This window comes from Nothobranchius furzeri, chromosome 17, assembly GCF_043380555.1.
Source record: "Nothobranchius furzeri strain GRZ-AD chromosome 17, NfurGRZ-RIMD1, whole genome shotgun sequence".
Classification (NCBI taxonomy): Eukaryota; Metazoa; Chordata; class Actinopteri; order Cyprinodontiformes; family Nothobranchiidae; genus Nothobranchius; species Nothobranchius furzeri.
The window spans coordinates 27,732,552-27,804,640 of record NC_091757.1 but is presented as its reverse complement, the minus strand read 5'-3'; the positions used below and the strand labels follow the sequence as shown (position 1 = coordinate 27,804,640).

Sequence of the window (72,089 nt, the reverse complement as noted above, 5' to 3'; positions counted from 1 at the left end):
GAAATGGGCGTGGCCAATACAAAAAAGATGGAGAATCACCCAAGGATCATGTACATATAAAGTTTATGACTGTAGGACCTACGGTTTGGGAGCTAGTAGCTGAAACGTGTTGACCTCCGCAATAGCGCCACCTAGGTGACGCGGGGTCCAAATTTTCGAATCTGAGTAGCGGTCAGGATTTTGTATCAGACTGCCATGTCAGATTTTTCCTGGCAATTTCTGGCTCGTGCCCCCATACAAACGTAGCGGAGAAGAATAATAAATAACTAGAACTGCAAGCAGTTATCAACGGGTTCCAAGCCCCCAGCGCCAGTCGCCCACCCGGCCCCGCCCTCACCTTCGCCAGTCCTCACGCGGTCCCGTCCCAAAAACACGTTCTCCCGCCGGCGTCCCGTCAGCTCACTTCAACCGGCGCAATGACAGTAACACTCAGGATACGTTGTTAAACTTGCAAAGCCTATCCACAAATCTTTCAGAGGCATGGCTGACTTCTCAATCGTGATTACAATGGAATTCCACTGTTTCCCTATTAAAGAACGTGAAGATTTAATGAGTGAGATTATCAAACAATGATCTATACATCAACAGAATATTACAAATAACAAAAATACTTGATAATGTCTTTAGATTTAAAAGATTTTCAACAAAAACTTAGAGTTTCATTTTGTGACTTATTGACCAAATGTTTTAAAAAATCATGAAAAATACATAAATCATCCTAAAATTACCAAAATATTCTCACATGGCAGTGTTAACATGCGGAATAATATGATGTTGTTTTTAAATCAGTAGACTCAAAGCTTTTTTGAAGAAAAATTGGGAAATATAACTATAAAGGTCACAACAAAAATTTAAATATTCATAAAAAAATAGTGCTACTTTCTAAAATTAGGAGAAAAATCTCAGATCACCATAGGTACATGTGGAATGTTGTAAATGGCTTATATTTACTGTATACTTAAAAAGCTTTCTAACAAAAATTAATTACGTTGTTGTCCAACTATACAGAAAAACTGGTAAAAAGTTAAAAATTCATTAAAAATCTATGCTTTTGAACAGAAATCTCAAACTATTCCCAGGTTGCCTCAGTGATGTGAGAATTCTTCTCATATTTTTGTTGGGGTCATAAATGTAAAACTGTACTTACAATAAAATAATATTTGCATTAGTGGCTGTACACAAAAATTAGTCCTATAATTAAACACAAGGGGGAGCTCAAATCAAGATGACATTTTTTAATTTCATAAACCACCTAAGAGTGAACTTTTTGCCAAATTACAAGAAGATTGTGAGAAAAGAATTTGCGCTACAATTGCTAGCCTAAAAATGTATTTTCATAAATATAAAGCGCAAACCTCTTCGTGGAGCTGCGGCTTTCGTGACATAAGCTCTAGCCTATCCAGTTAACACAATCTGGAAATCTTAGCCTCTTACTTGCAAATAATGATTTTTAGGAAATTTTTCAAATTTGAAATTTTAAATGATCATAAACCACGCCCACTTTGATCAATCATTACCATATTGATAATGTAATCTTAAGACTCTATATTATTGACAAGCACTAAGTTTCGTGCAGATCCATTTAGCCAGTTCAGCAGTATAATTTCTTCCTAGTTATAGCGCCCCCTATTGTTTAATCAAGTTGAAAACCAGAACATACACTTGAATTGACCTTAGGTATGACTGTTATGAACAGCTTTGAAAAATGTCAAAATCTTTTGAAGTTACGCTAAAAAAACTTTTTCATTCCCCAAAAATAATTTTAAAAAATCATATTAAAAAAAATAAGCAAATTATCCAAAATCCCTTCACAACTTTTGGTCAGCCGCTCCTCCTCTCTTGTCAGGGAAAGTTGTGATGTGATTGAGTTTGACGGCCGGGAGGAGTTAACGAAAGTACGTTGGACTTACTATGCAAATTTCTACTAATTTGCATAAGTTTAAAACATTTTTTAAAATACTCATCTAAATTTGACTGACTCAATGAACATACTGGATGAGATCATTTGTTTTTTTACGAAAGTAATGGGGAGAAACATGCCAAAAATATTTTTGGGGTACCACAGCGCCACCTATTGGACAAAATTCAAAAAATTTTCTGTGATTGTAGATGTCATTATGACTGATATGAATTGTAATTTTCTGTATAGAATATGTATTTTTCAGGAGTAAATGGGCGAAAACGTTTAAAGCCTATTTATAGCCTATAAGCCACGCCCACTTTTTAATCATTTTCAAAATATAGCTTAAGGGTCCGATGATTAACATATGTGCCAAGTTCTGTGGAAATCCATCAAGCCGTTTAGCTGAAACAAACTTTTTGACTCTTTAGCGCCCCCTATTGGTGAATCCACACAAAATCGGGTAGATAGGGCTTACCGCTCATACTTCATAAGGGTCTGGAGTCTCATAAATTTATCTTGAGAAATGGTGAAGATATCATCAATTACCACATGTGCTAGCTAGCACACTGATTTTGACATGGTGTCATTAGCCCAATTTTCAATATTTCTGCATTTTTCTTTCATCACCACAACTTATCTTAGTCCATAGATCATATGTACGAAGTTTGAAGTTGATTCGACGAAAAATGACGAATAGGTGATTAAAAGTAAGTTTTGCGTTTTTTGCGATCTAGCAAAAAATCTAGTTAGGCGGAAATGGGCGTGGCCAATACAAAAAAGATGGAGAATCACCCAAGGATCATGTACATATAAAGTTTATGACTGTACGACATACGGTTTGGGAGCTAGTAGCTGAAACGTGTTGACCTCCGCAATAGCGCCACCTAGGTGACGCGGGGTCCAAATTTTCGAATCTGAGTAGCGGTCAGGATTTTCTATCAGACTGCCATGTCAGATTTTCCCTGGCAATTTCAGGCTCTTGCCCCCATAAAGATCAAGCGGAGAAGAATAATAAATAATAATGAAAAATCCGTAGAAAAACAATAGGGTTCCCTGCCCTTTGGGCTTGGAACCCTAACTAGAACTGCAAGCAGTTATCAACGGGTTCCAAGCCCCCAGCGCCAGTCGCCCACCCGGCCCCGCCCTCAACTTCGCCAGTCCTCACGCGGTCCCGCCCCAAAAACACGTTCTCCCGCCGGCGTCCCGTCAGCTCACTTCAACCGGCGCAACGAAAGTAACACTCAGGATACGTCATTAAACCTGCAAAGCCTATACACATATCTTTCAGAGGCATGGCAGACTTCTCAACCGTGATTACAATGGAATTCCACTGTTTCCTTATTAAAGAAGGTGAAGATTTAATGAGTGAGATTATCAAACAATGATCTATACATCAACAGAATATTACAAATAACATAAATACTTGATAATGTCTTTAGATTTAAAAGATTTTCAACAAAAACTACGAGTTTCATTTTGTGACTTACTGACCAAATGTTTTAAAAAATCATGAAAAATACATAAATCATCCTAAAATTACAAAAATATTCTCACATGGCAGTGTTAACATGCGGAATAATATGATGTTGTTTTTAAATCAGTAGACTCAAAGCTTTTTTGAAGAAAAATTGGGAAATATAACTATAAAGGTCACAACAAAAATTCAAATATTCATAAAAAAATAGTGCTACTTTCTAAAATTAGGAGAAAAATCTCAGATCACCATAGGTACATGTGGAATGTTGTAAACGGCTTATATTTACTGTATACCTAAAAAAAACTTTCTAACAAAAATTAATTACGTTGTTGTCCAACTATAAAGAAAAACTGGTAAAAAGTTAAAAATTCATTAAAAATCTATGCTTTTGTACAGAAATCTCAAAATATTCCCAGGTTGCCTCTGTGATGTGAGAATTCTTCTTATATTTTTGTTGGCGTCATAAATGTAAAACTGTACTTACAATAAAATAATATTTACATTAGTGGCTGTAGACAAAAATATGTCCTACAATTAAACACAAGGGGGAGCTCAAATCAATACGACATTTTTGTTCTTTCATAAACCACCTAAGAGTGAACTTTGTGGCAAATTACAAGAAGATTGTGAGAACAGAATTTGCGCTACAATTGCTAGCCTAAAAATGTATTTTCGTAAATATAAAGCGCAAACCTCTTCATGGAGCTGCGGCTTTCGTGACATAAGCTCTAGCCAATCCAGTTAACACAATCTGGAAATCTTAGCCTCTTACATGCAAATTGTGATTTTTAGGAAATTTTTCAAATTTGAAATTTTAAATGATCATAAACCACGCCCACTTTGATCAATCATTACCATATTGATAATGTAGTCTTAAGACTCTATAGTGATGACAACCACTAAGTTTCGTGCAGATCCATTTAGCTGGTTCAGCAATATAATTTCTTCCCAGTTATAGCGCCCCCTATTGTTTAATCAAGGTGAAAACCAGGACATACACTTGAATTGACCTTAGGTATGATTGTTATGAACAGCTATGAAAAATGTCAAAGTCTTTTGAAGTTACGCTAAAAAAACTTTTTCATTCCCAAAAAATTATTTTAAAAAATCATATTAAAAAAATAAGCAAATTATCCAAAATCCCTTCACATCTTTTGGTCAGCCGCTCCTCCTCTCTTGTCAGGGAAAGTTGTGATGTGATTGAGTTTGACGGCCGGGAGGAGTTAACGAAAGTACGTTGGACTTACTATGCAAATTTCTACTAATTTGCATAAGTTTAAAACAGTTTTTATAATACTCATCTAAATTTGACTGATTCAATGAACACACTGGATGAGATCATTTGTTTTTTTACGAAAGAAATGGGGAGAACCATGCCAAAAATATTTTTGGGGTACCACAGCGCCACCTATTGGACAAAATTCAAAAAAATTTCTGTGATTGTAGATGTCACTATGACTGATATGAATTGTAATTTTCTGTATAGAATATGTATTTTTCATGAGTAAAAGGGCGTAAATTTTTAAATCCTATAAGCCACGCCCACTTTTTAATCATTTTCAAAATATAGCTTAAGGGTCCGATGATTAACATATATGCCAAGTTCTGTGGAAATCCATCAAGCCGTTTAGCTGAAACAAACTTTTTGACTCTTTAGCGCCCCCTATTGGTGAATCCAAACAAAATGGGGTAGATAGGGCTTACCGCTCATACTTCATAAGGGTCTAGAGTCTCATCAATTTTTCTTGAGAAATGGTCAAGATATCATCAATTACCTCATGTGCTAGCTAGCGCACAGATTTTGACATGGTGTCATTAGCCCAATTTTCAATATTTCTGCATTTTTCTTCATCACAACAACTTACCTTAGTCCATAGATCACATGTACGAAGTTTGAAGTTGATTCGACGAAAACTGACGAATAGGTGATTAAAAGTAAGTTTTGCGTTTTTTGCGATCTAGCAAAAAATCTAGTTAGGCGGAAATGGGCGTGGCCAATACAAAAAAGATGGAGAATCATCCAAGGATCATGGACATATAAAGTTTTTGACTATAGGACCTACGGTTTGGGAGCTAGTAACTAAAACGTGTTGACCTCCGCAATAGCGCCACCTAGGTGACGCGGGGTCCAAATTTTCGAATCTGAGTAGCGGTCAGGATTTTCTATCAGACTGCCATGTCAGATTTTCCCTGGCAATTTCAGGCTCTTGCGCCCATACAGACACAGCGGAGAAGAATAATAATAATAAATAATAAATAATAAATAATGAAAAATCCGTAGAAAAACAATAGGGTTCCCTGCCCTTTGGGCTTGGAACCCTAACTAGAACTGCAAGCAGTTATCAACGGGTTCCAAGCCCCCAGCGCCAGTCGCCCACCCGGCCCCGCCCTCACCTTCGCCAGTCCTCACGCGCTCCCGCCCCAAAAACACGTTCTCCCGCCGGCGTCCCGTCAGCTCACTTCAATCGGCGCAATGAAAGTAACACTCAGGATACGTCATTAAACCTGCAAATCCTATACACATCTTTCAGAGGCATGGCTGACTTCTCAATCGTGATTACAATGGAATTCCACTGTTTCCTTATTAAAGAACGTGAAGATTTAATGAGTGAGATTATCAAACAATAATCTATACATCAACAGAATATTACAAACAACATAAATACTTGATAATGTCTTTAGATTTAATTGATTTTCAACAAAAACAATGAGTTTCATTTTGTGACTTACTGACCAAATGTTTCAAAAAATCATGAAAAATACATAACTCATCATAAAATTACCAAAATATTCTCACATGGCAGTGTTGACATCTGGAATAATATGATGTTGTTTTTAAATCAGTAGACTCAAAGCTTTTTTGAAGAAAAATCAGTAAATATAACTGTAAGGGTCACAGTCAAAATTAAAATATTCATAAAAAAATAGTGCTACTTTCTAAAATTTATAGAAAAATCTCAGATCACCATAGGTACATGTTGAATGTTGTAATTGGTTTATATTTACTGTATACCTAAAAAACTTTCTAACAAAAATTAATTACGTTGTTGTCCAACTATACAGAAAAACTGGCAAAAAGTTAAAAAATCATTAAAAATCAATGCTTTCGTACAAAAATCTCAAAATATTCCGAGATTGCCTCTGTGATGTGAGAATTCTTTTTATATTTTTGTTGGGGTCATAAATGTAAAATTGTACCTACAATAAAATAATATTTGCGTTAGTTGCTGTAGACAAAAATATGTCCTATAATTAAACACAAGGGGGAGCTCAAATCAAGACGACATTTTTTTTTGTTTCATAAACCACCTAAGAGTGAACTTTATGGCAAATGTCAAGAAGATTGTGAAAACAGAATTTGCGCTACAATTGCTAGCCTAAAAATGTATTTTTGTAAATTTAAAGCGCAAACATCTTCGTGGAGCTGCGGTTTTCAATATCTAAGCTCATGGCTATCCAGTTAACATAATCTGGAAAACGTAGCTTCTTACATGAAAATAATGATTTTTAGGAAATTTTTCAAATTTGAAATTTTAAATGATCATAAACCACGCCCACATTGATCAATCATTACCATATTGATAATGTAGTCTTAAGACTCTACAATGATGACAACCACTAAGTTTCGTGCAGATCCATTTAACCAGGTCAGCAGTATAATGTATTGCTATTTATAGCGCCCCCTATTGTTTAATCAAGGTGAAAATCAAGACATACACTTGAATTGACCTTAGGTTTGACTGTTATGAACAGCTTTGAAAAATGTCCAAATATTTTGAAGTTATGCTAAAAAAACTTTTTCATTCCCCAAAAAATATTTAAAAAATTCATATTTAAAAAAGTAAGAAAATTATCCAAAATCCCTTCAGATCGTTTGGTCAGCCGCTCCTCCTCTCTTGTCAGGCAAAGTTGTGATGTGATTGGGTTTGACGGCCGGGAGGAGTTAACGAAAGTACGTTTGACTTACTATGCAAATTTCTACTAATTAGCATAAGTTTAAAACATTTTTTAAAATACTCATCTTAATTTGAATGAGTCAATGAACATACTGGATGAGACCATTTGCTTGTTTACTAAAATATTGAGGAGAAAAATGCCAAAAACATTTTTGGGGTACAACAGCGCCAACTATTGGACAAACTTCAAACTTTTTTTCTGTGATTGTAGATGTCACTATGACTGATATAATTTGTAACTTTCTGTATAGAATATGTATTTTTCATCAGTTAAAGGGCAAAAAATTTTAAAGCCTATAAGCCACGCCCACTTTTTAATCATTTTCAAAATATAGCTTAAGGGTCCAATGATTAACATATGTGCCAAGTTCTGTGGAAATCCATCAAGCCGTTTAGCTCAAACTAACTTTTTGACTCTTTAGCGCCCCCTTTTGGTGAATCCAAACAAAATGGGGAAGGTAGGGCTTACCGCTCATACTTCATAAGGGTCTAGAGTCTCATCACTTTATCTTGAGATATGGTGAAGATATCATCAATTAGCACATGTGCTAGCTAGCGTACTGATTTTGACATGGTGTCATTAGCCCAATTTTCAATATTTCTGCGTTTTTCTGCATCACAACAACTTATCTTAGTCCATAGATCATATGTACGAAGTTTGAAGTTGATTCGACGAAAAATGACGAATAGGTGATTAAAACTAAGCTTTGCATTTTTTGCGATCTAGCAAAAAATCTAGTTAGGCGGAAATGGGCGTGGCCAATACAAAAAAGATGGGGAATCATCCAAGGATCATGTACATATAAAGTTTTTGACTGTAGGACCTACGGTTTGGGAGCTAGTAGCTGAAACGTCTTGACCTCCGCAATAGCGCCACCTAGGTGACGCGGGGTCCAAATTTTTGAATCTGAGTAGCGGTCAGGATTTTCTATCAGACTGCCATGTCAGATTTTCCCTGACAATTTCAGGCTCTTGCGCCCATATAGTTTTAGCGGAGAAGAATAATAATAAATAACTAGAACTGCAAGCAGTTATCAACGGGTTCCAAGCCCCCAGCGCCAGTCGCCCACCCGCCCCGCCCTCAACTTCGCCAGTCCTCACGCGGTCCCGCCCCAAAAACACGTTCTCCCGCCGGCGTCCCGTCAGCTCACTTCAACCGGCGCAATGAAAGTAACACTCAGGATACGTCATTAAACCTGCAAAGCCTATACACATATCTTTCAGAGGCATGGCTGACTTCTCAATCGTGATTACAATGGAATTCCACTGTTTCCTTATTAAAGAACGTGAAGATTTAATGAGTGAGATTATCAAACAATCATCTATACATCAACAGAATATTACAAATAACATAAAGACTTGATAATGTCTTTAGATTTAATAGATTTTCAACAAAAACAATGAGTTTCATTTTGTGACTTACTGATCAATTGTTTTAAAAAATCATGAAAAATACATAAATCATCATAAAATTACCAAAATATTCTCACATGGCAGTGTTAACATGCGGAATAATATGATGTTGTTTTTAAATCAGTTGACTCAAAGCTTTTTTGAAGAAAAATTAGGAAATATAACTATAAAGGTCACAACAAAAATTTAAATATTCATAAAAATATAGTGCTACTTTCTATAATTAGGAGAAAAATCTCAGATCACCATAGGTACGTGTGGAATGTTGTAAATGGCTTATATTTACTGTATACCTAAAAAGTTTTCTAACAAAAATTAATTACGTTGTTGTCCAACTATACAGAAAAACTGGTAAAAAGTTAAAAATTAATTAAAAATCTATGCTTTTGTACAGAAATCTCAAAATATTCCCAGGTTGCCTCTGTGACGTGAGAATTCTTCTTATATTTTTGTTGGGGTCATAAATGTAAAACTGTACTTACAATAAAATAATATTTGCATTAGTGTCTGTAGACAAAAATATGTCCTAAAATTAAACACAAGGGGGAGCTCATATCAAGACGACATTTTTTGTGTTTCATAAACCACCTAAGAGTGAACTTTGTAGCAAATTACAAGAAGGTTGTGAGAACAGAATTTGCGCTACAATTGCTAGCCTAAAAATGTATTTTCATAAATATAAAGCGTAAACCTCAACATGGAGCTGTGGCTTTCGTGACATAAGCTCTAGCCTATCCAGCTAACACAATCTGGAAATCTTAGCCTCTTACATGCAAATAATGATTTTTAGGAAATTTTTCAAATTTGAAATTTTAAATGATCATAAGCCACGCCCACTTTGATAAATCATTACCATATTGATAATGTAATCTTAAGACTCTATAGTGATGACAACCACTAAGTTTCGTGCAGATCCATTTAGCCAGTTCAGCAGTATAATTTCTTCCCAGTTATAGCGCCCCCTATTGTTTAATCAAGTTGAAAACCAGGACATACACTTGAATTGACCTTAGGTATGACTGTTATGAACAGCTTTGAAAAATGTCAAAATCTTTTGAAGTTACTTTTAAAAAAACTTTTTCATTCTCCAAAATTTAAAAAAAAAAATCATATTAAAAAAAATAAGCAAATTATCCAAAATCCCTTCACATCTTTTGGTCAGCCGCTCCTCCTCTCTTGTCAGGGAAAGATGTGATGTGATTGAGTTTGACGGCCGGGAGGAGTTAACGAAAGTACGTTGGACTTACTATGCAAATTTCTACTAATTTGCATAAGTTTAAAACATTTTTTAAAATACTCATCTAAATTTGACTGACTCAATGAACATACTGGATGAGATCATTTGTTTTTTTACGAAAGTAATGGGGAGAAACATGCCAAAAATATTTTTGGGGTACCACAGCGCCACCTATTGGACAAAATTCAAAAAATTTTCTGTGATTGTAGATGTCATTATGACTGATATGAATTGTAATTTTCTGTATAGAATATGTATTTTTCAGGAGTAAATGGGCGAAAACGTTTAAAGCCTATTTATAGCCTATAAGCCACGCCCACTTTTTAATCATTTTCAAAATATAGCTTAAGGGTCCGATGATTAACATATGTGCCAAGTTCTGTGGAAATCCATCAAGCAGTTTAGCTGAAACAAACTTTTTGACTCTTTAGCGCCCCCTATTGGTGAATCCACACAAAATCGGGTAGATAGGGCTTACCGCTCATACTTCATAAGGGTGTAGAGTCTCATCAATTTATCTTGAGAAATGGTGAAGATATCATCAATTACCACATGTGCTAGCTAGCACACTGATTTTGACATGGTGTCATTAGCCCAATTTTCAATATTTCTGCCTTTTTCTTCATCACCACAACTTATCTTAGTCCATAGATCTAATGTCCGAAGTTTGAAGTTGATTCGACGAAAAATGACGAATAGGTGATTAAAAGTAAGTTTTGAGTTTTTTGCGATCTAGCAAAAAATCTAGTTAGGCGGAAATGGGCGTGGCCAATACAAAAAAGATGGAGAATCACCCAAGGATCATGTACATATAAAGTTTATGACTGTAGGACCTACGGTTTGGGAGCTAGTAGCTGAAACGTGTTGACCTCCGCAATAGCGCCACCTAGGTGACGCGGGGTCCAAATTTTCGAATCTGAGTAGCGGTCAGGATTTTGTATCAGACTGCCATGTCAGATTTTTCCTGGCAATTTCTGGCTCCTGCCCCCATACAAACGTAGCGGAGAAGAATAATAAATAATAATGAAAAATCCGTAGAAAAACAATAGGGTTCCCTGCCCTTTGGGCTTGGAACCCTAACTAGAACTGCAAGCAGTTATCAACGGGTTCCAAGCCCCCAGCGCCAGTCGCCTACCCGGCCCCGCCCTCCACTTCGCCAGTCCTCACGCGGTCCCGCCCCAAAAACACGTTCTCCCGCCGGCGTTCGTCAGCTCACTTCAACCGGCGCAATGAAAGTAACACTCAGGATACGTCATTAAACCTGCAAAGCCTATACACATATCTTTCAGAGGCATGGCTGACTCCTCAATCGTGATTACAATGGAATTCCACTGTTTCCTTATTAAAGAACGTGAAGATTTAATGAGTGAGGTTATCAAACAATGATCTATACATCAACAGAATATTACCAATAACATAAACACTTGATAATGTCTTTAGATTTAAAAGATTTTCAACAAAAACTATGAGTTTCATTTTGTGACTTACTGAACAAATGTTTTAAAAAATCATGAAAAATACATAAATCATCCTAAAATTACCAAAATATTCTCACATGGCAGTGTTAACATGCGGAATAATATGATGTTGTTTTTAAATCAGTAGACTCAAAGCTTTTTTGAAGAAAAATTGGGAAATATAACTATAAAGGTCACAACAAAAATAAAAATATTCATAAAAAAATAGTGCTACTTTCTAAAATTAGGAGAAAAATCTCAGATCACCATAGGTACATGTGGGATGTTATAAATGGCTTATATTTACTGTATACCTAAAAAGCTTTCTAACAAAAATTAATTACGTTGTTGTCCAAATATACAGAAAAACTGGTAAAAAGTTAAAAATTCATTAAAAATATACACTTTTGTACAGAAATCTCAAAATATTCCCAGGTTGCCTCTGTGATGTGAGAATTCTTCTTATATTTTTGTTGGGGTCATAAATGTAAAACTGTACTTACAATAAAATAATACTTGCATTAGTGGCTGTAGACAAAAATATGTCCTATAATTAAACACTAGGGGGAGCTCAAATCAAGACGACATTTCTTTTTGTTTCATAACCCACCTAAGAGTGAACTTTGTGGCAAATTACAAGAAGATTGTGAGAACAGAATTTGCGCTACAATTGCTAGCCTAAAAACGTATTTTCGTAAATATAAAGCGCAAACCTCTTTGTGGAGCTGCGGCTTTCGTGACATAAGCTCTAGCCTATTCATTTAACACAATCTGGAAATCTTAGCCTCTTACATGCAAATAGTGATTTTTAGGAAATTTTTCAAATTTGAAATTTTAAATGATCATAAACCACGCCCACTTTGATCAATCATTACCATATTGATAATGTAGTCTTAAGACTTTATAGTGATGACAGCCACTAAGTTTCGTGCCGATCCATTTAGCCGGTTCAGCAGTATAATTTCTTCCCAGTTATAGCGCCCCCTATTGTTTAATCAAGTTGAAAACCAGGACATACACTTGAATTGACCTTAGGTATGACTGTTATGAACAGCTTTGAAAAATGTCAAAATCTCTTGAAGTTACGCTAAAAAAACTTTTTCATTCCCAAAAAATTATTTAAAAAAATCATATTTAAAAAAATAAGCAAATTATCGAAAATCCCTTCACATCTTTTGGTCAGCCGCTCCTCCTCTCTTGTCAGGGAAAGTTTTGATGTGATTGAGTTTGACGGCCGGGAGGAGTTAACGAAAGTACGTTGGACTTACTATGCAAATTTCTACTAATTTGCATAAGTTTAAAACATTTTTTAAATTACTCATCTAAATTTGACTGACTCAAAGAACACATTGGAATAGATCATTTGTTTTTTTACAAAAGAAATGGGGAGAAACATGCCAAAAATATTTTTGGGGTACCAGAGCGCCACCTATTGGACAAAATTCAAAAAATTTTCTGTGATTGTAGATGTCACGATGACTGATATGAATTGTAATTTTCTGTATAGAATATGTATTTTTCATGAGTAAAAGGGCGAAAATTTTTAAAGCCTATAAGCCACGCCCACTTTTTAATCATTTTCAAAATATAGCTTAAGGGTCCGACGATTAACATATGTGCCAAGTTCTGTGGAAATCCATCAAGCCGTTTAGCTGAAACAAACTTTTTGACTCTTTAGCGCCCCCTATTGGTGAATCCAAACAAAATGGGGTAGATAGGACTTACCGCTCATACTTTGTAAGGTTCTAGAGTCTCATCAATTTATTTTGAGAAATGGTGAAGATATCATCAATTAACACATGTGCTAGCTAGCGCACTGATTTTGACATGGTGTCATTAGCCCAATTTTCAATATTTCTGCATTTTTCTTCATCACAACAACTTAGCCTAGTCCATAGATCACATGTACGAAGTTTGAAGTTGATTCGACGAAAAATGTCGAATAGGTGATTAAAACTAAGTTTTGCATTTTTTGCGATCTAGCAAAAAATCTAGTTAGGCGGAAATGGGCGTGGCCAATACAAAAAAGATGGAGAATCAATCAAGGATCATGTGCATATAAAGTTTTTGACTGTAGGACCTACGGTTTGGGAGCTAGTAGCTGAAACGTGTTGACCTCTGCAATAGCGCCACCTAGGTGACCCGGGGTCCAAATTTTCGAATCTGAGTAGCGGTCAGGATTTTCTATCAGACTGCCATGTCAGATTTTTCCTTGCAATTTCAGGCTCTTGCGCCCATACAGACACAGCGGAGAAGAATAATAATAATAAATAATAAATAATAAATAATGAAAAATCCGTAGAAAAACAATAGGGTTCCCTGCCCTTTGGGCTTGGAACCCTAACTAGAACTGCAAGCAGTTATCAACGGGTTCCAAGCCCCCAGCGCCAGTCGCCCACCCGCCCCGCCCTCAACTTCGCCAGTCCTCACGCGGTCCCGCCCCAAAAACACGTTCTCCCGCCGGCGTCCCGTCAGCTCACTTCAACCGGCGCAATGAAAGTAACACTCAGGATACGTCATTAAACCTGCAAAGCCTATACACATATCTTTCAGAGGCATGGCTGACTTCTCAATCGTGATTACAATGGAATTCCACTGTTTCCTTATTAAAGAACGTGAAGATTTAATGAGTGAGATTATCAAACAATCATCTATACATCAACAGAATATTACAAATAACATAAAGACTTGATAATGTCTTTAGATTTAATAGATTTTCAACAAAAACAATGTTTCATTTTGTGACTTACTGATCAATTGTTTTAAAAAATCATGAAAAATACATAAATCATCATAAAATTACCAAAATATTCTCACATGGCAGTGTTAACATGCGGAATAATATGATGTTGTTTTTAAATCAGTTGACTCAAAGCTTTTTTGAAGAAAAATTAGGAAATATAACTACAAAGGTCACAACAAAAATTTAAATATTCATAAAAAAATAGTGCTACTTTCTATAATTAGGAGAAAAATCTCAGATCACCATAGGTACGTGTGGAATGTTGTAAATGGCTTATATTTACTGTATACCTAAAAAGTTTTCTAACAAAAATTAATTACGTTGTTGTCCAACTATACAGAAAAACTGGTAAAAAGTTAAAAATTAATTAAAAATCTATGCTTTTGTACAGAAATCTCAAAATATTCCCAGGTTGCCTCTGTGACGTGAGAATTCTTCTTATATTTTTGTTGGGGTCATAAATGTAAAACTGTACTTACAATAAAATAATATTTGCATTAGTGTCTGTAGACAAAAATATGTCCTAAAATTAAACACAAGGGGGAGCTCATATCAAGACGACATTTTTTTTGTTTCATAAACCACCTAAGAGTGAACTTTGTAGCAAATTACAAGAAGGTTGTGAGAACAGAATTTGCGCTACAATTGCTAGCCTAAAAAATGTATTTTCATAAATATAAAGCGTAAACCTCAACATGGAGCTGCGGCTTTCGTGACATAAGCTCTAGCCTATCCAGCTAACACAATCTGGAAATCTTAGCCTCTTACATGCAAATAATGATTTTTAGGAAATTTTTCAAATTTGAAATTTTAAATGATCATAAGCCACGCCCACTTTGATAAATCATTACCATATTGATAATGTAATCTTAAGACTCTATAGTGTTGACAACAACTAAGTTTCGTGCAGATCCATTTAGCCAGTTCAGCAGTATAATTTCTTCCCAGTTATAGCGCCCCCTATTGTTTAATCAAGTTGAAAACCAGGACATACACTTGAATTGACCTTAGGTATGACTGTTATGAACAGCTTTGAAAAATGTCAAAATCTTTTGAAGTTACTCTAAAAAAACTTTTTCATTCTCCAAAATTTTTAAAAAAAAATCATATTAAAAAAAATAAGCAAATTATCCAAAATCCCTTCACATCTTTTGGTCAGCCGCTCCTCCTCTCTTTTCAGGGAAAGATGTGATGTGATTGAGTTTGACGGCCGGGAGGAGTTAACGAAAGTACGTTGGACTTACTATGCAAATTTCTACTAATTTGCATAAGTTTAAAACATTTTTTAAAATACTCATCTAAATTTGACTGACTCAATGAACATACTGGATGAGATCATTTGTTTTTTTACGAAAGTAATGGGGAGAAACATGCCAAAAATATTTTTGGGGTACCACAGCGCCACCTATTGGACAAAATTCAAAAAATTTTCTGTGATTGTAGATGTCATTATGACTGATATGAATTGTAATTTTCTGTATAGAATATGTATTTTTCAGGAGTAAATGGGCGAAAACGTTTAAAGCCTATTTATAGCCTATAAGCCACGCCCACTTTTTAATCATTTTCAAAATATAGCTTAAGGGTCCGATGATTAACATATGTGCCAAGTTCTGTGGAAATCCATCAAGCCGTTTAGCTGAAACAAACTTTTTGACTCTTTAGCGCCCCCTATTGGTGAATCCACACAAAATCGGGTAGATAGGGCTTACCGCTCATACTTCATAAGGGTGTAGAGTCTCATCAATTTATCTTGAGAAATGGTGAAGATATCATCAATTACCACATGTGCTAGCTAGCACACTGATTTTGACATGGTGTCATTAGCGCAATTTTCAATATTTCTGCCTTTTTCTTCATCACCAACACTTATCTTAGTCCATAGATCATATGTACGAAGTTTGAAGTTGATTCGACGAAAAATGACGAATAGGTGATTAAAAGTAAGTTTTGAGTTTTTTGCGATCTAGCAAAAAATCTAGTTAGGCGGAAATGGGCGTGGCCAATACAAAAAAGATGGGGAATCATCCAAGGATCATGTACATATAAAGTTTTTGACTGTAGGACCTACGGTTTGGGAGCTAGTAGCTGAAACGTGTTGACCTCCGCAATAGCGCCACCTAGGTGACGCGGGGTCCAAATTTTCGAATCTGAGTAGCGGTCAGGATTTTGTATCAGACTGCCATGTCAGATTTTTCCTGGCAATTTCTGGCTCCTGCCCCCATACAAACGTAGCGGAGAAGAATAATAAATAACTAGAACTGCAAGCAGTTATCAACGGGTTCCAAGCCCCCAGCGCCAGTCGCCCACCCGCCCCGCCCTCAACTTCGCCAGTCCTCACGCGGTCCCGCCCCAAAAACACGTTCTCCCGCCGGCGTCCCGTCAGCTCACTTCAACCGGCGCAATGAAAGTAACACTCAGGATACGTCATTAAACCTGCAAAGCCTATACACATATCTTTCAGAGGCATGGCTGACTTCTCAATCGTGATTACAATGGAATTCCACTGTTTCCTTATTAAAGAACGTGAAGATTTAATGAGTGACATTATCAAACAATCATCTATACATCAACAGAATATTACAAGTAACATAAAGACTTGATAATGTCTTTAGATTTAATAGATTTTCAACAAAAACAATGAGTTTCATTTTGTGACTTACTGATCAATTGTTTTAAAAAATCATGAAAAATACATAAATCATCATAAAATTACCAAAATATTCTCACATGGCAGTGTTAACATGCGGAATAATATGATGTTGTATTTAAATCAGTTGACTCAAAGCTTTTTTGAAGAAAAATTAGGAAATATAACTATAAAGGTCACAACAAAAATTTAAATATTCATAAAAAAATAGTGCTACTTTCTATAATTAGGAGAAAAATCTCAGATCACCATAGGTACGTGTGGAATGTTGTAAATGGCTTATATTTACTGTATACCTAAAAAGTTTTCTAACAAAAATTAATTACGTTGTTGTCCAACTATACAGAAAAACTGGTAAAAAGTTAAAAATTAATTAAAAATCTATGCTTTTGTACAGAAATCTCAAAATATTCCCAGGTTGCCTCTGTGACGTGAGAATTCTTCTTATATTTTTGTTGGGGTCATAAATGTAAAACTGTACTTACAATAAAATAATATTTGCATTAGTGTCTGTAGACAAAAATATGTCCTAAAATTAAACACAAGGGGGAGCTCATATCAAGACGACATTTTTTTTGTTTCATAAACCACCTAAGAGTGAACTTTGTAGCAAATTACAAGAAGGTTGTGAGAACAGAATTTGCGCTACAATTGCTAGCCTAAAAATGTATTTTCATAAATATAAAGCGTAAACCTCAACATGGAGCTGCGGCTTTCGTGACATAAGCTCTAGCCTATCCAGCTAACACAATCTGGAAATCTTAGCCTCTTACATGCAAATAATGATTTTTAGGAAATTTTTCAAATTTGAAATTTTAAATGATCATAAGCCACGCCCACTTTGATAAATCATTACCATATTGATAATGTAATCTTAAGACTCTATAGTGATGACAACCACTAAGTTTCGTGCAGATCCATTTAGCCAGTTCAGCAGTATAATTTCTTCCCAGTTATAGCGCCCCCTATTGTTTAATCAAGTTGAAAACCAGGACATACACTTGAATTGACCTTAGGTATGACTGTTATGAACAGCTTTGAAAAATGTCAAAATCTTTTGAAGTTACTCTAAAAAAACTTTTTCATTCTCCAAAATTTTTAAAAAAAATCATATTAAAAAAAATAAGCAAATTATCCAAAATCCCTTCACATCTTTTGGTCAGCCGCTCCTCCTCTCTTGTCAGGGAAAGATGTGATGTGATTGAGTTTGACGGCCGGGAGGAGTTAACGAAAGAACGTTGGACTTACTATGCAAATTTCTACTAATTTGCATAAGTTTAAAACATTTTTTAAAATACTCATCTAAATTTGACTGACTCAATGAACATACTGGATGAGATCATTTGTTTTTTTACGAAAGTAATGGGGAGAAACATGCCAAAAATATTTTTGGGGTACCACAGCGCCACCTATTGGACAAAATTCAAAAAATTTTCTGTGATTGTAGATGTCATTATGACTGATATGAATTGTAATTTTCTGTATAGAATATGTATTTTTCAGGAGTAAATGGGCGAAAACGTTTAAAGCCTATTTATAGCCTATAAGCCACGCCCACTTTTTAATCATTTTCAAAATATAGCTTAAGGGTCCGATGATTAACATATGTGCCAAGTTCTGTGGAAATCCATCAAGCCGTTTAGCTGAAACAAACTTTTTGACTCTTTAGCGCCCCCTATTGGTGAATCCACACAAAATCGGGTAGATAGGGCTTACCGCTCATACTTCATAAGGGTGTAGAGTCTCATCAATTTATCTTGAGAAATGGTGAAGATATCATCAATTACCACATGTGCTAGCTAGCACACTGATTTTGACATGGTGTCATTAGCCCAATTTTCAATATTTCTGCCTTTTTCTTCATCACCACAACTTATCTTAGTCCATAGATCATATGTACGAAGTTTGAAGTTGATTCGACGAAAAATGACGAATAGGTGATTAAAAGTAAGTTTTGAGTTTTTTGCGATCTAGCAAAAAATCTAGTTAGGCGGAAATGGGCGTGGCCAATACAAAAAAGATGGAGAATCACCCAAGGATCATGTACATATAAAGTTTATGACTGTAGGACCTACGGTTTGGGAGCTAGTAGCTGAAACGTGTTGACCTCTGCAATAGCGCCACCTAGGTGACGCGGGGTCCAAATTTTCGAATCTGAGTAGCGGTCAGGATTTTGTATCAGACTGCCATGTCAGATTTTTCCTGGCAATTTCTGGCTCCTGCCCCCATACAAACGTAGCGGAGAAGAATAATAAATAATAATGAAAAATCCGTAGAAAAACAATAGGGTTCCCTGCCCTTTGGGCTTGGAACCCTAATAATGAAAAATCCGTAGAAAAACAATAGGGTTCCCTGCCCTTTGGGCTTGGAACCCTAATGAAAAATCCGTAGAAAAACAATAGGGTTCCCTGCCCTTTGGGCTTGGAACCCTAACTAGAACTGCAAGCAGTTATCAACGGGTTCCAAGCCACCAGCGCCAGTCGCCCACCCGCCCCGCCCTCAACTTCGCCAGTCCTCACGCGGTCCCGCCCCAAAAACACGTTCTCCCGCCGGCGTCCCGTCAGCTCACTTCAACCGGCGCAATGAAACTAACACTCAGGATACGTCATTAAACCGGCTAAGCCTATACACATATCTTTCAGAGGCATGGCTGACTTCTCAATCGTGATTACAATGGAATTCCACTGTTTCCTTATTAAAGAACGTGAAGATTTAATGAGTGAGATTATTAAACAATAATCTATACATCAACAGAATGTTACAAATAACATAAATACTTTATAATGTGTTTAGATTTAATAGATTTTCAACAAAAACAATGAGTTTCATTTTGTGACTTGCTGACCAAATGTTTAAAAAAATCATGAAAAATACACAACTCATCCTAAAATTACCAAAATATTCTCACATGGCAGTGGTAACATGCGGAATAATATGATGTTGTTTTTAAATCAGTAGACTCAAAGCTTTTTTAAAGAAAAATTGGGAAATATAACTATAAAGGTCACAACAAAAATTAAAATATTCATAAAAAAATAGTGCTACTTTCTAAAATTAGGAGAAAAATCTCAGATAACCATAGGTACATGTGGAATGTTGTAAATGGCTTATATTTACTGTATACCTAAAAAGCTTTCTAACAAAAATTAATTACGTTGTTGTCCAACTATACAAAATAACTGGCAAAAAGTAAAAAATTCATTAAAAATCAATGCTTTTGTACAAAAATCTCAAAATATTCCCAGATTGCCTCTGTGACGTGTGTATTGTGGTCATATTTTTGTAAGATCATAAATGTAAAACTTTTCTTACAATAAAATAATATTTGCATTAGTGGCTGTAGACAAAAATATGTCCTATAATTGAACACTAGGGGGAGCTCAAATCAAGACGACATTTTTTTTGTTTCATAAACCACCTAAGAGTGAACTTTGTGGTAAATTACAAGAAGATTGTGAGAACAGAATTTGTGCCACACTTGCTAGCGTAAAAATGTATTTTTGTTAATATAAAGCGCAAACCTCTTTGTGGAGCTGCGGCTATCGTGACATAAGCTCTAGCCTATCCAGTAACCACAATCTGGAAATCTTAGCCTCTTACATGCAAATAGTGATTTTTAGGAAATTTTTCAAATTTGAAATTTTAAATGATCGTAAACCACGCCCACTTTGATCAATCATTACCATATTGATAATGTAGTCTTAAGACTCTATAGTGATGACAACCACTAAGTTTCGTGCAGATCCATTTAGCTGGTTGAGCAGTATAATTTCTTCCCAGTTATAGCGCCCCCTATTGTTTAATCAAGTTGAAAACCAGGACATACACTTGAATTGACCTTAGGTATGAGTGTTATGAACAGCTTTGAAAAATGTCAAAATCTTTTGAAGTTACGCTAAAAAAACTTTTTCATTCCCAAAAAATTATTTAAAAAAATCATATTAAAAAAAATAAGCAAATTATCCAAAATCCCTTCACAACTTTTGGTCAGCCGCTCCCCCCCTCTTGTCAGGCAAAGTTGTGATGTGATTGAGTTTGACGGCCGGGAGGAGTTAACGAAAGTACGTTTGACTTACTATGCAAATTTCTACTAATTAGCATAAGTTTAAATTATTTTTTAAAATACTCATCTAAATTTGACTGACTCAATGAACATACTGGATGAGCCCATTTGTTTTTTTACTAAAACATTGAGGAGAGACATGCCAAAACCTTTTTTGGGGTACAACAGCGCCACCTATTGGACAAAATTCAAATTTATATCTGTGATTGTAGATGTCACTATGACTGATAAAATTTGTAACTTTCTGTATAGAATATGTATTTTTCATCAGTTAAAGGGCGAAAATTTTTAAAGCCTATAAGCCACGCCCACTTTTTAATCATTTTCAAAATATAGCTTAAAGGTCTGATGATTAACATATGTGCCAAGTTCTGTGGAAATCCATCAAGCCGTTTAGCTCAAACTAACTTTTTGCCTCTTTAGCGCCCCCTTTTGGTGAATCCGAACAAAATGGGGAAGATAGGGCTTACCGCTCATACTTCATAAGGGTCTAGAGTCTCATCACTTTATCTTGAGATATGGTGAAGATATCATCAATTAGCACATGTGATAGCTAGCGCACTGATTTTGACATGTTGTCATTAGCCCAATTTTCAATATTTCTGCGTTTTTTTGCATCACAACAACTTATCTTAGTCCATAGATCATATGTACAAAGTTTGAAGTTGATTCGACGAAAAATGACGAATAGGTGATTAAAACTAAGTTTTGCATTTTTTGCGATCTAGCAAAAAATCTAGTTAGGCGGAAATGGGCGTGGCCAATACAAAAAAGATGGAGAATCATCCAAGGATCATGGACATATAAAGTTTTTGACTATAGGACCTACGGTTTGGGAGCTAGTAACTAAAACGTGTTGACCTCCGCAATAGCGCCACCTAGGTGACGCGGGGTCCAAATTCTCGAACCTGAGTAGCGGTCAGGATTTTCTATCAGACTGCCATGTCAGATTTTCCCTGGCAATTTCAGGCTCTTGCGCCCATACAGACACAGCGGAGAAGAATAATAATAACTAGAACTGCAAGCAGTTATCAACGGGTTCCAAGCCCCCAGCGCCAGTCGCCTACCCGGCCCCGCCCTCCACTTCGCCAGTCCTCACGCGGTCCTGCCCCAAAAACACGTTCTCCCGCCGGCGTTCGTCAGCTCACTTCAACCGGCGCAATGAAAGTAACACTCAGGATACGTCATTAAACCTGCAAAGCCTATACACATATCTTTCAGAGGCATGGCTGACTCCTCAATCGTGATTACAATGGAATTCCACTGTTTCCTTATTAAAGAACGTGAAGATTTAATGAGTGAGGTTATCAAACAATGATCTATACATCAACAGAATATTACCAATAACATAAACACTTGATAATGTCTTTAGATTTAAAAGATTTTCAACAAAAACTATGAGTTTCATTTTGTGACTTACTGAACAAATGTTTTAAAAAATCATGAAAAATACATAAATCATCCTAAAATTACCAAAATATTCTCACATGGCAGTGTTAACATGCGGAATAATATGATGTTGTTTTTAAATCAGTAGACTCAAAGCTTTTTTGAAGAAAAATTGGGAAATATAACTATAAAGGTCACAACAAAAATAAAAATATTCATAAAAAAATAGTGCTACTTTCTAAAATTAGGAGAAAAATCTCAGATCACCATAGGTACATGTGGGATGTTATAAATGGCTTATATTTACTGTATACCTAAAAAGCTTTCTAACAAAAATTAATTACGTTGTTGTCCAAATATACAGAAAAACTGGTAAAAAGTTAAAAATTCATTAAAAATATACGCTTTTGTACAGAAATCTCAAAATATTCCCAGGTTGCCTCTGTGATGTGAGAATTCTTCTTATATTTTTGTTGGGGTCATAAATGTAAAACTGTACTTACAATAAAATAATACTTGCATTAGTGGCTGTAGACAAAAATATGTCCTATAATTAAACACTAGGGGGAGCTCAAATCAAGACGACATTTTTTTTTGTTTCATAACCCACCTAAGAGTGAACTTTGTGGCAAATTACAAGAAGATTGTGAGAACAGAATTTGCGCTACAATTGCTAGCCTAAAAACGTATTTTCGTAAATATAAAGCGCAAACCTCTTTGTGGAGCTGCGGCTTTCGTGACATAAGCTCTAGCCTATTCATTTAACACAATCTGGAAATCTTAGCCTCTTACATGCAAATAGTGATTTTTAGGAAATTTTTCAAATTTGAAATTTTAAATGATCATAAACCACGCCCACTTTGATCAATCATTACCATATTGATAATGTAGTCTTAAGACTTTATAGTGATGACAGCCACTAAGTTTCGTGCCGATCCATTTAGCCGGTTCAGCAGTATAATTTCTTCCCAGTTATAGCGCCCCCTATTGTTTAATCAAGTTGAAAACCAGGACATACACTTGAATTGACCTTACGTATGACTGTTATGAACAGCTTTGAAAAATGTCAAAATCTCTTGAAGTTACGCTAAAAAAAACTTTTTCATTCCCAAAAAATTATTTTAAAAAATCATATTTAAAAAAATAAGCAAATTATCGAAAATCCCTTCACATCTTTTGGTCAGCCGCTCCTCCTCTCTTGTCAGGGAAAGTTTTGATGTGATTGAGTTTGACGGCCGGGAGGAGTTAACGAAAGTACGTTGGACTTACTATGCAAATTTCTACTAATTTGCATAAGTTTAAAACATTTTTTAAATTACTCATCTAAATTTGACTGACTCAAAGAACACATTGGAATAGATCATTTGTTTTTTTACAAAAGAAATGGGGAGAAACATGCCAAAAATATTTTTGGGGTACCAGAGCGCCACCTATTGGACAAAATTCAAAAAATTTTCTGTGATTGTAGATGTCACGATGACTGATATGAATTGTAATTTTCTGTATAGAATATGTATTTTTCATGAGTAAAAGGGCGAAAATTTTTAAAGCCTATAAGCCACGCCCACTTTTTAATCATTTTCAAAATGTAGCTTAAGGGTCCGACGATTAACATATGTGCCAAGTTCTGTGGAAATCCATCAAGCCGTTTAGCTGAAACAAACTTTTTGACTCTTTAGCGCCCCCTATTGGTGAATCCAAACAAAATGGGGTAGATAGGACTTACCGCTCATACTTTGTAAGGTTCTAGAGTCTCATCAATTTATTTTGAGAAATGGTGAAGATATCATCAATTAACACATGTGCTAGCTAGCGCACTGATTTTGACATGGTGTCATTAGCCCAATTTTCAATATTTCTGCATTTTTCTTCATCACAACAACTTAGCCTAGTCCATAGATCACATGTACGAAGTTTGAAGTTGATTCGACGAAAAATGTCGAATAGGTGATTAAAACTAAGTTTTGCATTTTTTGCGATCTAGCAAAAAATCTAGTTAGGCGGAAATGGGCGTGGCCAATACAAAAAAGATGGAGAATCAATCAAGGATCATGTGCATATAAAGTTTTTGACTGTAGGACCTACGGTTTGGGAGCTAGTAGCTGAAACGTGTTGACCTCTGCAATAGCGCCACCTAGGTGACCCGGGGTCCAAATTTTCGAATCTGAGTAGCGGTCAGGATTTTCTATCAGACTGCCTTGTCAGATTTTTCCTTGCAATTTCAGGCTCTTGCGCCCATACAGACACAGCGGAGAAGAATAATAATAATAAATAATAAATAATAAATAATGAAAAATCCGTAGAAAAACAATAGGGTTCCCTGCCCTTTGGGCTTGGAACCCTAACTAGAACTGCAAGCAGTTATCAACGGGTTCCAAGCCACCAGCGCCAGTCGCCCACCCGCCCCGCCCTCAACTTCGCCAGTCCTCACGCGGTGCCGCCCCAAAAACACGTTCTCCCGCCGGCGTCCCGTCAGCTCACTTCAACCGGAGCAATGAAAGTAACACTCAGGATACGTCATCAAACCTCTAAAGCCTATACACATATCTTTCAGAGGCATGGCTGACTTCTCAATGGTGATTACAATGGAATTCCACTGTTTCCTTATTAAAGAACGTGAAGATTTAATGAGTGAGATTATCAAACAATAATCTATACATCAACAGAATATCACAAATAACATAAATACTTGATAATGTCTTTAGATTTAAAAGATTTTCAACAAAAACTATGAGTTTCATTTTGTGACTTACTGACCAAATGTTTTAAAAAATCATGAAAAATACATAAATCATCATAAAATTACCAAAATATTCTCACATGGCAGTGTTAACATGCTGAATAATATGATGTTGTTTTTAAATCAGTAGACTCAAAGCTTTTTTGAAGAAAAATCGGTAAATATAACTGTAAGGCTCACAGTCAAAATTAAAATATTCATAAAAAAATAATGCTACTTTCTAAAATTAATAGAAAAATCTCAGATCACCATAGGCACATGTGGAATGTTATAAATGTTTTTTATTTACTTTGTACCTAAGAAAAACTTTCTAACAAAAAATAGTTACTTTTTGTCCAACTATACAAAAAACTGGCAAAAAGTAAAAAATTCATTAAAAATCAATGCTTTTGTACAAAAATCTCAAAATATTCCCAGATTTTCTCTGTGATGTGTCTATTGTGCTCATATTTTTGTAAAGATCATAATTGTTAAACTTCTCTTACAATAAAATAATATTTGCATTAGTGGCTTTAGACAAAAATATGTCCTATAATTAAACACAAGGGGGAGCTCAAATCCAGACGACATTTTTTTTGTTTCATAAACCACCTAAGAGTGAACTTTGTGCCAAATTACAAGAAGATTGTGAGAATAGAATTTGCGCTACAATTGCTAGCCTAAAAATGTATTTTCATAAATATAAAGCGCAAACCTCTATGTGGAGCTGCGGCTTTCGTGGCATAAGCTCTAGCCTATCCAGTTAACACAATCTGGAAATCTTAGCCTCTTACATGCAAATAATGATTTTTAGGAAATTTTTCAAATTTGACATTTTAAATGATCATAAACCACGCCCACTTTGATCAATCATTACCATATTGATAATGTAGTCTTAAGACTCTATAGTGATGACAACCACTAAGTTTCGTGCAGATCCATTTAGCCGGTTCAGCAGTATAATTTCGTCCCAGTTATAGCGCCCCCTATTGTTTAATCAAGGTGAAAATCAAGACATACACTTGAATTGACCTTAGGTTTGACTGTTATGAACAGTTTTGAAAAATGTCCAAATATTTTGAAGTTATGCTAAAAAAACTTTTTCATTCCCCAAAAAATATTTCAAAAATTCATATTTAAAAAAGTAAGCAAATTATCCAAAATCCCTTCAGATCGTTTGGTCAGCCGCTCTTCCTCTCTTGTCAGGCAAAGTTGTGATGTGATTGGGTTTGACGGCCGGGAGGAGTTAACGAAAGTACGTTTGACTTACTATGCAAATTTCTACTAATTAGCATAAGTTTAAAACATTTTTAAAATACTCATCTTAATTTGACTGAGGCAATGAACATACTGGATGAGACCATTTGCTTGTTTACTAAAATATTGAGGAGAAAAATGCCAAAAACATTTTTGGGGTACAACAGCGCCAACTATTGGACAAACTTCAAACTTTTTTCTGTGATTGTAGATGTCACTATGACTGATATAATTTGTAACTTTCTGTATAGAATATGTATTTTTCATCAGTTAAAGGGCAAAAAATTTTAAAGCCTATAAGCCACGCCCACTTTTTAATCATTTTCAAAATATAGCTTAAGGGTCCAATGATTAACATATGTGCCAAGTTCTGTGGAAATCCATCAAGCCGTTTAGCTCAAACTAACTTTTTGACTCTTTAGCGCCCCCTTTTGGTGAATCCAAACAAAATGGGGAAGGTAGGGCTTACCGCTCATACTTCATAAGGGTCTAGAGTCTCATCACTTTATCTTGAGATATGGTGAAGATATCATCAATTAGCACATGTGCTAGCTAGCGCACTGATTTTGACATGGTGTCATTAGCCCAATTTTCAATATTTCTGCGTTTTTCTGCATCACAACAACTTATCTTAGTCCATAGATCATATGTACGAAGTTTGAAGTTGATTCGACGAAAAATGACGAATAGGTGATTAAAAGTAAGTTTTGCATTTTTTGCGATCTAGCAAAAAATCTAGTTAGGCGGAAATGGGCGTGGCCAATACAAAAAAGATGGGGAACCATCCAAGGATCATGTACATATAAAGTTTTTGACTGTAGGACCTACGGTTTGGGAGCTAGTAGCTGAAACGTGTTGACCTCCGCAATAGCGCCACCTAGGTGACGCGGGGTCCAAATTTTCGAATCTGAGTAGCGGTCAGGATTTTCTATCAGACTGCCATGTCAGATTTTCCCTGGCAATTTCAGGCTCTTGCGCCCATATAGTTTTACCGGAGAAGAATAATAATAAACTAGAACTGCAAGCAGTTATCAACGGGTTCCAAGCCCCCAGCGCCAGTCGCCCACCCGCCCCGCCCTCAACTTCGCCAGTCCTCACGCGGTCCCGCCCCAAAAACACGTTCTCCCGCCGGCGTCCCGTCAGCTCACTTCAACCGGCGCAACGAAAGTAACACTCGGGATACGTCATTAAACCTGCAAAGCCTATACACATATCTTTCAGAGGCATGGCTGACTTCTCAACCGTGATTACAATGGAATTCCACTGTTTCCTTATTAAAGAACGTGAAGATTTAATGAGTGAGATTATCAAACAATGATCTATACATCAACAGAATATTACAAATAACATAAATACTTGATAATGTCTTTAGATTTAAAAGATTTTCAACAAAAACTACGAGTTTCATTTTGTGACTTACTGACCAAATGTTTTAAAAAATCATGAAAAATACATAAATCATCATAAAATTACCAAAATATTCTCACATGGCAGTGTTAAGATGCGGAATAATATGATGTTGTTTTTAAATCAGTAGACTCAAAGCTTTTTTGAAGAAAAATTGGGAAATATAACTATAAAGGTCACAACAAAAATTCAAATATTCATAAAAAAATAGTGCTACTTTCTAAAATTAGGAGAAAAATCTCAGATCACCATAGGTACATGTGGAATGTTGTAAATGGCTTATATTTACTGTATACCTAAAAAAAACTTTCTAACAAAAATTAATTACGTTGTTGTCCAACTATACAGAAAAACTGGTAAAAAGTTAAAAATTCATTAAAAATCTATGCTTTTGTACAGAAATCTCAAAATATTCCCAGGTTGCCTCTGTGATGTGAGAATTCTTCTTATATTTTTGTTGGGGTCATAAATGTAAAACTGTACTTACAATAAAATAATATTTGCATTAGTGGCTGTAGACAAAAATATGTCCTACAATTAAACACAAGGGGGAGCTCAAATCAATACGACATTTTTTTTCTTTCATAAACCACCTAAGAGTGAACTTTGTGGCAAATTACAAGAAGATTGTGAGAACAGAATTTGCGCTACAATTGCTAGCCTAAAAATGTATTTTCGTAAATATAAAGCGCAAACCTCTTCATGGAGCTGCGGCTTTCGTGACATAAGCTCTAGCCAATCCAGTTGACACAATCTGGAAATCTTAGCCTCTTACATGCAAATTGTGATTTTTAGGGAATTTTTCAAATTTGAAATTTTAAATGATCATAAACCACGCCCACTTTGATCAATCATTACCATATTGATAATGTAGTCTTAAGACTCTATAGTGATGACAACCACTAAGTTTCGTGCAGATCCATTTAGCTGGTTCAGCAATATAATTTCTTCCCAGTTATAGCGCCCCCTATTGTTTAATCAAGGTGAAAACCAGGACATACACTTGAATTGACCTTAGGTATGATTGTTATGAACAGCTTTGAAAAATGTCAAAGTCTTTTGAAGTTACGCTAAAAAAACTTTTTCATTCCCAAAAAATTATTTTAAAAAATCATATTAAAAAAAATAAGCAAATTATCCAAAATCCCTTCACATCTTTTGGTCAGCCGCTCCTCCTCTCTTGTCAGGGAAAGTTGTGATGTGATTGAGTTTGACGGCCGGGAGGAGTTAACGAAAGTACGTTGGACTTACTATGCAAATTTCTACTAATTTGCATAAGTTTAAAACATTTGTTAAAATACTCATCTAAATTTGACTGACTCACTGAACACACTGGATGAGATCATTTGTTTTTTTACGAAAGAAATGGGGAGAACCATGCCAAAAATATTTTTGGGGTACCACAGCGCCACCTATTGGACAAAATTCAAAAAATTTTCTGTGATTGTAGATGTCACTATGACTGATAAGAATTGTAATTTTCTGTTTAGAATATATATTTTTCATGAGTAAAAGGGCGAAAAATTTTAAAGCCTATAAGCCACGCCCACTTTTTAATCATTTTCAAAATGTAGCTTAAGGGTCCGATGACTAACATATGTGCCAAGTTCTGGGGAAATCCATCAAGCCGTTTAGCTCAAACAAACTTTTTGACTCTTTAGCGCCCCCTATTGGTGAATCCAAACAAAATGGGGTAGATAGGGCTTACCGCTCATACTTCATAAGGGTCTAGAGTCTCATCAGTTTATCTTGAGAAATGGTGAAGATATCATCAATTACCACATGTGCTAGCTAGCGCGCTGATTTTGACATGGTGTCATTAGCCCAATTTTCAATATTTCTGCATTTTTCTTCATCACAACAACTTAGCTTAGTCCATAGATCACATGTACGAAGTTTGAAGTTGATTCGACAAAAAATGATGAATAGGTGATTAAAAGTAAGTTTTGCGTTTTTTGCGATCTAGCAAAAAATCTAGTTAGGCGGAAATGGGCGTGGCCAATACAAAAAAGATGGAGAATCATCCAAGGATCATGGACATATAAAGTTTTTGACTATAGGACCTACGGTTTGGGAGCTAGTAGCTAAAACGTGTTGACCTCCGCAATAGCGCCACCTAGGTGACGCGGGGTCCAAATTTTCGAATCTGAGTAGCGGTCAGGATTTTCTATCAGACTGCCATGTCAGATTTTCCCTGGCAATTTCAGGCTCTTGCGCCCATACAGACACAGCGGAGAAGAATAATAATAATAAATAATAAATAATAAATAATGAAAAATCCGTAGAAAAACAATAGGGTTCCCTGCCCTTTGGGCTTGGAACCCTAATAAACTAGAACTGCAAGCAGTTATCAACGGGTTCCAAGCCCCCAGCGCCAGTCGCCCACCCGCCCCGCCCTCAACTTCGCCGGTCCTCACGCGGTCCCGCCCCAAAAACATGTTCTCCCGCCGGCGTCCCGTCAGCTCACTTCAACCGGCGCAATGAAAGTAACACTCAGGATACGTCATTAAACCTGCAAAGCCTATACACATCTTTCAGAGGCATGGCTGACTTCTCAATCGTGATTACAATGGAATTCCACTGTTTCCTTATTAAAGAACGTGAAGATTTAATGAGTGAGATTATCAAACAATAATCTATACATCAACAGAATATTACAAACAACATAAATACTTGATAATGTCCTTAGATTTAATTGATTTTCAACAAAAACAATGAGTTTCATTTTGTTACTTACTGACCAAATGTTTCAAAAAATCATGAAAAATACATAACTCATCATAAAATTACCAAAATATTCTCACATGGCAGTGTTAACATGTGGAATAATATGATGTTGTTTTTAAATCAGTAGACTCAAAGCTTTTTTGAAGAAAAATCAGTAAATATAACTGTAAGGGTCACAGTCAAAATTAAAATATTCATAAAAAAATAGTGCTACTTTCTAAAATTTATAGAAAAATCTCAGATCACCATAGGCACATGTGGAATGTTATAAATGTGTTATATTTACTTTGTACCTAAAAAAAACTTTCTTACAAAAATTAGTTACTTTTTGTCCAACTATACAAAAAACTGGCAAAAAGTAAAAAATTCATTAAAAATCAATGCTTTTGTACAAAAATCTCAAAATATTCCGAGATTGCCTCTGTGATGTGAGAATTCTTTTTATATTTTTGTTGGGGTCATAAATGTAAAATTGTACCTACAATAAAATAATATTTGCGTTAGTTGCTGTAGACAAAAATATGTCCTATAATTAAACACAAGGGGGAGCTCAAATCAAGACGACATTTTTTTTGTTTCATAAACCACCTAAGAGTGAACTTTATGGCAAATGTCAAGAAGATTGTGAAAACAGAATTTGCGCTACAATTGCTAGCCTAAAAATGTATTTTTGTAAATTTATAGCGCAAACATCTTCGTGGAGCTGCGGTTTTCAATATCTAAGCTCATGGCTATCCAGTTAACATAATCTGGAAAACGTAGCTTCTTACATGAAAATAATGATTTTTAGGAAATTTTTCAAATTTGAAATTTTAAATGATCATAAACCACGCCCACATTGATCAATCATTACCATATTTATAATGTAGTCTTAAGACTCTACAATGATGACAACCACTAAGTTTCGTGCAGATCCATTTAACCAGGTCAGCAGTATAATGTTTTGCTATTTATAGCGCCCCCTATTGTTTAATCAAGGTGAAAATCAAGACATACACTTGAATTGACCTTAGGTATGATTGTTATGAACAGCTATGAAAAATGTCAAAGTCTTTTGAAGTTACGCTAAAAAAACTTTTTCATTCCCAAAAAATTATTTTAAAAAATCATATTAAAAAAATAAGCAAATTATCCAAAATCCCTTCACATCTTTTGGTCAGCCGCTCCTCCTCTCTTGTCAGGGAAAGTTGTGATGTGATTGAGTTTGACGGCCGGGAGGAGTTAACGAAAGTACGTTGGACTTACTATGCAAATTTCTACTAATTTGCATAAGTTTAAAACAGTTTTTATAATACTCATCTAAATTTGACTGATTCAATGAACACACTGGATGAGATCATTTGTTTTTTTACGAAAGAAATGGGGAGAACCATGCCAAAAATATTTTTGGGGTACCACAGCGCCACCTATTGGACAAAATTCAAAAAAATTTCTGTGATTGTAGATGTCACTATGACTGATATGAATTGTAATTTTCTGTATAGAATATGTATTTTTCATGAGTAAAAGGGCGTAAATTTTTAAATCCTATAAGCCACGCCCACTTTTTAATCATTTTCAAAATATAGCTTAAGGGTCCGATGATTAACATATATGCCAAGTTCTGTGGAAATCCATCAAGCCGTTTAGCTGAAACAAACTTTTTGACTATTTAGCGCCCCCTATTGGTGAATCCAAACAAAATGGGGTAGATAGGGCTTACCGCTCATACTTCATAAGGGTCTAGAGTCTCATCAATTTTTCTTGAGAAATGGTCAAGATATCATCAATTACCTCATGTGCTAGCTAGCGCACAGATTTTGACATGGTGTCATTAGCCCAATTTTCAATATTTCTGCATTTTTCTTCATCACAACAACTTACCTTAGTCCATAGATCACATGTACGAAGTTTGAAGTTGATTCGACGAAAACTGACGAATAGGTGATTAAAAGTAAGTTTTGCGTTTTTTGCGATCTAGCAAAAAATCTAGTTAGGCGGAAATGGGCGTGGCCAATACAAAAAAGATGGAGAATCATCCAAGGATCATGGACATATAAAGTTTTTGACTATAGGACCTACGGTTTGGGAGCTAGTAACTAAAACGTGTTGACCTCCGCAATAGCGCCACCTAGGTGACGCGGGGTCCAAATTTTCGAATCTGAGTAGCGGTCAGGATTTTCTATCAGACTGCCATGTCAGATTTTCCCTGGCAATTTCAGGCTCTTGCGCCCATACAGACACAGCGGAGAAGAATAATAATAATAAATAATAAATAATAAATAATGAAAAATCCGTAGAAAAACAATAGGGTTCCCTGCCCTTTGGGCTTGGAACCCTAATAATGAAAAATCCGTAGAAAAACAATAGGGTTCCCTGCCCTTTGGGCTTGGAACCCTAAATAGAAACATCTAATGTTACGATTTGGTCTTGAAATTTTTTAAACAGCAGTAGTACAGAAAATGGTTAATCAAAATATCATAAATTATCTGGATGATTATCATCAATTATCTTGTATTAAATGAAAACTAAAAGGATGTACTGAAACCTATTTCTTTGCAGATCAGTATTCTATTTTACTTTAATCTCTGTGAGTATTTATTTTTATAGACATATGTTTCTTTATTTAGTTTAAAAGCTGTGTTTGTGATTAAATTGTAATAAACCATCCCACTAACATCACCTGTTGAAACACTGCCAGTTAATTGTTCACTAAAAACCAACGTGCTCATGCACATCAAAGTTTGTCTTATGCAAAAATTTGAGAAATTATTATTTTTATTGTAATTTTTCCATGAGTATTTTTACTCTTTCACAAAGTCATAACAGTTCTCTACATACATTGCATTCTGCGAGAGTGAATGACTTTACAATCAGCAAATTATGTCACAAAAAAAGAAGAATGTTGCTGACAAAACTGCACGTATGGTATAGAAAAGACAAAGTGGGACCTCTGTTAACCCTTTCATCCTCTCTTTGACCCCCGTGTTGTACGAGAAGCAGCCACTCAAAGGATTTGAGCTCACTGGCCCCTGGAAATGTTGACAATTCTTCTATATTCTGTGCCTTTCTATGACGTTACTGACTCAGGGAGTTTGGACAAAGGATCAGTCTGTGGGTTGAGTCTAAAAGGACCGGGTTAAACCAGGAAGAGCACAGTTTGGTGCAAGAACAGCAGCAGCAGCAACCTACCGACCATCAAAATGACCTCCAGTGGAATGAACACGATGAGCAGGGTAAGTTTTGTAATGTTTAGTGATCCTGGACTGGAAATATCTGTCTTTAAACATTTTTGATAAATAGCTTCGCTAGTTTCATACATTTATTTCATAATGAGGAAAAAAGCTTCAAATCTGACCCCAGAAGAATGAAAACGAAAGTTAAAACAGGACATAGTGTTCAGCAGCCAGGGGCCTACATGTTTTTTTAATTTATTTTTTAAATAAGGAGAAAACCAAAGACCCACTCCAGTAAATGGACCTTTTGTTTTTTCTTCAGATCATCTTCTACGAGGACAGGAACTTCCAGGGTCGTTCTTATGTGTGCATGAGCGACTGCCCAGACATGTCCTCCTACCTGAGCAGGTGCCACTCCTGCAGGGTGGAGAAAGGCTGCTTCATGATCTACGACCGCACCAACTACATGGGCAACCAGTACTTCATGAGGAGGGGCGAATATGCTGACTACATGAGCATGATGGGCATGAGCGACTGCATCAGGTCCTGTCGTATGATCCCCATGGTAAGAAACCATCTTAAACTTCTTTTTAAAGGTGGCTTCTGTTCTGTTCTGGGTTTAACCTGGTCATCATTGGCTCCACAGCACAGGGGATCTTACAGAATGAGGATCTACGAGAGGGAGAACTTTGGAGGTCAGATGTACGAGCTGATGGAGGACTGTGAAAGCATCATGGACCGTTACCGCATGTCCAACTGCATGTCCTGCAATGTGATGGATGGCCACTGGCTGATGTACGAGCAGTCCCATTACAGAGGCAGGATGATGTACATGAGGCCTGGCGAGTACAGGGACTTCATGAACATGGGCATGAGTGGCATGAGGTTCATGAGCATGAGGCGCATCACCGACTCCTGCTATTAAACTCTCTGCACTAAATAAAACTGTCATAATCTGATCTGATGTTGTATTTTAGTCATTATTCTCATTTAGTCCTGATAGACGTGGATGTAATCAAGACTAGTGTTCTATTCTCTATTTCTAAACGACACAAAACCAAACCAAACTTTCGGTTTTATCTAACGCTGCAGTAACCTTCCAGCCTCACAGAAATTAAGCCTCTTCTTGCTCACAAACACTTCAAGGTCTCCTCTGCAAATTCTAAACTTAAAAAGGTAGCTTTATTTCATACACACACATCTTTTAGGTGCAAGAAAAACAGTGAAAACATTTAACTGTAAATTTCAAATAAACAAATAAAATTTTACTCTATTTCCTGCATTAGCTGCAGATAGAACATAGATGAGAAAATGCTTGGATTGGAAAAACCACGCATCATCATGAATCAGCATTCAACAAGTGTTGCCATTTTCACAGCTCACAGTGCAGCCGTTAAGACAACTCCGGTCTCCTTTTGGTTCTTTCCCCACCTGATTCAGTCTGTCCAACCCCAGAGAGTTCACTCAGGCATTCAGGAGATGCTGCAGACGGTACTGCTGCTTTGGTTTTTTATAGTCTCCCTCCTCTTCAGCTCTGTGGCACTCATCCTTCTCTTTATGCCCTCCAAATACAAACTTGGGTCAAACTTTCCTGCACATAGAGGAATACTGACAAACACACAAGCTATGAGGCACAGTTTGGTCAGAATCAGAAATCCAGCTGCAAAAATGTTTAGTTTCATTCAGATAAACTAATAATAACTAGATAAATTGCTTTTTTTGCAGAAATGCTGTTTAAATGCTGGATAGCTTAAACTGTTAGCTGAATCAGCTTAATAGTTGAACTGAGGCTGAAAGTAAGCAAAACTGTCAAAATGAGCTGAATGTCTTGAAAGATGTGGAAGCAACAATCAGAAACAAGCAAGTAAAGCACAAAAAGTAAGTGAAGAATGGAGAAAAATAATCCTAAATAGCAAAAAACTGAAATCTGTGAACATTGTATAAAAATATAATGAAAAAAGATCAGAACATAGGTGGAGAATGGACAAAAAATGCTGAACAGCAGAAAACTTAAATCTTTGAACATTGATTAAAAACTCAAAAGTTGAAATGTTAAACAGCTGGCATTTGAATGAGAATAGTTTAATATGTACATTTTTACAATTGGTTGAACTGTGAATTTAGAAACATTTACGGATATCTGAAACTGATAGATTAACATGTTCGGATTTGATATGGGATGGATGAATGGTTGGACGAATGAAATGTTGGATGGATGTTAGATGGTTTATTGGATGGATGGATTCCTTAGGCCAAGCGGATCGATTTGATGTCTCCCATGTGTGGGTGAGTAATTCCATTTAGCCAGAAGATAATTGACCTCTCTCAACCAGTCAGGGAGCTGGGAGGGAGCGGGGAACTTTCCCACCTTCTGACGGTCAATCAAATTTAACTTGTTTCTAGTTTTAAGTACAGATTGTTCAAAAAGATCAAAAACAGAAGTCTGTTATTGGCTCAATTCAGCTTTTTATATTCATTCCTATGAGACTTGGTTAAAGTGATTTGTAGTTCCTTGTGTTGCCATGGTAACAGATGACAGGAGTCTGCTTTAATAAAGCAATGTACAATGTCACATGACTCTTTTAAACTTTGAATAACATTTCTATATTAAAGTATGTTGATACAGTTGTGTCTAAAATGTTGTTAAATGTTGTTGTTAAGCACGTTGCCATGGTAACACAGAACACAATATCAAGTTAATACAAGACTCTTGGGACCAAGCAGGTTGAATTGATGTATCATATGTGTGGGTGCATATTTCCTTTTAGGCATAAGACAATTGAAAACTCCCAGCCAATGAGAGAGCAGCGAAGGAGGAGGGGGCGGTTCCTGCCTTCTGACTAGTGTTAAAATGTCAGCTATGCTGCTAGTTTTAAGTGTATAGAGCTCAGAAAGATAAGAAACAGCAGTATGTTATAGGCTCAATATTAGGTGTTTCACATTCAATTTCAATGAGACTTCTTTGGGGATATCCTTATAAACTTGTGTTACCTTGGTAACAGATAATGCAGTTGAAATTGAATACCAGATTCCTGAGATAAAGCTGGTCGATTTGATGTGTCATATGTGTGGGTGCTCGATCCTGCTTGGACAGAAAATGGTTGAACACTCTCAACCAACCAGAGAGCAGCACTGTTTTCCCACCTTTTCCTTGGCTGTTGGAGTGACTGTACTCCTGTTAAGGTTGGTTTATGCTTGACGCGTCCGCGAGGTCCGCACGGCTCCACGCAGCGAAATTGCATCATTTTAACAACCACGCCCCTCCACGGCCCAAAATTTCCGCTACACGCACCTAGGAAAATTCCTAATCACGCGGACGGTCGGACGTGGAAAAACATGGCGGACCGGCATACTAGATATGCTGGGACAATTGTTACGCAGTTTATGTAATCGCTCTTCTTCTGTCGTTGTAAGACCCAGAAAATGAGAAATAGTAATTAGCGCCCCCACAGTCACAGATTACGCTAGGTCACAGATTTTGCTGTAAGACCTGTGCACCACATTCTCTCTAAATGCGCAAAAGGCGCACCACTGCTGTGAAGCACGCCGCACATACAGCTACGTCAGCTCAGGCAAGAGGAGAGAGAAAAAGAGACGAGTTTTCTGACACCATGTGCTTTCCTGCAATGATTGACATCACGCAGCAGCTGACCATGCAGGCGTCAGATGTGGAAGAGACGGCATCCAAACAGAAATATAGACAAGGATCAAGCACAAGAAAGAAAAAGTCAAAACCAGATGAGTGTGTTGTTGGAACTAAAAAGAAAACCTTTGTTTGAATAAACATCCCAGCTGCTGTTCATGAGACAGAAGAGAGAATTATTGTGTCTGGATGTGGACTGGAGATGGACTTTTACAGCAGCATCACTCATTCAGTTCAATTCAGTTTATTCATATACCATCAAATAACAAGAGTCATCTCAAGGCACTTCACACAAACATTCCAATTGACCCTTTGCACGTGACGTCACGCCACTCCTGAGACCTCCACCATCACCATGATGGACGGCAAAAAGACCATTTACACCTGTTGAAACTCAAGTGAAGCTAGTCAAAACAAGCCAGTTTGTAGCCTTTTATCGCTTTTATTTAGTTGATTTGACAGTAAAATGGTTTTAGCTTGCTGCATGGTTGGCTGCACAAACAGACAAGGATGTAAACTCAACTCGTTTTGTTTTTTTAATAACTTTCATGGAGATCGAGGACGGAGATGAACTGCAGCTATCAATCAAGCGGACTAGCAGCCCTCAGATTTGCAGCAAACATGTTTTTAGCGGGTAAGATTAACGTTCATTTATTTCACGAGGAAGACAGGGACAGGGATAAATGTGATGTGTTAATACTAGTTATTGATAATCCTGATGGATGGGTATTTCACCACGGAGGATGTGCCCTGTCCACTGTAGTGTAAAGCGAGATAATTATTAACAATATTAAAGCTCCAATGTATGACTATGTGTGTTAAAATTACATTATTTATTTATATAAGCGTCTGTGTTTAGTGATCTTCTCATTCCAGTGTGAGAGCAGCAGCTGAACCCGGTAACACCACCAGCATCAGAAGCTGGTAGAGATCCGGACTTTTTAAAAACCAGCTTTGGTGTAAAGTGAAACGCTGTTTATAACATGTTATAAATCCAGCGGGGTGAATTTAGGCAAAGTCAGCAACATGTTCAACATGACAGCTCTAGAGAAAACTGCAAGGAAGAATGGGCCAAAATACCAGCTAGTGTGTCAAAGCTGCAGAGCTCCAGACGTTTGTCCTCGCCCTCCTAAGTGTTGAGGTGAACTTTTTTTATTGACCAAATACTTATTTTCTTCACCATCTTCCAAATAAATTCTTTAAAAACCAAACAATGTGATTTATTAGATTTTTTTAAACATCTTGTCTCACAGTTGAAATTTACATATAATAAAAATTACAGACCTCTCATATTTTTGACTTTATTTTGGTGGCTGCCAAATAATCTTTTACTCCACTATAGCCACAGCTGCCCTGGGGCACAGGCGCTGCAGGATCCCTCAGATCCTCACCAGCAGGCAAGGAAGTTGAAGTGTCTTGCCCAAGGACACGTCTGTGACAGAGGGCGTGACACACACCCGAAGCCCTCCGGTTACAGGGCGGGCCCTTAACTCCTCAGTCACCATCACCCCGACTTGTGTTTCCTACAGTAGCAGCCCAGTGACACCATCAGTCCTACTAAGTCTGGTTGGATATTTTTCTTGATTTTCCAGCACTGTGAACGTTTTGCAGACACAAATATATGATGTTATCCAGAGACAGCAGCACCTCTGGGACCTCGAAGATAGTTAATGTCTACAAGAATATGTCATTTGAACTTATTAACCAAATAACTAAGTCAAATAATAAAACTGTATAATATGCATCATTTGTACAGCTATAAGGCCTCTTTAAATGTAAATGTGTGTGAAGCTTGGCCATATTTAGACTTGGTTCTAATCCACCGAATCATTCCTGAAATAGATTCAACATGGGTGATGTCAGCTTGCAAATATTTGTGCCAACCAGCAGGTGGTGCTGTTTCGTGAAGGTGGGGTTTACCAGGGAGATCCTGTTCTCCTTGAGGTGCCGTGTACAAATGTTTTTGATAGAGCTAAAGCCAGAGAGAGGGAGCAGCAGTAAATGGTACCATATCAGCTGAACCAGTGAAGAAAGGGAACCATCCTCCCATAAATATACGTTTGCAGACAAACGCTGCAGTCCCACAGTTGCATATCCTCTTTTCCTGGAACTTATTTGTTGTTTGTCCCTCAGCTCCAAGATCCTTCCTCTTCAAGTTGTCACCGAGCTTCTGGTTTCCCACACTAGCCCAAGACGAAAAAAAGTACAAGTGCAACGATGATGACAACTACTCCGACTGCAACGCCGATGAGTACTCGTTTGGTCTTCTGGTTCTGACATCTTTTCTGTTCCTTCACTTTGTAGGTGCTCTTTTCAAAAACTTTACCCTGTGGAGAAAAACACAAAGTCAGAGGTAATTTCCCCTCTCCTCTAAACAATTTAAACTGAAATAAATGCATCACACCAATACATTTAGTCAGACCGAGCGAGATTTGTGTCCTCGGTCTGATGTGCTGCTTTGCCTCAAAACACTTCCTGCATATTAAAAAGTCTGGATTGTTGCACAAACACTCTTTTTGTGTCTCTGCATACCCACACAAACGTAATGCAGCCCACTTTAGGTCTTCTCTCTGAGCTCAAGCATTGTGAAACTTGTTCTCTGGGATTTCCACATCCCCCTCTCGCTCTCTGATCACGGTGGAAAACCCCATTAAAACTCCCCAGGCCAGCAGAACGCCAGACATGATGCTGACAAACGGGACTGTCCCCTCCCAAAAGGCCACGCCTCTCTGACCTCACAACCATCACCGATGAACTCGTTGCTGTTATCATGCATCTAACTTCTCCTCCTCTAGGGTATTTAGAGGTGATAAAGGACACGCTGTAATGACATATGTTATATAAAACTTTAGTTTTTGTACCTGCACCAAATACTTACATGTCTGAGATTCCTGGTTTAAGTTAACCAGACAATGTGATCCTCTGAGGTCAGCTGACCTAAACCACACATGCTGATATAAATCACTTTCTGTAGATAATTACTTTCATCTCCACATAAAGCACTTTCATTTAATTTAATGAACAGTTCATAAACACACGACCACATAGGAAATACTATAAATTGTCACATTTAAATGAGATAATTAAAATGAAGTGTACTCCTTCATAAATCATTATTTTTGTCTTTTTTAGACAAATTTCACATTTTATTTTGACGATAGACATTTGTATGTAGAAAACTGCGGCTGGTGTTTTGCATGGGGGCGTGGCCTAAAGAAGATCATCGACCCAAGTGGTGAGTGCTCTGTGCGTTTGTGTTTAAAGGCTGGCTTGTTTTGAAGATTTGATACTGCAGCTTTAAATGTGATGAAACGGACCTCTTGTCTGCTGCTGCTCGCCCTCTTCCTTTCTCTCAGACTTTTACCTGAATTTTAATTCATACTGCCATACTGTGCAGCTTTTTCATATTTTTAAATCATTGTCTTGTGCTGAAAGGACCCTTTACAGCCTCGACTCGAGAACTGAATACCCCTGCTGACCCTGGCTTCTCTGGTCCAACACACTTGATTCATGGTTGGATCACCTGTGCAGCAGCTCATCAGGCTCTGCAGAAGTCTGTTAATCACCTGCTGATTGTTGAAACAGAGTTAAAGCTAAAATGTGCTAGATACCAGCCCAGCAGGCACAGAACTGAATACCCTTGCTTTACAGGGTTAATGAAATGTCTGTCAGACCCCCACCGCTCTCTGTGGCCAAAATATCGCACTTGCAACTTCAGAGTTGCCAGTCCAGTCCCTGTTGAACTTGGTACAAATTAAGCTGACATACCTGGTGCTACAGTCTGCTCCCAGCATGTTTCCTGTATGTTTTGCTTTGTGAACACAGCTGAGTTGTATGATTTAGTGATGAATCACTTCTGTAGAAACTAATGAAGGCTCAGGAGACATTTCAGCTGGTAGGTTAGTGTGTTAAAAAGACTAACGCACCAATGCTGTCTCTAACAGCCAATAGGGGGTGCTAAAAGCAAGTCAAAACTACCTAGCATCACTTTAAGGAAGAAAAGGAGTGATACGAGTGTTGGGTGGAGGGGAGTTCCAGTATTCAATAATCTCACATTAAAGCTGGAACACAAACACCAGCGCGGCATCTACAGTGTGGAGGTTGTAGGTTCAACAATAGAATGACCCAGAATAAGGTCAGATCAGCGGGGCTGTGTTCCCACTCTGGCCTCTGGTCTGTTTACACAGCTGAGATGTTTTCAGAGGGACAAAAATGCAGATGGGCAGACCGTGGAGATTTATATTCAAGAGGCAGACCTGCTGAGCTTGGAGCCAGTAAAAAAGAAGTCTCTGCACTGAAAGCACCAAAACCACAAGGCAGATCTTTCCACATGAAACCTGTATACTTGTGTGTCTATATTCACACTAAGCAAAGCACCAGTCTTCTCTAGGTGGCAGCAGGATTGTGTGATATGACGAAAATCCTGACAGAGATTCTAGAAAATGATAAATTACAGTTTAGGGCCGTTTGTGTAAATGCTGAAGAGTTTTCATGTTTAACTTTAACTCATTATTGCTGCTGTAGCCTCTCAGCTCCTCAACCCGATGTGTCCAGATGTGTTCCCCTGATGAAAACTGTTTTGGTTCCGTCTCTCCTCCACATGCTGCTAGCTCTGTGTCCATGGTGACAGCTGATGCTGCCATGAATACCACAGTTTAAACTCGACTATGAAGAGACAGACACGCTGGTTTCATCATCCGACATATTTCATTACACCACTCAGCCCTACTGACCACCATACAACAAGCCAACAGCTAATGGTGTCTTAAAATAAAATAGGAAACACTATTTTATAACCCTATACAGCTGTAGGGACATCATTAATCACACTGGTTTTTATGTTCTTGCGCAGCGGAAGTGAAGCAGGAAACGGTTACCTGCAGCGCTTTTGGAACAACCCTGGTGCAGCTAGCTTACATCTTCAGTTTCATCAAACTGTGGTCACTGACAAAGTTCTTTACAACAGGTGAGATGATAGCTGGCCGGAACCGTTCCACAGAAACCTGCTTTTATTAACCCTTTGCTTTTAGGGAAGAACCCTGCATGTGAGGCAACGTGGGAGCGGTGTGACCCACGTGTCGACCGCCGGACACACTGGCCTTGTGGTATGTCCTGGACACTTGGTCGTACCCAGGGAGACCAGCTCGCTTCATTCATCTTGGGAAACAATAGGAAATACCTTTCTAAACATAGCACCGTTTAACACAATCAGGATGTAAATTGTACATTAGTTTTCCTCTCCAGCTCCACCTAAAGAATATTTATAGACATCAATATGACATTTCTTGATCCCATCGAAATTTCCAGGAGAAATTCACCTCAGACCCTTGAACTCAAAATAGTATGATGGGCCTCCTACCTTCTCCATCAGCTCTTCAGCCTGAACCTCCAAGTCGCTCAGTTTGTTGTGCCTTTCATCAGCTTTGTTCAAGTTGTCCAGCATGATCTCCTTCACCTCCTCCACCTCCTCCTGCGCCTGCTGCAGGCGACTCTTCCCGTTCTCCTGGAGCACATCACCACACACAGCATGGTGTCAAAATATTTATGTACACCACTTTTCCAAGCGAGAGGACTCCACAGCGCCTTACGCTAGTCATTCACACGCGGGTGCTGATGAGATACGTGGTAGCCGCAGCTGGCCTGGAGCACACTCACAGAAACCACCAGCAGCAGGGCTAAGTGTCTTCCTCATGGACAAAATGACTGACACAGACGGCCTGGCTTCAAACCAGCAACCCACTGGTTACAGGGGAAACCCCTGAGCTGCCATCACAAAAAAATGTGTCCCGTTACTCGCTTAGCTGTGTTTCTCACACGGTTTCAGTTGTGGTGTAAGGGTTAATGGCTACATGTTTAGTCAACACACACACACACACACACAGTGTTTAGAGATAAACAGAATCTGGCAGCACTGCTTGTTTTGTGGTGGTTATCTCCTGCTTTGACAGTCATCTCTGTAGGCTGACGGAGAATATGATTAATTATGTCGAGTTCTGCAGTAAATAACAGGAAACAGATTCAGAAAGCTCTCTGAAGCTTTACTTTCACAAGCCTGGACTTTTATGGCAGAAGGTGACCTTAAGGAGACTGAAATGCGAGTACGGGATTTTAATTTCCTTTCAGGAAGACAAACAAAAGCATAATAATAATAATACATTTTATTTAAAAAAAGCACCTTTCTGGTCACCCAAGGACACTGTACAGAATAAAAACACAAATCATTCAGTAAGTAAACAAACATGAACAAACAAGGCACTCTAAAATTCAAAGCTGATATGTGGTTTTGAAGAGGTGAGTTTTGAGTTGTTTTTTGAATTCTGTGAATGAGTTAATGTTCTTGATGAGAGGGGGAAGGGAGTTCCAGAGTTTGGGAGCGGTGCAGCTGAAGGCTCTACTCCCCATGGTGCTGAGACGAAAGGAGGGCACAGAGAGATGGAGGAGGAGGACCTGAGGGAACGGGACGAGGTGACGATGTGAACGAGATCTGTGAGGTAGTGAGGGGCGAGGTTATGGATGGCCTTGAAGGTGAGAAGGAGAATCTTGTAGTTAATCCTGGTGTGCACTGGTAGCCAATGGAGTTGTTTGAGGATGGGGGTGATGTGATGAGAGATGGGAGTTTTAGTAATGATGCGTGCTGCTGCATTCTGAACCAACTGGAGCTTACAGAGGGTTTTCTGAGGGAGACCTGAGAGAAGAGAGTTGCAATAATCAATACGTGATGTAACCAGACTATGGACAAGGATAGAAGTAGAGTGGACATCAAGGGAGGGGCGAAGACGATTAATGTTATGAAGATGGAAATAAGCTGACCGTGTGATGCTATTGATATGAGATTGGAAGGATAGTGTGCTGTCTAGGATGACACCCAGACTCTTGACCTGGGGAGAGGGGGAAACTGAAGTATTATCAACAGTGAGAGAGAAACTGTCCAATTTTGAGAGTGTGTTCTTGGTACCAACCAAAAAAAGTTCTGTTTTGTCTGTATTTAATTTCAGGAAGTTCGAACTGAACCAGGATTTTATTTCTTGAAGGCAGGTGATGAGGGAGGAGAGAGGAAGTGCAGAATTGGCTTACTGGACAAATAGAGCTGGGTGTCATCCGCAAAGCAGTGAAAATGAATATTGAATCTGCGGAAAATATTGCCAAGGGGAAGGATGCATATAATGAAAAGGAGGGGCCCCAGGACAGAGCCCTGGGGCACGCCAGAAGAGACAGAAGAGGGCTGTGAGCGGGAGGATTTGGTAGTAATGAACTGAGTGCGACCTGATAGGTAGGACTGAAACCACCGAAGTGAGATGTTAGCAATGCCGATGGAAGATAACCTATGGAGGAGAATGGAATGAGATAGTGTCAAAGGCCGCACTCAGATCAAGGAGGACCAGGATGGATAGTAGACCGGAATCAGCAGCAATGAGGAGATCGTTAGTTATTTTGAGGAGGGCTGTTTCTGTGCTGTGAAGTGGGCGGAAACCGGACTGGAAGGGTTCATAGGAGTTTAGTGTCAGATGGGTTTGGGGCTGGGCAGCGACAATTTTTTCTAAAACTTTGGAGACAAAGGGTAGGTTGGAGATGGGACTGAGATTAATAAAAATGTTAGGATCCGAACCAGGTTTTTTAAGTATTAGAGTAACTGCAGCAGTTTTGAAGATAGAGGGAACAATACCGGAGGAAAGGGATGCGTGTATGAGAGCGGAGAAGAGAGGGAACAGAGAGGGGAGGCAGGATTTAACCAAGGCCGTGGGAAGGGGATCCAGAAGGCAAGTAGAAGGCTTTGAGTTGTGGATAATATCTGATATCTTAGAATCACTGGGAAGTTAGAAACTGGAAAATAACTGTGTTGGTTCGGGAGGATCATATGGGGAGGTAGGGGGGATGCTTTGGTTGATTGCACGGTGAATGTTTATTATTTTTTCGTTGAAGAACAGAAGAAGGGCATTACAGGTAGCAGTACAGCACATGTAGGGGAGAATATCGGATGGCCAGTGAATTTTATTGATATTGGAGTACAATGGCTTAGTGTTGCCTCGATTGGAGTTGATTAGACAGGAGTAATACTGTTGTTTGGTTAGTATAATTAAGTCCTTATACTGAGTCATATGATTTTTATATAGTTCTTTGTGAATGGTGAGACCAGTTTTTCTGTAGAGGCGTTCAAGCTGCCTGGATTTGGTTTTCAGCGTCTGGAGTTGAGGGGAAAACCAGGGAGCAGACTGACAGAAAGTAACAGAACAGGTTCTAACTGGAGCAAGGGAGTTTAAAATGTGAGCTAACTGGTCATTGTAGAGAGCAGCCAGGTCATCAGGAGAGGAGAGATTGTCCGGTAGCTGAATATTATCAATATAGGAGGATAAAGTGTTGATATTGATGTCCTTTATATTCCTAAAAGAAATGAGCCGGGTTGGTTTGGTAAAAGAAAGCTGGGTTACAATATTGAAGGAAATAAAATAGTGATCAGTGATGTGGAGGTCATCAGCTGCACAGTTAAGGGGGGTGAGACCAGAGCAGCACAGCAGATCCAGGCAGTGTCCTTTGGAGTGAGCTGGAAAGTTGATGTGCTGATTAAATCCAAGGCTGTCCAGGCAGGATGAGAAGTCTTTGGTGAGGGAAGATCGCTGTTGTCCATGTGTATGTTAACATCTCCAAGCACTATTACATTAGATGAGAGTGTAGTTAAATGAGTGAGCAGTACTGAGACTTCTGACAGAAAGTCTTTGTGAGGTTTAGGGGGGCGGTAGATTGATCCAATGATAGTGGGGGTAGGCCCATTAAGTTTAAAAACCAAATACTCAAAAGGTATTAAAATCAGAGACAGACACTGGCAAAACTTTCTAATTCTCGCGATGGATTATCGCGAGACCTCCTCCGCGAGAACCGCGTGGTTTGGTGAGGTAAACAAACCCGGGAGGAGTAGCGTCGTTGAGCTGGGAGAAATCAGCGGGCTGCTGCCAAGTTTCGCAAACGCACATGAAGTCGAGTCCACGGTCCTTGATGAGATCGTGAATGAGATGACCTTTCCCAGTGAGAGAGCGGATGTTGAGAAGGCCGAAGTTGACGGTGGTGCTGTCACATCCATGAGCGTTAGCCGTCCTGGCGAGGTTGGCTAACGAGGACTGATCAGCTGTCCGGCGGTATGAGTTCCTGTGAGGATGACGGCGAGTGGTGGACCAGAAAGAATTGATTGAAGCGGAGTTGTGGTAGTGGAAATTCCTGCGTGAGCCGAGGTGGACATATCTCCGACGGAGAAGATGGGAGATGTCCGGGTCGAGGTGCAGTGAAGCCGGTGGAGATCCAGGGCGGTGGCAAATCCTGAGGAGCTCAGCGGCAGTGTACTGGAGGAAGCCAGCAGCAGGTCGGTGGAAGATGAATGATAAAATCCAGATGAGTGCGGACCACACGTGAATAGCGTTGGTCCACATAATAGAGGTTAGGATTGATATAGATATTATATATATATAGAAATGATATAGATAGCATGCTTCTTCTATTTTAATAAAAGCCACTCAACATCAAATCTACTGTACAACCCTACTAGACCTGCACACAAATCTCCACCTTGGTCTGAGGTATTGGTAGAATCGTTTTTGGCGGCATACGTCCCCACTTTTGTGAGGATGACGGGCCAAATTGTAGAAACGTTTTTGGCCACGTGGGCACAGCTGTAGATGGAAACTGACTTTCTGACGCAGCAACGCTGCCTGGATGAGTTTTAGTTTGCATTCAGCTCTTGTTCTCAGGTAAATCGAAACCAGAGTCGTTGCTCTAATCAGATGAAGTAAGACAGGTCTTCCAAGAACACATTCAGGTAGAACCGTGTCTGGATAGACAGGAACAACAACAGTTTCCTTTCTGTTTTAACCCTGAGCCACGACAGGAAGCCAGCATCCTAGAAGGTGAGGAGAACAGGAAACCAGCAGTCAGAAGACAAAATCCACACTCTGGTCTGGTCCTTATGGTCCGTTTTCCCTCCGACTGGACCTGATCACAGAGTGTGAATCTGTCTGAAGAAAGAATGAACACGTGCCACTTATTTATCTGGCAGTTATAAATGCGCTGGGAGACTCGAGTCTCATTCTGGGCACACCACATATTGGCCAAACAATAGAGTGTTGCAAAATGAGCTGGCTGTGTCTTAACACAGGAACTGCTGCCCATTCCAGTTTCCTTCCTTCCTCCCTCCTGCCTGCATGAGTTTACCTGGTCTCACAACACCTATGTTCACCACAGCTCACTTTTGCCCTTTGTTTACTCACACGAATGCCCTTACGTGTGCTCTCGACCTTTAAAAAGTTATAGTGTTAGTTATTAATAGATTTACTTCACCACAAAAGCAGGGCTGACGTCATGTAGGTAAAATCTCGTGTTCTTGCTCTGACTGACCGCTGCAGCCAGACTGAACACCTGTGAGTGGGAGCGCCTGTCGGCCATGAGCAGCGCGTGTTTGTCAGCAGCCGGAGCAGAAGTTAGTCTCCATGAGGACGGAGGTCTGTACTCACCATGTCTGTGGCGGCGCTGCTCGGGTCTGACAAGGAACTTTGTCCGCGCGAGCTTTAAAGGTCGACCACAACCAAGAAACACCACTCACTCACTCACTCCGGTTAACGCCGCGCGTGTCGGTAACGTCAACCGCCCCTCCTCCGGGCTCCGTCACTTTCGCTCTTCTGTCTGTCATTGGGACGTGAGGCGTTCAGGGACCTCGCGGGAAGTTCGCAACTCAGCCTCACACAAAGGAGAGGCGGACCAAATATTTATGTTCTACGTTCTGACTTTATGTAAGCTTTCATTAGAATTAAGTGTTTAGAGTTTCTTCATTTCCATTTCAGGTAAAAACATCAGAAGAACAACGTTCGTCCTCCATTTAGTTGTAGATCACTTCATTGCCAATTAGCTGACTAACTAATTAACGAACTAACCAATTAAATAACCAACTAATTGTATAATAATCAAACTAACTAACCTATTAATTGACTATAAGTTAATTTTGTTGAAACAAAAAATATGTAGTATGTATGTATGTTAGTAATCTTTTTTCGTGTCATTTCCTGTAACAGCAACCCAGGACTTTTTAAGTCTTTGAAGTGAGTAATTTTTAGAAACTTCAATTTGAAATATTTTGTAGTTTTAGTGCATTTAATCCTGCTAGAATGCTACTAAATGTTAGCCTAGAAATCTAGACAGCAGCAGAAAATGAATTGGCTCTGCAGGTCGGTCTAGCCACGCTCCATTGAACATCAGCAGCTCAACTATTGGCCTGAGCAATTTTGTGCCTTGCCAATCAGAGCGCTCTATCTGTTTGGTGGGCGGGATGTTGCGATGGAGCGAGTAAACAAATATGGCAGCGGATCGTTTAAAACGCCTTTGGCATTAACTTTGGACTAATTAGACTTGGGCTTTTCTTTGAGTCAAGAGCAGATAGAGGTACATAAGTCCTTTCTCTAGAGTAAGAATGTATTTGCGTCTTCTACAGTGTATGGCAGACTTCTCCGATGACTGACATCTGTAGTGGTGAGTATGTCACATTGTTCTTTATCCAATAGCACGCGGAGACAGTTTGAAAGACAACCATAAGTCCTGCCCCATGATTGAGCTCTGTGTGTTGTGGCATACTGTATATAGAATGGTTTGTTGTCAGGCTAACTAAATGATAGATTCCACACACACTCATGTTGGGATGGTGATTTGGACAGGTATGTCAAAAGTGTGACCCGGGGGCCGTTTGCAGGACTTAGTGATTTTATTTGGCCTCCAGCTGCATTTCTAGACCGGTGGAATTTTCTTTCTCCAGCAGGTTGCTGATGTACATCAAGCGCATGTTCCTCGACAGGCCTAGGTTTGAACAGTGCTAATATAAAAAGACAACATAAACTATTTTAGTATATTTTAAGGATAAACTTTTTTGTGACCCTCAGGGGAGTTTGGACATGCCCGCTGAAAACAGCCTAGGTAGCAACATCAGATTCTTTTTATACGTTTATCTTGTTTTTCAGATAATCTAAAACACATGAGACATACTGATGGTAATATTTATTGTGTGTCGTGTCTCTTGTGTAGAGTTTGTCCCCTGAGCTGGTATTCCAGTCCGAGTCGAGCAGCTGAACGGAGCTCAGCTGTGTTCTTTACAGATATTTCTTTATCTCCTCCCTGCAGCAGGAAACCCACAGCCACAGCTCAGGAGATACGTGCTGAACCCAGTCACGTGCTGTTGTCTGTCCAGAAGGTCAGGCCCTGTGACACCAAGCCATTCCTCACTGCTGAAACACCGTAGAGTCAGCTTGCTCAGACGGGCTCATGACTGTTTGGTCCCTTAAGGGTGTTGTCTACATCTGGGTTGTGCAAGTTTTTAACAAAGTGACAGCCAGTCCACCCTTAGATATATGTGAAAAATTCACATGATATTCCCAGAGAGACTACCACTCAGTCTGTGCTAGGAATATCGCAGTCCTGCTGCTTTTTATTATGTTTTGTGTCATGGAACACCATCGTGTTGTTTTTAATTGCAGAAGCTGGATTTAAATCTTGTGTTTGTGAAAGAATAAAACAATAGTATTATTGTAAAGTTCATCTTTTGTACGTTCTTGCTGTGTTAGTCTTCAAATTCCATTTTTGGTTCTTTTTTAAACACAGATGAGGTTTTTTCTTTACCTTGCTGACGTTTCGTTTGCGTCTGCAAACATCCTCAGAGCTGACGCTGATGGTGGCGTCACTTCCTATTCCGTTTATCCGCGGGCAGCTTGGAATGTTACCTTTACTAAAACAGCAACAACAAAAAATCCCTCCCGAGTTTCAGTTTAAACAGAAAACAAATGGTTGAAGGGAAATGTGTGTAAAGTAAATAAAATATACCAAAGGAAGAGTCGGAGTTCCTCAGGCGTCCCTCCGTGCCCCGTCACCGCCATGTAGGAACACACAGCAGCTTGTTCCAGAGGCTCCAGTTTTCTGTTGTCAACCCGGAAGTGGACGTGGGGCTGGGTGATATGTGCCCAAACTTATGTCTGAATTCTTATGTATGATTAATAATTGTTTTTCTTCCTGTAAAGTATGTCCAAAAGCTACAGCCCATTTCTGCACACATAGAGGAAAAACCAAACCTGTCAGTCATGGCGGAAAGGCTCGCTGAAACACGAACATCTCCCAAAATTAAAAAACGATGGAGCTGGGTGCAAAGTGTAGAATGGATTCAAACACAGACAAGCTGGATATTCACCACCGGAAAGCTGTTGGTTTGATTTCCAGACTTTCTTGTGTCATGTTCTTGGGCAGAGGTGAGTCACACCATCTCCTCTCACCAGATTCTGAGCTAATTCTCCACAGGTGAGGAACAGGGGGAGTGGCAGCTGCAGGAGATTTTCCAATCAGGGACGCGGGTTCAAAAGGAGGTTGGAGACACATCACTTTGCCGGATGATTGCACCAGTTTAGGTAGCACCAGCCTTTGACCTTGAGCTAGTTCGTTCGTGGTTTGACTCGTGTTTGACCATTGGATTTATGACCTTGGATTGTGTTTTGGATTACGATTTGGATTATCCCTCACGCCTGGTTTTTGTTCTACTCAGGATCCTCTCCTCATCTACTCACCTTCGCTGTCTGCGTTCCCTGGATTATACTCACCATGTCCCATCCTCCTCCGCTGCTCCTGTTTGGCTTCCCTCTGCTACCTCGCCCCTGCCTGGACCTCTCACCCTCTGCCCAGCGCCCTTCCCGGCTTTCTGTCATCTCCTCATTAACCTGAGCACTTCAGAGACTCGAGCCGTATTGCTCATCCCACAGGACTTCCCTGTGCGGTCTCAGTTCCCGTTTTATAATAAAGACATTTTACTTTACTGCTTTGGACTACGTGTGTTGATTCTGCATGTCTTGGGTTAGGCACTTACCTCGAGTCATGACATCTTGTCCTGGAATCACATTGATGAGTGTGTAAAATAATCCTCCACTAGAGAGAAAGTGCTGCTTGAGTTTAGTGTTTTACAGCAAACACATGGATGCTCCAGAATGAGATAACTTCACAGATGTGATCTGACAGTCAGCTTGTATGGGGTCAAAGGTCAGGGCCAGCAGTCAGCCTGATCTGGCTAAACAACAGATTATCCTCATGACTCCATCACTCTGAGTCTGGCCTCGTTTCCCATCAACAACAATCAGGCTCTGTGTTCATCCAGGAGGTTGTCATGTGTTCACCTCTGTTACACAAAGATCACAACCACACAGTAACACACACGGCTGCAGGTGAGTTTGGCTGATTGGCTAAATGTCTTAGTTTCACTTATTAGTTTTCACTTTTATCATAAAATAATGTAATGAAGTAAAGAAGGATAAACTAATTAGATGATCTGGTGCTTTATTGTTTTTTCACACAGGTTTTTTTCTGCACAGAACACATTTTTTGTCATCTGAAATCTATGTTTTGTTGAAGCACAGCAGAGATATTCTGGAAATCAGCCCCACCATCTGGGTCTTATTCACCGCCCACCCTCCTCTTTTCTTCGGCCTGCATTCTTACTGCGCTGATGCTCATGTTGGTGCAGATAGCTGGCTCAGTAGTCTGACTCTCCAGCTGAGAAAGGTACACATAGATCTAGAGATCTGTAGTTCTGAGATTCCTTGATTGCATTGGCAAGATAAGAAAACAAGTCACAGCAGGTTTTGAGACAATTCTACATGGATTTAGACCATTGGAAACCTTGTCTTCTTAAAAAAACACACGCTGGACTCCACAGATACTACTACTACTAATACTAATACTACTAGTGCTGGTGGTGGCTGAAGGGACCAGTGGTGCCTGTCCTCGACTGCCTCGCCTCTGTCAGTGTGCCCCAGAGCAGCTGTGGCTGCAGAGTAGCTCATCCCCACCGGTGTGTGCATGTGTGTGAATGGACTGCTGTACTACTACTGCTACTACTACTACTACTACTACTATGACTACTACTGCAACAACTGCTACTACTACTTCTGCATCTACTACTACTGCAACTACTGCTACTAATACTATTGCAACTACTGCTACTACTACTACAACTACTGCTGCTTCTACTACTATACTACTACTACTACTACTGCTTCTTCTACTATACTACTACCACTACTACTACTACTACTACTACTACTACTACAACTACTGCTCCTTCTACTACTATACTACTACTAGTGCTACCACTACTGCTACTGCTGCTGCTACTACTACTGCTACTACTACTATTGCAACTACTGCTACTGCTACTGCTTCTACTACTACTACTGCAACTACTGCTACTACTACTACTATAACTACTACTGCAACTACTGCTACTGCTGCTTCTACTTCTATACTACTACTACTGCTTGTCAGAACCCAAGCCCCCGGACCGGCTTCTCCCAGCTAACCGGCCTCCATCTGGGACCACATTTCCCAGCATGCTCCTCGCGGGAACACCCGGCATTCTCCCAGTCACACCCAAGCCTATATATGGAACACGCCGCACCGGCTCTTCATTCAGTCATCGTTTCATTGAACCCCATGATCAGAGTTCTCTACCTAATAACCCAGACATCAAACATTCTTACCAAGCTCAACTCCCGTACCCAGTCGACCATCGTGACAGGATGACTGAGTCCGTAGATCCAGCAGAGTTTGAGCGAATGAAAAGAAAGATGGAGCAAATGGTGAATGAACTCATTCAGCTCCACACCCTGATCGATCGGCTCAACACCAAACAAAACTCCCAGACCGATCTCATCCTGCACTTATCCACAGCCCTCCATGCTCTCCAGCAGCAAGCCCTCGCTCCACCAACAGAGGGGCCGCACTTCAGTCTCCCGGAGAGGTGGAATGGAGAGACGGGGAGCCCAGACGGTCTGCTCACCACCCTCGACATGCAGTTTGAGTGCCAGCCAGGACGCTTCCCCACTGCGCGCTCTCGGGTGGCGCATCTCACCTCCCTGCTCTCCGGACGCGCGGCTGAGTGGGCCGCTGCGCTTTATAATTCCAAGTCACCGGCTTGCAATGACTATGCTGCTTTTGTGTCCGCCCTCAGAAAGACTTGTGTTCCACCCAGCAGCGAAGTGGGAGCAGAAGCACAACTCCTAAAGCTCCGCCAGCGGGAGCGCACGGTGTGCGCTTATGCGTCAGAGTTCCGCACCATCTCTGCCAAGCTGCGGTGGGATGACTTTGCCCTCCGAGCCGTCTTCTTGGAGGGACTGGCGACCTACATCCGTGACGAGATGGCGGGAAAGGAACTGCCCCAGACCCTGGATGAAGTGGTTGATCTGGTGCTGCGCATCGATCAGCGGGTTTTGGTTCGGCTCAAGCCCTTCACTCGCCCATCCAGGGTGCCTGGACCTCTTCCTCGTTCCCCCACGCCTGCTCCCGGACCCGCTTCTGCTGATGAGCCCATGCAATTAGGCCACCTTCCTCCAGAGGAGAGACAGCGACGGTGGCGCGAGGGTCTCTGTGCCTATTGTGGCTCCTCCGACCACAGACGCCTGAACTGTCCATTACGTTTGGGAAACGAAGGAACCCACTGAGTATTGAGGTCGCTCAGCCTGGGTCACCTTCAACCCCTGCCCCTTTAAATCGACTCCTTCTTCATGTCACCCTCCTTCATGGTGAGACCTCACTTCAGATGCATGCGCTGGTGGACTCGGGGGCCGCTGACAATTTTATGGACATGGATCTAGCTAAGCGCCTACGGATCCCCATGACCCACTTAGAGAGAGTTGCGCCAGTGACCTCGGTGGACGGTAGGCCCCTCCAACCCTATCCGGTCCAAAACCGAACCCAGCCACTCCAGATGATCGTCCAAGGCCACCGAGAGACCCTCCAGGTTCTGATAATATGTGCTCCCTCGTCTCCTCTAATTCTGGGATTTCCCTGGCTCCGTCTCCACGACCCCCAGATTTCCTGGTCCCAGGGCCGCCTTTTGGAATGGGGGACCCAGTGCCAGGCCCACCTCTCTCCTCCTCCATCCATGCCAGACCGCCCGGACGGTGACCCCAGCCCAACATCGCCCAATCTGCCACTGCCCTATCGGGACCTGGCTGCGGTGTTCGACAAGCGGCGCGCCACCACGCTGCCGCCTCACCGCCCGTACGACATGGAAATCAAGCTGCAACCAGGAGCCAGTCCACCCCGGGGGCGCCTTTTTTCTCTCTCTCCCGCCGAGTCCAGAGCCATGGAGGATTATATCGACCAGGCCCTCCAGCAGGGTTTCATCCGACCTTCCTCCTCCCCGGGTGCCACAGGCTTCTTCTGTGTAAGGAAAAAGGAGGGTGATCTCCGCCCCTGTATCGATTACCGAGGACTGAACAAAATCACAGTCAAAGACCGTCATCCTCTGCCGCTCCTCACGTCTGCTCTGGACGCCATCTCCCAGGCGCGGATCTTCACCAAACTGGACCTCCGGAGCGCCTACAATCTGGTCTGTATTAAAGCTGGAGATGAGTGGAAGACCGCGTTCATCACACCCACCGGTCTTTGGGAGTACCAAGTCATGCCCTTCGGGCTGTGCAATAGCCCCGCCGTTTTTCGATGCCTAATAAACGATGTCCTCTGCGACATGTTGGGACGGTGGGTGTTTGCCTACCTGGACGACATCCTGATCTACTCCAAGTCCGAGGCCGAACACCTCCACCATGTTCGCGCTGTTCTAACCCGGCTCCTGGATAATAACCTGTTCTGTAAGCCCGAGAAGTGCTCCTTCCACCAGCGGTCCGTATCATTCCTGGGCTACATGATTTCGGATAAAGGACTAACCATGGACCCTCAGAAAGTCCAGGCGGTGAAAGACTGGCCCCTCCCAACAAGCCTGAAACAACTGCAGAGTTTTCTGGGTTTCTGCAACTTTTACTGCCATTTTATTAAGGACTTTAGCACCATTGTGGCACCTCTCACTTCTCTCACCCGACCAAGCCCTCCCGGCCAACCGTTCCAGCTGACTCCAGACGCCGTTCGGGCCTTCCAATACCTAGTCGCCCATTTCACGTCGGCTCCTATCCTCCGCCATCCGGATCATGCAGTCCCCTTTGTGGTCGAGGTCGACGCCTCGGATGTCGGCGCCGGTGCCATCTTGTCCCAAGCCGGGCCCGACGACAGGCTTCATCCCTGCACCTACTTCTCCAGGAAGTTTTCCACCACCCAGCAGAAGTATGGCGTAGGGGATCGCGAGCTGCTGGCCATAAAGTGGGCATTGGAGGAATGGAGGCAGTGGCTTCTGGGCACCACACACCCTAATAATCCAGACATCAAACATTCTTACCAAGCTCAACTCCCGTACCCAGTTGACCATCGTGACACTGCTAGTACTACTACTACTACTGCAACTACCACTACTGCTGCTTCTACCACTATTCTACAACTACTACTGCTGCTGCTGCTGCTGCTGCTGCTGCTACTGCTAATACCATTACTGCTGCTTCTACTACTGCTACTACTACTAATACTGCAACTATCACTACTTCTTCGTCTACTACTATACTACTACTACTGCTGCTTCTACTACTGCTACTACTACTACAACTGCAACTACCACTACTGGTGCTTCAACTGCTACTGCTTCTACCACTACTGCTGCTCCTACTACTATACTACTACTACTACTGCTGCTGCTGCTGCTACTACTGCTACTACCACTACTGCTGCTTCTACTACTGCTACTACTACTATTGCTACTACTACTAGAACTACAACTGCAACTACTGCCATTACTACTGCTACTACTACTACTACTACTACTGCTGCTTCTACTACTGTACTACTACCACTGCTACTACTACTACCTCTGCTGCTGCTGCTACTATTACTACTTTAACTACTACTGCAACTACTAATACTACTGCTACGATTATCTAATTTATTTGATTTTATTTTTAACATAATCCTATTTTGTAGGTGGGATGGTCCTTGTGTAGCGTTGTACATGTAATATGTAGAGATGGTAAATGTGTTGCTTTTATGCTTATTATATTACCTTTACTTATGACCAGGAATATGTAATACTCTATATAAATATAGAATGTCAACCTGCTGGGTCTTTGGATGTTTAATCAGAAGATTCTAGGATTCTTTGTTTTTTCAGTGATCAAACACACTTCGTGTTACTTCAAGAAGAGAGTCAAGTTTATAAAAAGTAAGAATTTGTTTTCCAAACCATTAAAAACATGACAAGTTAACCAAGGCTACTGTGATGGATGAATCTAGGTGGAGAGGATGTGATGTATGGTGACTATGTGTGAATGAGATGATCAGAACCTTCGTATCTAGAAGAACTTGAGTTCTGGGTGAAAAGAATTTGGTTTGCATAAACTATGAAGTTCTAATCAAAGACACGCCAGACGCAATCTCACTGTGTTCTACCTCACCCTTTTGGAGACCCTCGTTGTGGATCTGGAGGTCAGGGAGGTCGGATGACCTCTGGGCACCCAGGTCCAGAAGACTAACCTCTGTACTGACTTCCCCAGTCCAGAGATGTCACCAGGCACACAGGTTGGAACTAGTTTGCGTCTCAGGAACAACTCTTAAGGGATTGAAGTTGTCTCGGCTTGGCTCTGAAGGAACCGTTTTGCTGTGTCAGCTGTACGCAGCTTTTAGCATGGTTTTGGCAGCTTGCCAAAATTGCTCAGGGTTAAAGAGATTTCACTACGGATGGCCTGTCCGTAGCTTTCTCTAGAACTGAGTCACCGTAAAGTGACCTATGTATAATTACATATATATATATATAACAATATTCTCATATTCATTTCTCAACAAATCAGAGCGTGCCATATTAAGGGATATTACCAAGAATCTCAGAAACACGCCTTCTTTCAGATACAGAGATTCTGATTTGTGGGGGTAAGAAAATATCTATGTGTCATGACATTTAACTCAACTTTAATTTATCTCTAATGAACCTTGTCATATCCAACATTCATTTCATCATATATACAAGTCATTTCAAACGTCAGTCATTCAAGCACAGATTAATCAACCTTATTAATTTAAGCACAGATTATTGAAAGCATTTCATTTATATTATAAAAATTATAAGTGACAATAAACAAATGTTTATTTAATGATTATTTAACTTAGTAGTTGTGGAAGTTCATCTTTTGTCTTGTGAAGCAGGCGGATAGATAAGGCCAGCTTAAGGCCTTGAGGAAGGGCACGATGTTGACAACACGTTATCATGTGTTCAGAACTGCAGAGAGGCTCTGAACTCCAGCTGATGGAATGCAGTATCCTTCTGGCTTCAGGAAGATAGTGTAAAATCCACTTTAGGGGATAGAATTAAGTCTGCAGATGACCAGTGGCATCTAGGTCAATATGTAGGTGGAAATGGACCATTTCTGGACATTACACTTGTGTCTTCATTCAATTTCTAGCAGCAGCCTTATTTTATGGTATTTTGCCATCACTGTCATGGATTTGTCTGTTGATGGACGTAAAGACAAATAAACAAACAGTAGGACTACATGTATGTTTTATAAAAGCTGTGGATGTTCTGCAATGTCTCCTGGAACTTTCTAAGAAACTAAGGTGCTTGTCCTTATAGGTGCAAGAGCTCTCAGTGGTTCTGAGCATTTACACACATTGGGGGGATCATGGTGGTAGCATACCCATGATGTGAGGGGCCTACAGGAACCATCTTGGCTTGGCTGTGGGCTCGGTGTCTTCTATGTCTGAGCAGTTGTACTCCTCAGAAGTCTGAGATGTTCCTCCTGTTGCGTACTTTACTGACTTTACAGCACAACAGGCCCCATCCAGAGAGACAAACAGGATAAAAAATTCACTCATTAGTTTTCATTCAACATTCAACCTTTTTGAAGACTAGAGTTGTAATAATATCTAATATTAGTAATAAATATCTACTTTTATAACTAGGCCCAGTTACAGTGCCTTGCAAGTCTTCATACCCGTTAGTAGCGCCACGGAACAGGTGTACTTAGAATGTGATTCAATTACACACAGGTGAACTCTGTTATGTCATCAGGGGACTTCTGAAGACAAGGGATTGGACTGGGTATCGGGGGCTGAACACAAACACATGCCGCACTTTTCTGTTGATCCAAACTGAGGTTGTTCAATGAACTTCCTCACCTCCGACCAGGCCCTGTCCATGAGGCTGACGTTACTGCTGAACCACTCAAACACAGTGAGTCTGCTGCCTGCAGCCTAGCATAAATGACTTGTTCACAGCTGACTAACTCACTGCATATCTGTCAGTGGCCTAACACCCCACTCCAATCAGCACCTGTGTGAATGTGACTATTGTCCACCATGTGTCTGCTCCACAGACTTAGTTCTTGTTAGGACTCTATCAGCAGCCTTCTGAACAAGCTGCAGTTGCTTCACAGCTTTTTTTTTTTTTTTGAAAGACCAGTTAGGAGACCATTGCATTAGTCCAGCCAACTAGAAATAAAAGCATGAATAAGTTTCTCTAAGTCTGGTCTGGAAATGAGACCTCTGACTCTTGATGTTTGATGAAGGTGATAAAACGCAGACTTAGTTATAGCCTTAATATGTCCAGATACGTTCAGGTTGGAGTCAATGATAACACCAAGATTTCTAATCTAGTCTTTATTCTCCTGAAGTCCAGCTGAGCAATAACATCCATTCTATCCCTCTTGTTGCCAAAGACAATAACTTCAGTCTTGTCTTTGTTTAGTTGAAGGAAGTTTGACTTCTAAGTTCGAAGTTCTAACTTTGAAAACCCCGAAAGATAAATAAAATAATAAGAACTGAGGATGAGGAAACACCTGGGAGCTCAGGTGAGTCCAGATCAAACTGGGTTTTATATGGTAAAGGTGGAAAACCAGATGAGGAGCTAACGGGACAGGAAGAGGATTAACTCTGAAGTCAGGCAGGTTTCCTGTAACTCAAACACCTCAGAGCCAAATGGTCTGATGGTGATCTGCTCAACCTTTGACCCCCCAGAGGCAGGAGGGAACAGCCTAAGAAATAAACAACAACACAAAACTATTAGTCTAAACTTCAGAGATTTGTATTATTTATTCTTAGGTTATGTAAACCTTTTCAGAGATGTTCAGATTCGATGCAGCTGAAAAGTCGTGTCAGAAAAACCCAAACATTACTTTAGTGAGTACTTATTTCTCTACAACCCCCATGCTTTGGTTGTTTACGCTGTTTGTTTTGGAGCATTTAACTTTATTCTTCAATTCCGAATCTATAGCAGATGTTCTAATGTCGTTTATATTACCTGATAAAATTATTCGTATGATAAATGTATTATACAGGATAACTTTCAGCTAAAATCGTGTCAGTTTTAAAATAAAAACAAAAGCAAGTCCTCTCCTGATTTAAAGGTGAATCAAACATTTGAACCATGCACGTCAAGATTCAAGATTCAAGATAACTTTATTAGTCCCCGAGGGGCAATTCGAGACAGCATTGTGAAGCAGCCGGCACTAAAATCTCTAAAGTCTAAAAACACAACCAATTTACACATTTGTAAAACCCATAAAACCTATATACACATTCATGTCATATCCTCACATGTGAATGACCAACAATGAGTAAACCTTTGGCTCACACACACACACACGCACACACAAATACACATGCATACATGTAACTACATGCATGCACACATACAAGTAATGCACACGCCCCCTATCTGCACTGAGAATTAAGAAGAAGCACAGCTCTGGGAACAAAGGAGCTTCTCCTCCTCTGTGTTTTACAGCATGGGCATCGAAGTCGGCGTTTGGAGAGCAGCCACTCGAAAACAGTATGAAGAGGGTGTGATGGGTCTTTAATGATTTTCTGTGCTAAACTTCCTGTATGGTGGTCACATTGAGAAGTTAAGTTTCGCAGTGGTAGTCCAATGATCCGAGAGCACACCTTGACGGTGCTTTGTAGACGGTTTCTATACTTCAGGCTGACAGAATAAAACCAGCAGGGGATGGAAAATGTGATAATACTCTCTATGAAAGAATAATAGAAAGTCAGTAAAATGTCCTTCCTGACTCCAAATGAATTCAACTTCCTCAGGAGGTAGAGTCGTTGGAAAAGGTGCATGTGCTCATATGGAAGGTGGAAAAGGTGCATGTGCACATATGGAAGGTGGAAAAGGTGCATGTGCTTATATGCAAGGTGGAAAAGGTGCATGTGCTCATATGTAAGGTGGAAAAGGTGCATGTGCTCATATGTAAGGTGGAAAAGGTGCATGTGCTCATATGGAAGGTGGAAAAGGTGCATGTGCACATATGCAAGGTGGAAAAGGTGCATGTGCTCATATGTAAGGTGGAAAAGGTGTGTGTGCTTATATGCAAGGTGGAAAAGGTGGATGTGCTCATATGTAAGGTGGAAAAGGTGCATGTGCACATATGCAAGGTGGAAAAGGTGCATGCGCTCATATGGAAGGTGGAAAAGGTGCATGCACTCATATGTAAGGTGGAAAAGGTGCATGCGCTCATATGGAAGGTGGAAAAGGTGCATGTGCTCATATGTAAGGTGGAAAAGGTGCATGTGCACATATGCAAGGTGGAAAAGGTGCATGTGCTCATATGGAAGGTGGAAAAGGTGCATGTGCTCATATGGAAGGTGGAAAAGGTGCATGTGCTCACATGTGAGGTGGAAAAGGTGCATGTGCTCATATGTGAGGTGGAAAAGGTGCATGTGCTTATATGCAAGGTGGAAAAGGTGCATGTGCTCATATGGAAGGTGGAAAAGGTGCATGTGCACATATGTAAGGTGGAACAGGTGCATGTGCTCATATGTAAGGTGGAAAAGGTGCATGTGCTTATATGCAAGGTGGAAAAGGTGCATTCGCTCATATGCAAGGTGGAAAAGGTGCATGTGCTCATATGCAAGGTGGAAAAGGTGCATGTGCTCATATGTGAGGTGGAAAAGGTGCATGCGCACATATGGAAGGTGGAAAAGGTGCATGTGCTTATATGCAAGGTGGAAAAGGTGCATGTGCTCATATGCAAGGTGGAAAAGGTGCATGTGCTCATATGCAAGGTGGAAAAGGTGCATGTGCTCATATGTGAGGTGGAAAAGGTGCATGTGCTTATATGCAAGGTGGAAAAGGTGCATGTGCTCATATGTAAGGTGGAAAAGGTGCATGTGCTCATATGGAAGGTGGAAAAGGTGCATGTGCTTATATGTAAGGTGGAAAAGGTGCATGTGCTCATATGTAAGGTGGAAAAGGTGCATGTGCACATATGGAAGGTGGAAAAGGTGCATGTGCACATATGGAAGGTGGAAAAGGTGCATGTGCTCATATGTAAGGTGGAAAAGGTGCATGTGCTCATATGTAAGGTGGAAAAGGTGCATGTGCTCATATGTAAGGTGGAAAAGGTGCATGTGCTCATATGCAAGGTGGAAAAGGTGCATGTGCTCATATGCAAGGTGGAAAAGGTGCATGTGCTCATATGTGAGGTGGAAAAGGTGCATGTGCTTATATGCAAGGTGGAAAAGGTGCATGTGCTCATATGTAAGGTGGAAAAGGTGCATGTGCTCATATGGAAGGTGGAAAAGGTGCATGTGCTTATATGTAAGGTGGAAAAGGTGCATGTGCTCATATGTAAGGTGGAAAAGGTGCATGTGCACATATGGAAGGTGGAAAAGGTGCATGTGCACATATGGAAGGTGGAAAAGGTGCATGTGCACATATGGAAGGTGGAAAAGGTGCATGTGCTCATATGTAAGGTGGAAAAGGTGCATGTGCTCATATGTAAGGTGGAAAAGGTGCATGTGCTCATATGTAAGGTGGAAAAGGTGCATGTGCTCATATGGAAGGTGGAAAAGGTGAATGTGCTCATATGTAAGGTGGAAAAGGTGCATGTGCTCATATGTAAGGTGGAAAAGGTGCATGTGCTCATATGTAAGGTGGAAAAAGTGCATGCGCTCATATGTAAGGTGGAAAAGGTGCATGTGCACATATGGAAGGTGGAAAAGGTGCATGTGCACATATGGAAGGTGGAAAAGGTGCATGTGCACATATGGAAGGTGGAAAAGGTGCATGTGCTCATATGTAAGGTGGAAAAGGTGCATGTGCTCATATGTAAGGTGGAAAAGGTGCATGTGCTCATATGTAAGGTGGAAAAGGTGCATGTGCACATATGGAAGGTGGAAAAGGTGCATGTGCTCATATGGAAGGTGGAAAAGGTGCATGTGCTCATATGTAAGGTGGAAAAGGTGCATGTGCTCATATGTAAGGTGGAAAAGGTGCATGTGCTCATATTATAAGGTGGAAAAGATGCATGTGCTCATATGCAAGGTGGAAAAGGTGCATGTGCTCATTTGGAAGGTGGAAAAGGTGCATGTGCTCATTTGGAAGGTGGAAAAGGTGCATGTGCTCATATGGAAGGTGGAAAAGGTGCATGTGCACATATGGAAGGTGGAAAAGGTGCATGTGCTCATATGGAAGGTGGAAAAGGTGCATGCGCTCATATGTAAGGTGGAAAAGGTGCATGTGCACATATGGAAGGTGGAAAAGGTGCATGTGCTCATATGGAAGGTGGAAAAGGTGCATGTGCTCGTATGTAAGGTGGAAAAGGTGCATGTGCTCGTATGTAAGGTGGAAAAGGTGCATGTGCTCGTATGTAAGTTGGAAAAGGTGCATGTGCTCATATGTAAGGTGGAAAAGGTGCATGTGCTCATATTATAAGGTGGAAAAGATGCATGTGCTCATATGCAAGGTGGAAAAGGTACATGTGCTCATATGTAAGGTGGAAAAGGTGCATGTGCACATATGGAAGGTGGAAAAGGTGCATGTGCTCATATGGAAGGTGGAAAAGGTGCATGTGCTCGTATGTAAGGTGGAAAAGGTGCATGTGCTCGTATGTAAGGTGGAAAAGGTGCATGTGCTCGTATGTAAGTTGGAAAAGGTGCATGTGCTCATATGTAAGGTGGAAAAGGTGCATGTGCTCATATTATAAGGTGGAAAAGATGCATGTGCTCATATGCAAGGTGGAAAAGGTGCATGTGCTCATTTGGAAGGTGGAAAAGGTGCATGTGCTCATTTGGAAGGTGGAAAAGGTGCATGTGCTCATATGGAAGGTGGAAAAGGTGCATGTGCACATATGGAAGGTGGAAAAGGTGCATGTGCTCATATGGAAGGTGGAAAAGGTGCATGCGCTCATATGTAAGGTGCAACAGGTGCATGCGCTCATATGGAAGGTGGAAAAGGTGCATGTGCTCATATGGAAGGTGGAAAAGGTGCATGTGCACATATGGAAGGTGGAAAAGGTGCATGTGCTCATATGGAAGGTGGAAAAGGTCCATGTGCTCATATGTAAGGTGGAAAAGGTGCATGTGCTCATATGGAAGGTGGAAAAGGTGCATGTGCACATATGCAAGGTGGAAAAGGTGCATGTGCTCATATGGAAGGTGGAAAAGGTGCATGTGCACATATGCAAGGTGGAAAAGGTGCATGTGCTCATTTGTAAGGTGGAAAAGGTGCATGTGCTCATATGGAAGGTGGAAAAGGTGCATGTGCTCATATGGAAGGTGGAAAAGGTGCATGTGCTCATATGGAAGGTGGAAAAGGTGCATGTGCACATATGGAAGGTGGAAAAGGTGCATGTGCTCGTATGTAAGGTGGAAAAGGTGCATGTGCTCGTATGTAAGGTGGAATAGGTGCATGTGCTCATATGTAAGGTGGAAAAGGTGCATGTGCTCATATGGAAGGTGGAAAAGGTGCATGCGCACATATGGAAGGTGGAAAAGGTGCATGTGCTCATATGTAAGGTGGAAAAGGTGCATGTGCACGTATGGAAGGTGGAAAAGGTGCATGTGCTTGTATGGAAGGTGGAAAAGGTGCATGTGCTCGTATGTAAGGTGGAAAAGGTGCATGTGCACATATGGAAGGTGGAAAAGGTGCATGTGCTTATATGCAAGGTGGAAAAGGTGCATGTGCTCATATGTAAGGTGGAAAAGGTGCATGTGCACATATGGAAGGTGGAAAAGGTGCATGTGCACATATGGAAGGTGGAAAAGGTGCATGTGCACATATGGAAGGTGGAAAAGGTGCATGTGCTCATATGTAAGGTGGAAAAGGTGCATGTGCTCATATGTAAGGTGGAAAAGGTGCATGTGCTCATATGTAAGGTGGAAAAGGTGCATGTGCACATATGGAAGGTGGAAAAGGTGCATGTGCTCATATGGAAGGTGGAAAAGGTGCATGTGCTCATATGTAAGGTGGAAAAGGTACATGTGCTCATATGTAAGGTGGAAAAGGTGCATGTACTCATATGTAAGGTGGAAAAGGTGCATGCACTCATATGCAAGGTGGAAAAGGTACATGTGCTCATATGTAAGGTGGAAAAGGTGCATGTGCTCATATGCAAGGTGGAAAAGGTGCATGTGCTTATATGCAAGGTGGAAAAGGTGCATGTGCTCATATGTAAGGTAGAAAAGGTGCATGCGCTCATATGCAAGGTGGAAAAGGTGCAAGTGCTTATATGCAAGGTGGAAAAGGTGCATGTGCACATATGGAAGGTGGAAAAGGTGCATGTGCACATATGGAAGGTGGAAAAGGTGCATGTGCACATATGGAAGGTGGAAAAGGTGCATGTGCTCATATGTAAGGTGGAAAAGGTGCATGTGCTCATATGTAAGGTGGAAAAGGTGCATGTGCTCATATGTAAGGTGGAAAAGGTGCATGTGCTCATATGTAAGGTGGAAAAGGTGCATGTGCACATATGGAAGGTGGAAAAGGTGCATGTGCTCATATGGAAGGTGGAAAAGGTGCATGTGCTCATATGTAAGGTGGAAAAGGTGCATGTGCTCGTATGTAAGGTGGAAAAGGTGCATGTGCACACATGGAAGGTGGAAAAGGTGCATGTGCTCATATGGAAGGTGGAAAAGGTGCATGTGCTCGTATGTAAGGTGGAAAAGGTGCATGTGCTCGTATGTAAGGTGGAAAAGGTGCATGTGCTCGAATGTAAGGTGGAAAAGGTGCATGTGCTCATATGCAAGGTGGAAAAGGTGCATGTGCTCATATGTAAGGTGGAAAAGGTGCATGTGCTCGTATATAAGGTGGAAAAGGTGCATGTGCTCATATGTAAGGTGGAAAAGGTGCATGTGCTCATATGGAAGGTGGAAAATGTGCATGTGCTCATATGTAAGGTGGAAAAGGTGCATGTGCTCATATGTAAGGTGGAAAAGGTGCATGTGCTCATATGTAAGGTGGAAAAGGTGCATGTGCACATATGGAAGGTGGAAAAGGTGCATGTGCTCATATGGAAGGTGGAAAAGGTGCATGTGCTCATATGTAAGGTGGAAAAGGTGCATGTGCTCATATGTAAGGTGGAAAAGGTGCATGTGCTCATATTATAAGGTGGAAAAGATGCATGTGCTCATATGCAAGGTGGAAAAGGTGCATGTGCTCATTTGGAAGGTGGAAAAGGTGCATGTGCTCATTTGGAAGGTGGAAAAGGTGCATGTGCTCATATGGAAGGTGGAAAAGGTGCATGTGCACATATGGAAGGTGGAAAAGGTGCATGTGCTCATATGGAAGGTGGAAAAGGTGCATGCGCTCATATGTAAGGTGGAAAAGGTGCATGTGCACATATGGAAGGTGGAAAAGGTGCATGTGCTCATATGGAAGGTGGAAAAGGTGCATGTGCTCGTATGTAAGGTGGAAAAGGTGCATGTGCTCGTATGTAAGGTGGAAAAGGTGCATGTGCTCGTATGTAAGTTGGAAAAGGTGCATGTGCTCATATGTAAGGTGGAAAAGGTGCATGTGCTCATATTATAAGGTGGAAAAGATGCATGTGCTCATATGCAAGGTGGAAAAGGTACATGTGCTCATATGTAAGGTGGAAAAGGTGCATGTGCACATATGGAAGGTGGAAAAGGTGCATGTGCTCATATGGAAGGTGGAAAAGGTGCATGTGCTCGTATGTAAGGTGGAAAAGGTGCATGTGCTCGTATGTAAGGTGGAAAAGGTGCATGTGCTCGTATGTAAGTTGGAAAAGGTGCATGTGCTCATATGTAAGGTGGAAAAGGTGCATGTGCTCATATTATAAGGTGGAAAAGATGCATGTGCTCATATGCAAGGTGGAAAAGGTGCATGTGCTCATTTGGAAGGTGGAAAAGGTGCATGTGCTCATTTGGAAGGTGGAAAAGGTGCATGTGCTCATATGGAAGGTGGAAAAGGTGCATGTGCACATATGGAAGGTGGAAAAGGTGCATGTGCTCATATGGAAGGTGGAAAAGGTGCATGCGCTCATATGTAAGGTGGAACAGGTGCATGCGCTCATATGGAAGGTGGAAAAGGTGCATGTGCTCATATGGAAGGTGGAAAAGGTGCATGTGCACATATGGAAGGTGGAAAAGGTGCATGTGCTCATATGGAAGGTGGAAAAGGTCCATGTGCTCATATGTAAGGTGGAAAAGGTGCATGTGCTCATATGGAAGGTGGAAAAGGTGCATGTGCACATATGCAAGGTGGAAAAGGTGCATGTGCTCATATGGAAGGTGGAAAAGGTGCATGTGCACATATGCAAGGTGGAAAAGGTGCATGTGCTCATTTGTAAGGTGGAAAAGGTGCATGTGCTCATATGGAAGGTGGAAAAGGTGCATGTGCTCATATGGAAGGTGGAAAAGGTGCATGTGCTCATATGGAAGGTGGAAAAGGTGCATGTGCACATATGGAAGGTGGAAAAGGTGCATGTGCTCGTATGTAAGGTGGAAAAGGTGCATGTGCTCGTATGTAAGGTGGAATAGGTGCATGTGCTCATATGTAAGGTGGAAAAGGTGCATGTGCTCATATGGAAGGTGGAAAAGGTGCATGCGCACATATGGAAGGTGGAAAAGGTGCATGTGCTCATATGTAAGGTGGAAAAGGTGCATGTGCACGTATGGAAGGTGGAAAAGGTGCATGTGCTTGTATGGAAGGTGGAAAAGGTGCATGTGCTCGTATGTAAGGTGGAAAAGGTGCATGTGCACATATGGAAGGTGGAAAAGGTGCATGTGCTTATATGCAAGGTGGAAAAGGTGCATGTGCTCATATGTAAGGTGGAAAAGGTGCATGTGCACATATGGAAGGTGGAAAAGGTGCATGTGCACATATGGAAGGTGGAAAAGGTGCATGTGCACATATGGAAGGTGGAAAAGGTGCATGTGCTCATATGTAAGGTGGAAAAGGTGCATGTGCTCATATGTAAGGTGGAAAAGGTGCATGTGCTCATATGTAAGGTGGAAAAGGTGCATGTGCACATATGGAAGGTGGAAAAGGTGCATGTGCTCATATGGAAGGTGGAAAAGGTGCATGTGCTCATATGTAAGGTGGAAAAGGTACATGTGCTCATATGTAAGGTGGAAAAGGTGCATGCACTCATATGCAAGGTGGAAAAGGTACATGTGCTCATATGTAAGGTGGAAAAGGTGCATGTGCTCATATGCAAGGTGGAAAAGGTGCATGTGCTTATATGCAAGGTGGAAAAGGTGCATGTGCTCATATGTAAGGTAGAAAAGGTGCATGCGCTCATATGCAAGGTGGAAAAGGTGCATGCGCTCATATGCAAGGTGGAAAAGGTGCAAGTGCTTATATGCAAGGTGGAAAAGGTGCATGTGCACATATGGAAGGTGGAAAAGGTGCATGTGCACATATGGAAGGTGGAAAAGGTGCATGTGCACATATGGAAGGTGGAAAAGGTGCATGTGCTCATATGTAAGGTGGAAAAGGTGCATGTGCTCATATGTAAGGTGGAAAAGGTGCATGTGCACATATGGAAGGTGGAAAAGGTGCATGTGCTCATATGGAAGGTGGAAAAGGTGCATGTGCTCATATGTAAGGTGGAAAAGGTACATGTGCTCATATGTAAGGTGGAAAAGGTGCATGTACTCATATGTAAGGTGGAAAAGGTGCATGCACTCATATGCAAGGTGGAAAAGGTACATGTGCTCATATGTAAGGTGGAAAAGGTGCATGTGCTCATATGCAAGGTGGAAAAGGTGCATGTGCTTATATGCAAGGTGGAAAAGGTGCATGTGCTCATATGTAAGGTAGAAAAGGTGCATGCGCTCATATGCAAGGTGGAAAAGGTGCAAGTGCTTATATGCAAGGTGGAAAAGGTGCATGTGCACATATGGAAGGTGGAAAAGGTGCATGTGCACATATGGAAGGTGGAAAAGGTGCATGTGCACATATGGAAGGTGGAAAAGGTGCATGTGCTCATATGTAAGGTGGAAAAGGTGCATGTGCTCATATGTAAGGTGGAAAAGGTGCATGTGCTCATATGTAAGGTGGAAAAGGTGCATGTGCTCATATGTAAGGTGGAAAAGGTGCATGTGCACATATGGAAGGTGGAAAAGGTGCATGTGCTCATATGGAAGGTGGAAAAGGTGCATGTGCTCATATGTAAGGTGGAAAAGGTGCATGTGCTCGTATGTAAGGTGGAAAAGGTGCATGTGCACACATGGAAGGTGGAAAAGGTGCATGTGCTCATATGGAAGGTGGAAAAGGTGCATGTGCTCGTATGTAAGGTGGAAAAGGTGCATGTGCTCGTATGTAAGGTGGAAAAGGTGCATGTGCTCGAATGTAAGGTGGAAAAGGTGCATGTGCTCATATGCAAGGTGGAAAAGGTGCATGTGCTCATATGTAAGGTGGAAAAGGTGCATGTGCTCGTATATAAGGTGGAAAAGGTGCATGTGCTCATATGTAAGGTGGAAAAGGTGCATGTGCTCATATGGAAGGTGGAAAAGGTGCATGTGCTCATATGGAAGGTGGAAAAGGTCCATGTGCTCATATGTAAGGTGGAAAAGGTGCATGTGCTCATATGGAAGGTGGAAAAGGTGCATGTGCACATATGCAAGGTGGAAAAGGTGCATGTGCTCATATGGAAGGTGGAAAAGGTGCATGTGCACATATGCAAGGTGGAAAAGGTGCATGTGCTCATTTGTAAGGTGGAAAAGGTGCATGTGCTCATATGGAAGGTGGAAAAGGTGCATGTGCTCATATGGAAGGTGGAAAAGGTGCATGTGCTCATATGGAAGGTGGAAAAGGTGCATGTGCACATATGGAAGGTGGAAAAGGTGCATGTGCTCGTATGTAAGGTGGAAAAGGTGCATGTGCTCGTATGTAAGGTGGAATAGGTGCATGTGCTCATATGTAAGGTGGAAAAGGTGCATGTGCTCATATGGAAGGTGGAAAAGGTGCATGCGCACATATGGAAGGTGGAAAAGGTGCATGTGCTCATATGTAAGGTGGAAAAGGTGCATGTGCACGTATGGAAGGTGGAAAAGGTGCATGTGCTTGTATGGAAGGTGGAAAAGGTGCATGTGCTCGTATGTAAGGTGGAAAAGGTGCATGTGCACATATGGAAGGTGGAAAAGGTGCATGTGCTTATATGCAAGGTGGAAAAGGTGCATGTGCTCATATGTAAGGTGGAAAAGGTGCATGTGCACATATGGAAGGTGGAAAAGGTGCATGTGCACATATGGAAGGTGGAAAAGGTGCATGTGCACATATGGAAGGTGGAAAAGGTGCATGTGCTCATATGTAAGGTGGAAAAGGTGCATGTGCTCATATGTAAGGTGGAAAAGGTGCATGTGCTCATATGTAAGGTGGAAAAGGTGCATGTGCACATATGGAAGGTGGAAAAGGTGCATGTGCTCATATGGAAGGTGGAAAAGGTGCATGTGCTCATATGTAAGGTGGAAAAGGTACATGTGCTCATATGTAAGGTGGAAAAGGTGCATGTACTCATATGTAAGGTGGAAAAGGTGCATGCACTCATATGCAAGGTGGAAAAGGTACATGTGCTCATATGTAAGGTGGAAAAGGTGCATGTGCTCATATGCAAGGTGGAAAAGGTGCATGTGCTTATATGCAAGGTGGAAAAGGTGCATGTGCTCATATGTAAGGTAGAAAAGGTGCATGCGCTCATATGCAAGGTGGAAAAGGTGCAAGTGCTTATATGCAAGGTGGAAAAGGTGCATGTGCACATATGGAAGGTGGAAAAGGTGCATGTGCACATATGGAAGGTGGAAAAGGTGCATGTGCACATATGGAAGGTGGAAAAGGTGCATGTGCTCATATGTAAGGTGGAAAAGGTGCATGTGCTCATATGTAAGGTGGAAAAGGTGCATGTGCTCATATGTAAGGTGGAAAAGGTGCATGTGCTCATATGTAAGGTGGAAAAGGTGCATGTGCACATATGGAAGGTGGAAAAGGTGCATGTGCTCATATGGAAGGTGGAAAAGGTGCATGTGCTCATATGTAAGGTGGAAAAGGTGCATGTGCTCGTATGTAAGGTGGAAAAGGTGCATGTGCACACATGGAAGGTGGAAAAGGTGCATGTGCTCATATGGAAGGTGGAAAAGGTGCATGTGCTCGTATGTAAGGTGGAAAAGGTGCATGTGCTCGTATGTAAGGTGGAAAAGGTGCATGTGCTCGAATGTAAGGTGGAAAAGGTGCATGTGCTCATATGCAAGGTGGAAAAGGTGCATGTGCTCATATGTAAGGTGGAAAAGGTGCATGTGCTCGTATATAAGGTGGAAAAGGTGCATGTGCTCATATGTAAGGTGGAAAAGGTGCATGTGCTCATATGGAAGGTGGAAAATGTGCATGTGCTCATATGTAAGGTGGAAAAGGTGCATGTGCTCATATGTAAGGTGGAAAAGGTGCATGTGCTCATATGTAAGGTGGAAAAGGTGCATGTGCACATATGGAAGGTGGAAAAGGTGCATGTGCTCATATGGAAGGTGGAAAAGGTGCATGTGCTCATATGTAAGGTGGAAAAGGTGCATGTGCTCATATGTAAGGTGGAAAAGGTGCATGTGCTCATATTATAAGGTGGAAAAGATGCATGTGCTCATATGCAAGGTGGAAAAGGTGCATGTGCTCATTTGGAAGGTGGAAAAGGTGCATGTGCTCATTTGGAAGGTGGAAAAGGTGCATGTGCTCATATGGAAGGTGGAAAAGGTGCATGTGCACATATGGAAGGTGGAAAAGGTGCATGTGCTCATATGGAAGGTGGAAAAGGTGCATGCGCTCATATGTAAGGTGGAAAAGGTGCATGTGCACATATGGAAGGTGGAAAAGGTGCATGTGCTCATATGGAAGGTGGAAAAGGTGCATGTGCTCGTATGTAAGGTGGAAAAGGTGCATGTGCTCGTATGTAAGGTGGAAAAGGTGCATGTGCTCGTATGTAAGTTGGAAAAGGTGCATGTGCTCATATGTAAGGTGGAAAAGGTGCATGTGCTCATATTATAAGGTGGAAAAGATGCATGTGCTCATATGCAAGGTGGAAAAGGTACATGTGCTCATATGTAAGGTGGAAAAGGTGCATGTGCACATATGGAAGGTGGAAAAGGTGCATGTGCTCATATGGAAGGTGGAAAAGGTGCATGTGCTCGTATGTAAGGTGGAAAAGGTGCATGTGCTCGTATGTAAGGTGGAAAAGGTGCATGTGCTCGTATGTAAGTTGGAAAAGGTGCATGTGCTCATATGTAAGGTGGAAAAGGTGCATGTGCTCATATTATAAGGTGGAAAAGATGCATGTGCTCATATGCAAGGTGGAAAAGGTGCATGTGCTCATTTGGAAGGTGGAAAAGGTGCATGTGCTCATTTGGAAGGTGGAAAAGGTGCATGTGCTCATATGGAAGGTGGAAAAGGTGCATGTGCACATATGGAAGGTGGAAAAGGTGCATGTGCTCATATGGAAGGTGGAAAAGGTGCATGCGCTCATATGTAAGGTGGAACAGGTGCATGCGCTCATATGGAAGGTGGAAAAGGTGCATGTGCTCATATGGAAGGTGGAAAAGGTGCATGTGCACATATGGAAGGTGGAAAAGGTGCATGTGCTCATATGGAAGGTGGAAAAGGTCCATGTGCTCATATGTAAGGTGGAAAAGGTGCATGTGCTCATATGGAAGGTGGAAAAGGTGCATGTGCACATATGCAAGGTGGAAAAGGTGCATGTGCTCATATGGAAGGTGGAAAAGGTGCATGTGCACATATGCAAGGTGGAA

General features: G+C 40.4%; 2 protein-coding genes and 1 long non-coding RNA gene across 3 annotated transcripts; 2 read left to right on the top strand and 1 right to left on the bottom strand.

The window, feature by feature from the left end:
* The first annotated feature begins 33,104 nt into the window (after positions 1–33,104).
* On the top strand, positions 33,105–34,512 carry LOC107372777 (gamma-crystallin M2). Its single transcript, XM_015940981.3, has 3 exons — positions 33,105–33,613; positions 33,876–34,118; positions 34,200–34,512. Exons 1-3 carry the CDS (start codon positions 33,581–33,583, stop codon positions 34,476–34,478), a joined length of 555 nt encoding a protein of 184 aa, XP_015796467.1. The 5' UTR covers positions 33,105–33,580; the 3' UTR covers positions 34,479–34,512.
* Positions 34,513–37,424: 2,912 nt separating this feature from the next.
* vamp5 (vesicle-associated membrane protein 5) lies at positions 37,425–50,114 on the bottom strand. Its single transcript, XM_054731216.2, has 4 exons — positions 50,037–50,114; positions 49,836–49,941; positions 42,556–42,699; positions 37,425–39,523 (listed from the first exon to the last, which is right to left on the bottom strand). The coding sequence occupies exons 1-4, from the start codon at positions 50,087–50,089 to the stop codon at positions 39,380–39,382; spliced, it is 447 nt and encodes a 148-aa protein (XP_054587191.1). The 5' UTR covers positions 50,090–50,114; the 3' UTR covers positions 37,425–39,379.
* On the top strand, positions 48,001–52,033 carry LOC139063701 (uncharacterized). The gene is made up of 3 exons (XR_011517074.1): positions 48,001–48,016; positions 48,245–50,611; positions 50,746–52,033. It is a non-coding gene; the product is annotated as an uncharacterized lncRNA (long non-coding RNA).
* The last annotated feature ends 20,056 nt before the right edge of the window (positions 52,034–72,089 follow it).

Excerpts from the sequence above, each read along its gene's own strand:
- LOC107372777 (XM_015940981.3), top strand. The coding sequence starts at position 33,581 with ATGACCTCCAGTGGAATGAACACGATGAGCAGG. Across the intron at positions 33,614-33,875 it reads GAATGAACACGATGAGCAGG|ATCATCTTCTACGAGGACAG; the intron begins GTAAGTTTTGTA and ends TTTTTTCTTCAG. Across the intron at positions 34,119-34,199 it reads CCTGTCGTATGATCCCCATG|CACAGGGGATCTTACAGAAT; the intron begins GTAAGAAACCAT and ends TTGGCTCCACAG.
- vamp5 (XM_054731216.2), bottom strand. The coding sequence starts at position 50,089 with ATGGCGGTGACGGGGCACGGAGGGACGCCTGAGGAACTCCGACTCTTC. Across the intron at positions 49,942-50,036 it reads GAACTCCGACTCTTCCTTTG|TAAAGGTAACATTCCAAGCT; the intron begins GTATATTTTATT and ends TTGCTGTTTTAG. Across the intron at positions 39,524-42,555 it reads CTGAAGAGCTGATGGAGAAG|GGTAAAGTTTTTGAAAAGAG; the intron begins GTAGGAGGCCCA and ends TTTTCTCCACAG.